At 36.9% G+C, this 72,089-nt stretch overlaps 1 protein-coding gene and 1 long non-coding RNA gene across 4 annotated transcripts; one reads left to right on the forward strand and one right to left on the reverse strand.

The window, feature by feature from the left end:
* Window positions 1-31,972: 31,972 nt before the first annotated feature.
* Window positions 31,973-38,284, reverse strand: LOC110940199. 3 transcript variants are annotated; one of them, XR_002592902.2, is made up of 5 exons: window positions 38,081-38,284; window positions 37,819-37,980; window positions 35,226-36,689; window positions 34,972-35,127; window positions 31,973-32,034 (listed from the first exon to the last, which is right to left on the reverse strand). It is a non-coding gene; the product is annotated as an uncharacterized LOC110940199 (long non-coding RNA). The 3 variants fall into 3 exon arrangements; XR_004862282.1 differs by lacking the exon at window positions 31,973-32,034 and adding an exon at window positions 33,266-34,225; XR_004862271.1 differs by lacking the exon at window positions 31,973-32,034 and having other exon boundaries at window positions 33,266-35,127.
* A 1,148-nt stretch (window positions 38,285-39,432) lies between these two features.
* On the forward strand, window positions 39,433-43,732 carry LOC110879785. The gene is made up of 3 exons (XM_022128316.1): window positions 39,433-39,614; window positions 40,928-41,937; window positions 42,448-43,732. The coding sequence occupies exons 2-3, from the start codon at window positions 40,928-40,930 to the stop codon at window positions 43,628-43,630; spliced, it is 2,193 nt and encodes a 730-aa protein (XP_021984008.1). The 5' UTR covers window positions 39,433-39,614; the 3' UTR covers window positions 43,631-43,732.
* The last annotated feature ends 28,357 nt before the right edge of the window (window positions 43,733-72,089 follow it).

A 72,089-nucleotide genomic window follows, 5' to 3' on the forward strand; every position in this document is an offset into this window, starting at 1 on the left:
TAGAGAAACCTGCTGGATACAAGAAGATTGGTACCCGTTGGGTTTTCAAATGCAAAAAGGATGACCGCGGAGTTGTTATCCGAAACAAAGCACGTTTAGTCGTTCAAGGTTTTCGTCAGATTGAAGGGATCGACTACAACGAAGTCTATGCACCAGTGGCACGTCTCGAAGCAATTCGAATCTTTCTAGCCTATGCATCCTTCAAAGGATTCAAGGTTTATCAGATGGACGTGAAAAGTGCATTTTTACATGGTGTAGTTGAAGAAGAGGTATACGTCGAACAGCCTCCAGGTTTTGAAGATCCTATCCATCCCGATCGGGTTTGGTTGCTCAACAAAGCTCTTTATGGTCTTCATCAAGCACCGCGAGCTTGGTATGCAACCTTATCTCACTATCTGCTGGAGAACGGTTTTCGTAGAGGTCTTATCGACTGTACTCTTTTCATCAAAGAACAAGATGGAGATCTTCTTCTGGTACAGGTATACGTTGATGATATTATTTTTGGTTCTACTAATGATGTCTTGTGTAGGGAATTCGAGCGGATAATGCAGGATAAATTCGAGATGAGTGCTATGGGGGAAATGACCTTCTTCTTGGGCCTACAAGTACAACAAACAGAGTCTGGGATATTCATCCATCAGACTAAATATGTTGGCGACATCTTGAGCCGGTTCCAGATGTCTGATGCAACGCCCATTGGTACCACATTGCCAACTAATCACGGAATTACTCCAGATTTGAAGGGAGAAGCTGTTAGTCCCTCAAACTATCGCGCTATGATCGGATCTCTTATGTACCTCACAGCATCAAGGCCAGACATAATGTACCCAACATGCCTGCTTGCCAGATATCAAGTTAACCCGAAGGCCTCACATCTTGCTGCTGTTAAAAGGATTTTTCGTTATTTGAAGGCGTACCCTGACACCGGTCTGTGGTACCCTAGGGATAATAACTTTGAATTGGTAGCTTTCAGTGATTCTGATTTTGGCGGATGCAAAATCGACGGTAAATCCACAACGGCTGGATGTCAGTTCTTAGGAAATCGCCTAGTCACATGGCAGTGCAAGAAGCAGACGTGTGTCGCTACATCAACATGCGAAGCTGAATACATTGCTGCCTCAAGTTGTTGCTCCCAAGTTCTTTGGATTCAACAACAAATGCGGGACTACGGTTTTGAATTCCTAACTACTCCTATTTACGTTGATAATTCTGCTGCTTTAGATATCACTAGAAATCCTGTGCAGCACTCAAAGACCAAACACATCGAAATCAAATATCACTTCATACGTGATTGCTTTGAGAAAACGCTAATCGATGTTGTTAAGGTCCACACCGATGACCAACGTGCCGACTTATTTACCAAAGCATTTGACAAATCAAGATTTGACTTTTTATTATTGGTAAACGGCATGAAGGTCAAGCAAGAGTAAAACCAACATCGGAAAATCATTTTTGTAAATATCTTTGTGTCTTTTAAATTTATCTTAGTTTATTGATTTTAGGGGGAGTAAATCCAAAAATCAGAAAATCCAAAAACATCGAAAAATTTCAAAAACACAAAAACAATAGAAAAACAAAAATGAGTTTCCTGGCGAGCAAAAGAGAAAATGATAGTACATCAGTGGTCTATCCAAACCTCTTTAAACCTTAAATGAAAAACGATAAGCAGCTCTATATAAGATGTATCGGTAGGCTCACAATCATTTTAAAGTGTGCAGGGTGATATAAATCTAAATCGACTGAAGACCAGGTGGGAACCATTCATTGGCATATGGTCTTAGTACCGAAATTTCGTTTGATAGATTGCCGAGGTTCTGAGATATTCGGTCTTTATGCTGCTTATCATCTGGGTATCATGGTTGTATCTTTACCGAAAAATAACGGGGACGCAAGTCTAGATCTTCCATGATACTATACATACGTGTACATATTACATACTGCATTCGACCTCAATAAGTGATAAACAATCACATGTCCAAATCAAATAAGTGATAAAATATCACATTTATCCGGGTGTCAAGTTCGTCTCTCTGCTGTACGAAAGTACTGACCTGTTCACGGACTTGCACCTGTGCCCTCATGCATACGAAAATCAAGTTCCTCATCAATAAGTGATTATATCACATAGGGCTTGTTTTCAAATCAAAATAAGTGAGTATCTCACAATTTATACGGTCAAACAGATGATAATCGGTATACTCACCGGTAAGATGAACTCTCGTGCATACCTTGATACGGGAATGTGTCGTGATGTGGATGAACACCGGTCGGTAAGTATAAATCATACCTTAATGTATCCCCTCGCCATGATTACATCTGATAAGTTGAGCTTAAGTGGACAACAATACCGATAATTGTTATAGGATGCTTATCTTAATGTTAATTAACCGAACAACAAGAGTGTTTTGGCATGACCATACACTGATATGATTCTCTTACCCTCGAAACTCGCAAAAAGAATGTTTGTATATATTTACTGCTTAACCTTTATTGTTTTCTTTTAAACAGTTTCGTCGTTTGGTGCATATCAGCACGACATTAGCGGTGATGTCGTTTGATAACACTCAAAAGATTTTAAATTGTTGTCTTTTATTTTCAAAAATACCAAAAAGATTTTAGGCGTGTTTTAATATAAACTTTATAAAAGCCAAAAAGATTTTATTTTTGCTTTATTTTCGATCGTACGATGTTGGAGCTCGAGTCTTCGTTACCTAAAACCTGACTGAAAACCGAACTGACTAAATCTTCATAAACGGTCAAAATTAGCAAGTTTTGAAAGTTAAATCTAAAATTGAAAAATTTATTAAACTTTCAAACTGTCGGACGGTGTTTGTTTGTGACATGGTCATACGTGTGTCATTTGTTTATGTTATATTCCAAGCAGTGGTTCTCATTACGCGTTTAGATTTCTTGCATGTGCAGATTCTAAAGGCTAGGAGAACATGGTCGATGACAAGCTCTGGAATGAACACACGACGTGAAGGCACTCAACTGATGAAGATGATCGAGTTGCCGCTGGCCATCATCAACACCACAAGGATCTCACTTCATAAAGTTAAAGTAATTCACGAGCATAACTCAAGGGGGAGCTTATGCCAAGGGGGAGTTTGTCAACACACTTCCTACATGATACGGGTAGTTTGTTGATACACTCTCTGCTTTTAATACGTGAAGACTTTGAAGATCCTCCGACATTGAAGACTTGAAAGGACATCAGAGTTTTGGGAACTCGAAGACCAAAGACCGTCGAAGTTCGAGACGAGTCTACAACTATAGAAGATAAAGACAAAGCTACAGCCAAGGGGGAGTTTGTTGGTGCACTTGTGTCTGTACTTTGTCTGTATTCGGTCTGTATAAACGATGTTCTAAGTCTGTAAGTTGACCAAGTCAACCATCCTCCGGTTTGACTTGGTCAAACAGTTAGAAAGTAGTTGTCTGTCTCGAAGGATAGCTCCTCGAAGGATACTGTTGATCCTTCGAGGTACTCGAAAGATATGCTTCGATTGTTAGACCTCGAAGGATCATCCTTCGAGGTCATTGCTGATCATTCGAACATCTTGTCATCGATAGATGATCCTTCGGACCATCTATCGAATCCTTCGAGCAAGACCTGCTGTGTATGGGTATAAATACCCATGCAATGTGTTGAGTTGAGACAGACACTTAGACAGATTCACACACCGAAAGAGAGAGTCTTCTTGAGAGCATTCTGTCCGGAACTCACACACACACTTTGAGAGTTTACATGTTAGATTTGTAAACATTGTGCTTGTAACAGAAACCTTCATTTGCATTAATACAAGTTGTGTTAATCGGTGAACCCGTGTGTGTTTGTGTTTATACTTGCTTAATCTCGGTTTGCTTGCTAGCTTGGATTCCGCACTCGCTAGTGGGTTAGTATAACAAGGTTTAGGTTCGTCATCCTCCGACAAAAGGGACCTACAATTAGCAAATGGATTGATGTGTGAAGGTTATGTTAATACCAGGGGGAGAGGTGAGGGATGGGTTTGGGTTTGTGACACGGAGTTGGGTTGGGTACAACAACTATGATTCTGATAGGAAAACTTCAAATTCGTCAGATTGTAAACGTTTACCGGAATTCTCGTCGGAACCCTAGATATCCACCGGACCACATCCGCCGCACCTAGAGACACCACTGTTTTTGGCCCCATGTCACAACACCCTCTTTGAATGTTGTGGTCCGATCATATTACACAGCCGAGGCTAAACCTAGAATCCTAACCGGTGATCAAAGTTGGAGTTAGTTACCCACCATTCATCTCTCGCTACTCTCTCGGGAGATTAAAGGGCAGGTGGGTTTGTTTGGGAATTTAAAATTTGAAACTGGAGCCCAAAAAAAACCTGAAGAACCGTTTCAAAGTTTCTTTGCTTGTACAACATGGATAAAGATTTTGTGGCATTGATAGTGTTTACTTACGTGATTTTTTAAGATATTAAACATTATGTTATAATGACAAAGTATATTGGGCTTTAATCACTTGTACATTAAGGCATTATCTACTTGTACCTTTTAATCCGCACGTCAATACTGATAAAGAAAACTACCGAAATGTTGACAAAAATGTGTAGGTCGTCATACTGACTTTGGATTTTTTTAAAACATTATAGTTTATAAGATTTGACAAGAATACGAAAAAGAATTATAAGTTTGTTGTGGAGGGGGAAAAGTGTAACTAATTATCTATAATTTTGTTAAAACCTTAGGGATTTAAGTGTAATAAGTTTAGGGGTAAAAAATAAATAGTGTTTAAAAGACCAAACTACCCTCATTTTAGGGGTCTTTCTATAAATAAAGGGGGAAAAAGTTCTTATTTTTTGGTATCTTAAAATACCCCTCCCTCATGCATTATAATATAGTATAGACTAGGATGTTGCCAGATGTCGCGCATTGCGGCGGCAGCCTCTAGGTTGTTTATAGCCCAACAGAATTATGGTTTTTTACGGCATTTATATGATTTTTAGTGAGACAAATACAAACTGAGGTTATATTACATTCATTAGTCGGCATTAAAGTTGTAACAAAAGGCCATCTTATTATCTTGTTTTCCACCTAATAGGTAAAAAATGGGGTTATATTACAATCGTTAGTTGAAATTAAAGTTGTTACAAAAGGCCTTCTTGTCTAGATTTCACCATAGGAGGCAAGTCCTATTATTACTGTACTTTAGGACTTGTATTCTTGTACTTTAGCAAAAGCCGTTTGTTAGTCTTCCTTTTATCCACTTCAGGCATAGGCTTTGAAGTTTGCCAAAAGGTTGTTGCTGTCTCTTTACATGTCTTGGTTATGCTTAAGTACTATGCTTTCTTGTTGGAGTTTGTTCATGAAATGTTAACAAACTACAAAAGAAATAGATAAAACTTTAGTAAGGCATAAAACTTCCTTAACGGCTAGGTTTTGTAAGAAAGAAACAACCCTTAAACGATTTTCATTGGGAAAACCAAACTTAAAAGCAACAAATATTTATACAACTCACGTATAGTCAAGGCTACGCCATACGTTAAGAACATTTAGTAAAATTTCATAATCTAACCTCAGAAGTAAAGTAACAAACTTTAGACGATCTTCAAACAATACCAGCCACCTGGGAAAAAAGAAATAAAAATAAAACGTCGTCCTTCAGTAACATACCATAACTAACAACATCAACGAAAAAAATCAAACTGACACCCAACCTCACACGGTATTACAATCTACTTAGACGGTTTATAAGACATAACATATCAGATTAGTTTTACCACAATCTCTATAAAATAATAAATTTGTGTTTGAAGATATTAATTACTTTGCAAATATGGACCCATAGAATGTCATGTATGTCACAAAACCATGTATAGAATAAACGTATAATGGATTTTAATAGTCCCAACTATTAGCCGTTGGCCGACAACTGTCACAACCCCCGATCCCTAGTTCCCGGGAACGGGCGGCCGTGAGCCAGTTTCGGTGTTATCACATTTATTTATCCAATTTGGCAGCGGAAATTTTCATCAGGACCGTAGTTAGGAAATATTTAATCAGAGTAAACCACCATGTTTTATAACATTAAACATATGGGTAAAACCCAAGTTTTCAATACACACATTTCATATGAATAAATCCTATTTATTTAATAAAAACATCCGTTTTATTTTTAGGTAACTTTATTGCCACTTTTCCAAGCCTCCAGTGCTGTCCAGCTGGCTTCTATTTGGCTTTCACATTTTGTTACCTGAAACGCGTTTTAAAAACATTTTGTCAGTGGGAAATACTGGTGAGTGAATCCCAGTTTAATCAGGTTTAAATAAAAAGTCACAGTGAACAGTATTGAGGGCGATCCCCCAATTACATTTGTTTCCAAGTTATATCAATCATCACCCGTTGGTACTGTCGACACCCGACTTGTGGAAATGTTACTCCTTAACCAGGTTGTAACCAATTTTGCATACAAAACCCCAACATACCCACGATAATTGTATTCTTACAAATACTCAATAACTGTCATTCGCATGAAAAGGTATTTAAGGTTTTGTAAAAACAGTTAACAAAAGGAGGATTACTCACAAAAATGAGCATATAAAAAGAGGATTAACTCACATTGCTGTTTTAGGTTATTCTTTAGGGTTTCCTGGTGAATATCTATAATTTACACAAATGCACGTGTGTTAGTATAATAACCCTTAGTAATACCCTCCCCGAGACGGCATTCCAACGACTACGTCGGGCAGAACCACGACAGCCGTTACGGAACCCTAGATCAATCGGGCAGCGTATCTAATACGTCTCCAGGGGTTATAATACTTACATCGTAGCAGAACCTCGCTATTTTAGGGGGTATAATGCCCGGGTATAGTAACGCCACTACAGAAATTGTGATTTAAGAAGTGAATTGTGAACGAATTGTCGACTGAAGCCGATGGCCTCTATTTATAGGGTCTGATCTTGACTTTCTCGCGGCCCGCGTAAGATAAGGCAAGGCTTTACGCGGCCCGCGTCAACATACCTTAAATGCATAGCTTGGCTGGGTCAGCGTGTAGGTCCGCCACGATGATGACACGTGTCATCACCGGGCTGCGCCACCATTTGAGACACTCGCGGCCCGCATCAACTAACAATAACCTTTACGCGGCCCGCCTAAACTAAAGAAATCAAAGGAATCCGGTTACACCTTCATACGGCCCGCGTAAAAGGTTGGGGTGGGTCTATGCGGCCCGCCTCAACTTGAATAAACTTATTTTATTTTTATTTTATCTATTTTGGGCTCGGTTTTCACATACGGGGTGCATATAAAGATATATTGATACATTTAAAGATATATTAGGGTGTCAGAAATATTATGAGGGTGTCGGTTTTACCGAGGGTTGTTATATCCTCCCCACCTTGTTTTAGAGCTCGTCCTCGAGATCTACTGAAATAAGTGTGGATATTTCTTTTGTATTTCTGATTCAAGTTCCCATGTGTATTCAGGTCCTCTTTTGGAGTCCCACTTTACTTTGACCAGAACTAATCTCTTATGCTTGAGATTTTTAATTTTTCTATCTTCAATCTGTAGAGGCCTCTCTACAAATTTGAGTTGTTCATTAACCTCTATATCTTTGAGAGGTACTACGAGTGATTCATCAACTAGGCACTTTTTGAGATTAGATACATGAAATACATCATGTATTCCTGCCATTTCCTCTAGTAGTTGTAGTTGATAGGCTACAGGTCCTATTCTTTTAAGAATTTTGAAAGGTCCAATATACCTGGGACTAAGCTTTCCTCTCTTGATGAATCTTACCACTCCTTTCCAGGGAGAGACTTTTAATAATACTTTATCTCCTACTTGAAATTCTAATGGTTTGCGTCTGTTATCGGCATAGCTCTTTTGTCGATCACGTGCTGTTTTAAGTCGTTCCTTGACGTGAATGATTTTATCAGTTGTTTCTTGTACTATCTCGGGTCCAGATAATTGTTTTTCCCCAATTTCTGCCCAACAGACTGGGGTTCTGCACTAACGTCCATAAAGTGCTTCGAATGGTGCAGCATTGATACTTGTGTGATAACTGTTATTATAAGAAAATTCTATTAAAGGTAAGTGTTCGTCCCAATTACCTCCAAAATCAATTACACAAGCTCTAAGCATGTCCTCCATTGTCTGAATTGTCCTTTCGCTTTGCCCGTCTGTTTGAGGATGATAAGCTGTGCTTAGATTTAACCTTGTTCCCATTGCTTTTTGGAAACTTGACCAAAAATGAGAGGTAAAACGGCTATCCCTATCAGAAACAATTGATAAAGGAATTCCGTGTAATGAAACAATTTCATTTACATATAATTTGGCTAATTGTTCCATACTAAAGGTTTCCTTCATTGGTAAGAAATGAGCTGACTTGGTTAACCTATCTACAATCACCCAGATTGTATCATTACCTTTCCTTGTTTTGGGTAATTTGGTAAAAAAATCCATTGTTATCAATTCCCATTTCCAGACTGGCAATTCTAATTGTTGTAACAAACCTGAGGGTTTCTGATGTTCAGCTTTAACTTGTGAGCAAGTTAAACATTTAGAAACATAGGCTGCTACATCCTTTTTCATTCCTATCCACCAGAAATTTTTCCTTAAATCCTGGTACATTTTATCACTTCCTGGATGCATCGTATATTTAGACTTATGAGCTTCTTCTAATATACGGTGACGTAAATTTTCTAATTTAGGTATCCACATTCTCTTTTTATGGAACCTCCAAATTCCATTTATTCCTTGTTCTAATTCCTTAATCATTCCTTTTAATTTTTCAGTATCCTCCTTGATTACTGATTCTTGTGCTTTTCTAATCTGATTGTTTAAATCTACTTGTAGATTTAATTTAAGAGAACGTACCCTTTTTGGCTTTTCGTGATATTTTCGACTTAAAGCATCAGCCACTACATTGGCTTTTCCTGCATGATACTGGATATCACAATCATAATCACTAAGTAACTCCATCCATCGTCTTTGCCTCATATTCAGTTCTTTTTGCCCGAAGACATATCTTAAACTCTTGTGATCTGTGAATATGGTAAACTTACTACCATAAAGATAAGGTCTCCAAATCTTAAGGGCAAAAATTATGGCTCCTAATTCCAAATCATGGGTTGAATAATTTTCTTCATGACTCTTAAGCTGTCTAGAGGCATAAGCTATAACTTTTTGACGTTGCATTAATACGCATCCATAACCTAACTTAGAAGTGTCACAAAAGACTACAAAGTCTTTGGTTCCTTCTGGTAACGCTAGTATGGGTGTATGGGTTAATCTTTGCTTAAGAATTTTAAAGGCTTCTTCTTGTTTTAGTCCCCATTCAAACTTAACAGATTTACAGGTTAACTTAGTTAAAGGAATGGCTATCTTAGAAAAATCTCGGATAAATCTTCTATAATAACCGGCCAATCCTAAGAAACTTCTAACTTCAGTTGGTGACTCTAGGGTTTTCCATTTGGTAATTGCCTCGATCTTTGTTGGATCTACATGAATTCCTTCATGGTTAACTAAATGTCCGAGAAATTGTACTTGTTCTAACCAAAATTCACACTTTGAAAATTTAGCATAAAGCTTTTACTTTCTCAATAAACTTAAAAGTAAGTGCAAGTGATTTGCATGCTCTTCTTTACTTTTAGAGTAAATTAGAATATCATCTATGAAAACAATTATGAATTTATCCAAATATGACTTACATATTCGGTTCATCATGTCCATAAATGCGGCTGGGGCATTGGTTAAAACAAATGGCATGACAGTAAATTCATAATGACCATACCTTGTTCTGAATGCGGTTTTAGGAATGTCCTCTTCCTGTACCTTTAGTTGATGATATCCTGATCTTAAATCGATTTTAGAGAAAAATTGTTGGTGCACTTGTGTCTGTACTTTGTCTGTATTTTGTCATGGTACAAAACGATGTCTTTTCTTAGTCTGGGTTACGTCTTAGGTTTGTTAATATGTGTTTTTGATGTAAGTTTGACCAAGTCAACCATCCTCCTGGTTTGACTTTGCCAAACAGTTAGAACATGGTTGTAACATGTTTTGTGTCGAAGGATGAGTCATCGAAGGATTGTTTAGATCCTTCGATGAGCTCGAAAGATAAACCTTCGATGGATGTTGATGGACCTCGAAGGATATCATCCTTCGAGGTATATGTGGATCCTTCGATAGGTTTTAGATCGATAGATGATCCTTCGATCAGTCTATCTGATCCTTCGACCAGACGAGCTGTGATGGGTATATATATACTCATGTAATGTGTTCACTTTATAATACAAGTGTGAGAGAGAGTGTGAGTGAACTTAGTCTTGTAGAGAGCGTATTTTCAGTTTGGTCAAGGGTTGTAACCGTGTCCACTGAAATACAAGAGAAAACTTTGATATCTCGTGTGTCTACCTTTCTCTTTGTAGCTTGTGTTCTCATATAAACTACCGGTTTGCATTCTAGCTTGGATTCCGCACTTGCTAGTGTGTTAAACATAACAAGGATAAGGTTTAACCTCAACCTCCGGGGGACCTACAAGTGGTATCAGAGCCGTGGCTCTTTTCCTTGTTAAAAACCGAGTTTATACAAGACTTTGGAGTGTTTGAACAAAAACTCACATGGTTTAGCACCCGTTTTTAGTGTTTTTCTCGCATTTCTAGACGTAAAGACGTGTTCTAAACTAACCGGGTGTGTTAAAGGACGGGTTGGGTAACTTAAAAACTTGTTTTTAAGAAGTTTGGTAATTTCCGGCCAAATTCCGGCTTACTCCGGTGACCGGTTTTCTGGATAAGAACCTTCCTTTTTAAGCAATATTTTATTGGGTCAAATCTGGTTTGGTAAAAGGCATGGTTTGAACATACCTTCTGCCGAAAGCTTTCTACCAACCAATCACCTTTTCACCAACCTGTCACTTTTTGTCAACTGTGTCAGTACAGATCAAAGGATATCCTTCGAAGTCGAAAGATCATCTTTCGATCAAAGGAAGTTCGATAGATAATCATCCTTCGAACATCCTTCGAAGTCTGTGACTTATCCTTCGATCCAAGGAATCTTTTCGAAGGATATATCTTTCGATCTACAGTTCTTATTCGAAAGATAAGGATCCTTCGATTGGAGAATCTTTCGAAATCATTGTTCGAAATTCAACAGTGATCTTTCGAACACTGTTGATCCTTCGAACAAGTATTGATCCTTCGATCCTAGTCTGTTTAAGTTTAACAAGTTTGTGTTTTTCAGGTCTTTCGATCAGGGATCCTTCGGCTGGTTGTTTTCATTCGAGATATTAACATAGTTTGTGAAAATTAATTTTTAAAAAAGGGAAAACTTGTTTTTCAAATTTTAAATCAATTTTCACTTAATATATTAATTTTTATAAAATGGGAACAAACGGTCAGTGGGATCCAACCGCGTGGACTACAACAACTTTGACTCCACAATCATCAGCTACGCAATCTGCGTCAGATTTCGACAAAACTGCATGGATGCGGGCTATTGCCCCACCTCAAGCTGCAATGATAACTGCAAATCAATGGGCATTGGTCACAAATCAAAGCAGCAGCATTCAAGCAATGATGCAGAACGACAGTGAAACTGGTACAAGCATAAAACCGCCAAAGCTAAATCACATCAATGATTGGGGATGGTGGAAAGAAAGGCTGAGAACTTATGTTCAGGGGCAAGGTCAAGATCTATGGATGTGTTTCTTCACCGCATTTGACAATGATTTGGAAGTTGTAGGATCTAATCCAACGACTTACAGCACTATGTCGGATGATGATAAGAAGAAATATGAGTTAGAAAAGAGAGCATTCATGATTCTCACACAAGCTCTTCACAGAGACATTTACCACCAGTTTGTTTACTGCACGACTACTAAAACTTGTGGGATATGTTCACGTTACGATGTGAAGGAAATGCTCAATCTAGAAAGATCAAGCAAGAATTACTGAAGAAAGAGTTTGAAGGATTCACGTGTATGTAGAATGAGACTTTGGCAGAGTTATCTACAAGGTTCCATCACTTGTTGAGCGAGATGTTTGCTTTTAGAGTCACTGCCACTCCACAAGAAATGGTGCAGAGATTCGCTGATAGCTTACCAGCAAAGTGGAGCAGTTTTCTTGAAATTCTCAAACAAAATGGTGTTCTAGACACAATCACCGTCTATGAGTTAATTCAAAAATTGGAGAACAAGGATGTAGAAGAAAAGCTTAAGGCAAAAAGAACACTAACTCCTCAAAATCCAGAGATGTACTATGGAATTGCAGGAGGTATTAGTGGAGAAAAACCAGCCTCTCAACACGCGAAGCTTCAAACAGCTTTCATCTCAAACACCGGACTTTCCACAACAAATCAGTTTGATCCGTCAGCATACACGATGATGTATTCAAGACCAGATTCTTCTTCTCAACAACAGTATGTGCAACCGACAGCTCAGCAATTCACACCACCGCCTTTCTTAGACCCAAGCAGAGCTCAGCAGCAACAACCGCAACAGCAAGGGTTTTATGGAAGCTCTTCAAACTTTCAAGCCACTTCCAATCCGAACACAGTCAGATTAGACACTTCCAACTTTTCCAAAGTCAGTGTCGAAATAGCCAAGGAGCATATGGAGATGTTGAACACCTTGGTTAGTGCTTATTGTGGATTGATCGCAGGTCAGATTGGGAATATCAATCTAAGTGGATAGAGAAGAGTTTGAAATGATGGATATCAAATGGGCTCTTGCTAGTGCAATTCGAAGAGCAAAGGAGTTTATGGAAAGGACGGGAAGAACCAACTTGGATAGCAACAACAACACCAAGTATGGTTTTGATAAGAATGCTGTCACTTGCTTCAATTGTGGTGAAAAGGGTCACTTCAAGCGGGAGTGTCAGAAGCCACCTAAGCAAGGAAATCAGAATCCCTTCAGGAATCAAGGACAGCCACAACAGCAACTGAACAACAATTCTGTCAGATCAATAGTTCCCGTTGGAGGAAATGCATCTGGATCTACAAATACTAATCCCCACAGAGGATTGGTTGTTCAAGCTGATGAAATCTGCAACTGGAACCTTCAGCTTGGAGAAGGAGGAAATGGTGGAACAGCATGTTATGCTAAAGTGGTTGAGAAGGTAGTAGAACCCGTGTCTGCTGGTGAATCTTCAGAAGATGAAGATAGTTCTGGTTATAGTGGGAGCATGGATGGGGAATCACTTGATGCTGGTGATTTATCAAGTGATGCTTTAGATTTGGAAGTTGATGAGCTTTTGGCTGAAGCTGAAGCATTATGCAAGAGGAGATCTATTCTCTGCCAGAAATCTGCTGGAACTTCCGAGAAGCTTGCTCAGTTCTTCTCTGAAGATGGATCTTTTTCTTTTCATACAGCCTTTATGGCTCACGTAGAAGGTCAGACTTCTCAGGTATGTGATACTAATTCTGACTCTATTTCTGTTCCTATTGAATGTGCAAAGTGTTTAAAATATGCTGAAAAGGAAAGTCAGTTTGAAATCACACACAAACACAATCAAGAATTGATTGTAGATCTTTCTAAAGCAACCGAAGCTAACGTGTTTTTAACTAGAAATGAAAAGGAATTTAAAGCAACAATTGCGTCATTAAGACATGATGTTTCAGAATTACAAAAGGCTGTTTTGCGAAAACAACATGCTAACAATAATCTTATTGACACAATTGAAAAGCAAATGGTAGAGTTAGCAACAGCTCGATGTGAATGTGAGACAATTAAGCAGAAACTGGAAAGCTATTCCAATTCCCGCTATGTATTGGACCACATCATTGACGTTCAAAGGAAAAAGGGGGATGCAAAATGTATTGGATTCAAATCATGTCCTCCCCCAATGAATCACAATTACTCCAAATTGCCTGATGACGAGGATATGCCCCGTTTTGAACCTACTGTGCCACTCGGTCTAGATGACTTTGCAGCAGGCCTCGGGTTCACAACTGGTACATCATCCTCGGGTCAATCAGAATCTGAGAATGTGACAGATTCATCGTGTGTTAAGGAACAGAGTCCTCCCATTGTTGAGGATGCTGATTCTTCGGACGATGAATCTGAAGAAATTGTGAAACAACAGTCTAACTCGGTTACAACAGATATTCCAATCGAGAATCACATCTTGTGTGATCCACCAGTGAAACCGAGTAAGACTGAAATGTCAAAAGCAATGGAGTCCATTGTATCTAGCCTTGAAGGGAATAATTTGTTGTACACGCTCAAAGGAGATAGCAAAATCTACTCTAACAAAGATTTTCCAATTAAAAATGTAAATCAAGATTTAATTGAGCAAATTTTTTAAGGATGCACTGATAAGTTTTTGGGGAACAAAAGTGGCAAAGTTACCGTCACTCAATGTGATCCAATTCCGTGTGAACAAATTAGAAAACAATACGGAAACCAAAAACTACCAATTGAGCGAAAACAACAAGTCAACTCCGGAAAGGGTAAGGTACAGGGAAAGAAGGCTCAGAACAAGAATGTTCAAGCACCTAAAGTTCAGCAGCCTAAGACTGAACAACCAAAGGTTCAACAACCTAAAGTTGAACAGTCTAAGGCTACTCAACCTAAGGCTGCACAACCTAAAATTCAACAATCAAAGGTTGAGCAACCTAAGGTTCAACAACAAAAGGTGCAAAACAAAAGAGCTCCTGTTAAGAAACGAGAACCGAAAATGAACTTTGTTGGGTCCACGGGTTCAGACAAACTTGAAACATTTCAGGATAAATCTAACGTTGATTTTGTAAAACAAGTTAGAATTTTAAAACGAAATGATCAGAATAATTACACCCAACACACCAACGGATGTGATTTAGGTCCAAGCACGTCTAGATCACAAAGTTCATTGTCTGGTTCTCCGTCTGGTCATCAACATGTTTCTCCGAAGTTTGTAGAGCGGAGAACATGTTTTGAATGTGGCACAGTTGGGCATATTGTAAGATATTGCCCACACGTGCAAAAGCTGAAGCCAAAAACGAGTGCTCCCCAAGAAATCGATTACCAAAAATGACCAGTTTCCCCGAAACAAGATCCACGTGTCTTGAAAGAAAGGGAAAAGAAGTTAAGCAAAAGAATCAAAAGGTAATTGAAAAGGCCTTAAAAATCAGAGGTCAAAGACGAAAAACCTGTACAAGCAAAACCTGAAACTGTAAAACCAGTAAATGCTAAAACAATAAATTCAAATACTGGTAAAAGACAAACAGCTTGGAAGCAAAAGCAGGTAATTCAATCAGGGGGAGCACCACAGGTTCTTTTTCCTAATCATCAAGTGATTGAGATCACTTTCCTTGATGATCAAGGACGGCCCAAGTCCACAAAGGCTTGGGTCCCCCTCTCAAACTGATAAGTTAGTTGCATGTGCAGGCGGCTCTAGGAGGAACTATTAATAGTCATTGGATTGTTGATAGTGGGGCTTCCAGGCACATGACGGGCGACTATCGTCTTCTTTTCGATGTGCGAAGTATAAGAGGAGGATATGTCGCGTTTGCTGGAGACAAAGGAGGGTATATCACCGGCGAGGGAATGATCTCAAATGGAGTTGTGAGTTTCGACAAAATCAATTATGTGCAACAGTTGGATCACAATCTCCTGAGTGTTTCTCAGATCTGCGACAAGAAGTTCACCGTGCATTTTGATGATGCCGGTTGTTATGTGCTGAAGCCAGGATTCAAGATTCCCGAAGAATGGATTCTCTTATCAGCACCAAGAGTTAATGATTTGTATGTCCTCGATATGAGCCAACCAATAACTAAATCCAAACAAGTTACTTGCTTTATTTCAAAAGCCACTGAAAAGGAGACGATCTCTTGGCACAGACGGATGGGTCATATTCACCTCAGAAAAATGAATCACCTTGTCAAAAACAATCTGGTGAGAGGTGTAAATGTGAAGAATTTTCAACTTCAAGATGTCTGTGTGCCGTGTCAGAAAGGGAAGCAGATCAAGAAATCACATCCATTGAAGAAGGTTAACACTGTAAACATGCCACTCGAACGTCTGCATATGGACCTTTTCGGCCCAGTCAAACACAAGAGTGTGCACGGGGAGGTTTTCTGCTTGGTAGTCACTGATGACTATTCAAGATTTTCATGGGTTGCTTTCATGGTTCACAAGAGCGAGACTCCAGAAATTCTAAAGAATTTGATCACCTTGTTGGAAAATCTTTATAATCTAAAGGTGAGGCGAATTTGAAGCGACAACGGAACCGAGTTCAAAAACAGGGTTATGGATGAATTTTGCACTGCAAAAGGAATCCTTCATGAATACAGCACTCGGTACACGCCACAACAAAACGGAGTCGCTGAAAGAAAGAACAGAACCTTAATTGAGACTGCAAGAACCATGTTGGTTGAGTCTCAGCTTCCAGTCGATTCTGGACTGAAGCTGTTGCCTCGGCTTGCTACACGTTAAACAGGGTTCTCACAGTGAAAAGACATGGCAAAACGTGCTTCGAACTCCTACACAAGAAGACTCCTGACTTGGAATATCTAGAACCTTTTGGTGCACCATGTACCATGATTGAGCCTGACGGGAAGTTTGGTGCCAAAGCTATCGAAGGTTACTTCCTTGGGTATGCTACTCCTAATCTGCGAGTATGGAACCTGACTACCAAGAAGATTGAAGAGTGGGGTGAAGTAAAAGTTCAAAGATATTCTAATCCACCGAAGCCTTCTGGAGATCCATGGATGTTCGATTATGATGGTCTTTTCGACTCATTCAATCTGCCGACATTTGATGATGACAATGCAATTGCTCAAATGTTGTCTGAAAGCGAGAATGCGACTGGCTCTCAGTTAGTTCGCCCAATCATTGTTGACTCACAAGCATCTTCTTCTGTCAACAATCTCGTTTCAAATGAGGTGTTTAATGATGCTTTCGACTACAATTTGTCATCGGAAGATGAGGAGTATGTTGATGCAAATGATGGTGAAGCACGGGGTCCGGTTCAAGGTACTTCAGAAGCAACGGATCCAGTGTCTGCGCCAATTGTCCAAGAAGAAAATGCATCATCTTCTACAACTCAACAGCTTCAGAATGATATCGGGAATTTAAATATCAATAACTTGAGGACCAATGTTGAAATTCCTCTAGTTTCTGAAACCCGAATTCATAACATTCATCCTCAGCAGAATATTATAGGTGATGTTCTCAGTGGTGTAAGGACAAGGAATCAAATCAGAAATAACGAAAATGCTGGCTTGTATGCTGAGATACGAGAATCGGGACAACAAAATGATTGGTCTTTCGCCTGCTATGTTAGTCAAGAAGAGCCTAGATCTTGGAAGGAGGCATTGAAAGATGATTCCTGGGTGGAAGCAATGCAGGAAGAACTGCAACAATTCCAGAAGCTAGGTGTTTGGAAACTCGTAGAGAAACCTGCTGGTTACAAGAAGATCGGAACTCGTTGGGTGTTTAAATGCAAAAAGGATGACCGCGGAGTTGTTATCCGGAACAAAGCACGTTTAGTCGTTCAAGGTTTTCGTCAGATTGAAGGGATCGACTACAACGAAGTGTATGCACCTGTTGCACGTCTGGAAGCAATTCGGATCTTTCTGGCTTATGCCTCATTCAAAGGATTCAAGGTTTACCAAATGGATGTCAAAAGTGCATTCTTACATGGTGTGGTTGAAGAAGAAGTGTACGTCGAACAGCCTCCAGGTTTTGAAGATCCTATTCATCCCGATCGGGTTTGGTTGCTCAACAAAGCTCTCTATGGTCTTCATCAAGCACCGCGAGCTTGGTATGCAACCTTATCTAATTACTTGCTGGAGAACGGTTTTCGAAGGGGTCTTATCGACTGTACTCTTTTCATCAAAGAACAAGATGGAGATCTTCTTCTGGTACAGGTATACGTCGATGATATTATTTTTGGTTCTACTAATGATGTCTTGTGTAGGAATTTCGAGCGCATTATGCAGGATAAATTCGAGATGAGTGCTATGGGGGAAATGACTTTCTTTTTGGGCCTACAAGTACAACAAACGGAGTCTGGGATATTCATTCATCAGACTAAATATGTTGGCGACATCTTGAGCCGGTTCCAGATGTCTGATGCAACGCCCATTGGTACCCCATTGCCACAAAATCACGGAATTACTCCAGACTTGAAGGGTGAAGCCGTTAACCCCTCATACTACCGCGCCATGATCGGATCTCTTATGTACCTCACAGCATCAAGGCCTGATATAATGTACCCAACGTGCCTGCTTGCCAGATATCAAGTTAACCCGAAGGCCTCACATCTTGCAGCTGTAAAAAGGATTTTTCGTTATTTGAAGGGTTGTCCTGACACCGGTCTATGGTACCCTAGGGATAATAACTTTGACTTGATCACTTTCAGTGATTCTGATTTTGGCGGATGCAAAATCGACGGCAAATCCACAACGGCTGGATGTCAGTTTTTAGGAAATCGCCTAGTCACATGGCAGTGCAAGAAGCAAACGTGTGTCGCTACTTCAACATGCGAAGCTGAATACATTGCTGCCTCAAGTTGTTGCTCCCAAGTCCTTTGGATCCAACAACAATTACGCGACTACGGTTTTGAATTCCTAACTACTCCTATTTACGTTGATAATTCTGCTGCATTACAGATCACTAGAAATCCTGTGCAGCACTCAAAGACCAAACACATCGATATCAAATATCACTTCATACGTGATTGCTTTGATAAAAGGCTAATCGATGTTGTTAAGGTCCACACCGATGACCAACGTGCCGACCTATTTACCAAAGCGTTTGACAAATCAAGATTTGACTTTTTATTATTGATAAACGGCATTAAGGTCAAGCAAGAGTAAACCAACATCGGAAAATCATTTTTGTAAATACCTTTGTGTTTTAAATTTGTCTTAGTTTATTAATTTTAGGGGGGGGGTAAATCCAAAAATCTGAAAATCCATAAACATCGAAAAATTTCAAAAACAAAAAAAAAACAATAGAAAAACAAAAATGAGTTTCCTGGCGAGCAAAAGAGAAAATGATAGTACATCAGTGGGCTATCCAAACCTCTTTAGACCTTAAATGAAAAACGATAAGCAGCTCTATATAAGATGTATCGGTAGGCTCACAATCATTTTAAAGCGTGCAGGGTGATATAAATCTTCAATCGACTGAAGACCAGGTGGGAACCATTCATTGGCATATGGTCTTAGTACCGAAATTTCGTTTGAGAGATTGCCGAGGTTCTGAGATATTCGGTCTTTATGCTGCTTATCATCTGGGTATCATGGTTGTATCTTTTACCGAAAAATAACGGGGACGCAAGTCTAGATCTTCCATGATACTATACATACGTATACATACTGCATTCGACCTCAATAAGTGATAAACAATCACATGTCCAAACAAATAAGTGATAAAATATCACATTTATCCGGGAGTCAAGTTCGTCTCTCTGCTGTACGGAAGTACTGACCTGTTCACGGACTTGCTCCTGTGCCCTCATGCATATGAAAATCAAGTTCCTCATCAATAAGTGATTCTATCACATAGGGTTTGTTTTCAAATCAAAATAAGTGAGAATCTCACATCATATACGGTCAAACAGATGATAATCGGTATACTCACCGGTAAGATGAATCCTCGTGCATACCTTGATACGGGAATGTGTCGTGATGTGGATGAACACCGGTCGGTAAGTATAAATCATACCTTAACGTATCCCCTCGCCATGATTACATCTGATAAGTTGGCTTGACCGTGCACGGATATGATTCTCTTACCCTCGAAACTCGCAAAAAGAATGTCTGTATATATTTATTTACTGCTTTCAGTCTTTACATTTGAAAAATTCAAAAATACCAAAAAGATTTTAGGTGTGTTTTAATATAAATTTTATAAAAGCCAAAAAGATTTTATTTCTATTTTATTTTCGATCGTACGATGTTGGAACTCGAGTCTTCGTTGCCTGAAACCTGAACGAAAACCGAATTGACTAAATCTTCATAAACGGTCGAAATTTGCAAGTTTTGAAAGTTAGAAACTAAAACTGATAAATTTACTAAACTTTCAAACTGTCGGACGGTGTTTGATTGTGACATGGTCATTCGTGTGTCATTTGTTTATATAAACTATATTCCAAGCAGTTGTTCTCATTACGCGTCTAGATTTCTTGGATGTGCAGATTCTAAAGGCAAGGAGAACATGGTCGATGACAAGCTTTGGAATGAAGACACGATGTGAAGGCCCTCAAAAGATGAAAATGATCGAGTTGCCGCTGACCATCATCAACACCACAAGGATCTCAAGCTATAAGGATCAAGTCTTTCACGAGCATAACTCAAGGGGGAGCTTATGTTAAGGGGGAGTTTGTCAACACACTTCCTACTTGAAACGGGGAGTTTGTTGATACACTTTCTGCTTCCAAGACGTAAAGACTTTGAAGATCCTACGTCTTTGAAGACTTGAAAGGACGTCAGAGACTTGAAGACACGAAGATCGAGACAAAGCTACAGCCAAGGGGGAGTTTGTTGGTGCACTTGTGTCTGTACTTTGTCTGTATTTTGTCATGATACAAAACGATGTCTTTTCTTAGTCTGGGTTACGTCTTAGGTTTGTTAATTTGTGTTTTTGATGTAAGTTTGACCAAGTCAACCATCCTCCTGGTTTGACTTGGCCAAACAGTTAGAACATGGTTGTAACATGTTTTGTGTCGAAGGATGAGTCATCGAAGGATTGTTTAGATCCTTCGATGAGCTCGAAAGATAAACCTTCGATGGATGTTAATGGACCTCGAAGGATATCATCCTTCGAGGTATATGTGGATCCTTCGATAGGTTTTAGATCGATAGATGATCCTTCGATCAGTCTATCTGATCCTTCGACCAGACGAGCTGTGATGGGTATATATATACTCATGTAATGTGTTCACTTTATAATACAAGTGTGAGAGAGAGTGTGAGTGAACTTAGTCTTGTAGAGAGCGTATTTTCAGTTTGGTCAAGGGCTGTAACCGTGTCCACTGAAATACAAGAGAAAACTTTGATATCTCGTGTGTCTACCTTTCTCTTTGTAGCTTGTGTTCTCATATAAAAAACCGGTTTGCATTCTAGCTTGGATTCCGCACTTGCTAGTGTGTTAAACATAACAAGGATAAGGTTTAACCTCAACCTCCGGGGGACCTACAAAAATCGAGCTCCTTGAAGTTGATCAAACAAATCATCGATTCTCGGTAATGGATACCGATTCTTAATCGTGACTTTGTTCAATTCACGGTAGTCAATGCACATACGCATTGATCCGTCCTTCTTCTTGACAAATAAAATTGGCGCTCCCCATGGCGATGAGCTTGGCTGTACAAATCCTTTCTCCAACAATTCGTCTAATTGTTTCTTCAGTTCCTGCATTTCAGCGGGTGCCAAACGGTAGGGTGCTTTGGCAATCGGTGCTGTCCCTGGTAACAGGTGAATTCTGAATTCAACTTCCCTGTCTGGCGGTAGTCCTGGCAATTCTTCTGGAAAGACATCTGAAAACTGGGACACTACTGGAATGTCTTTTAATTCTTTTCCTTTCGTTTTAGTGATTATAGAAATCAAATACACTATAGATCCTTTCCTTATACAATTTGAAGTTTTCATCACAGAGATGAATTTAGTGGATCTAGATGGCTTATCTCCTTTAATTGTGATCTTTTCACCTCTTGGTGATTTTACCTGAATTGACTTTTGATCACATAGGATATTGGCTTTATTGGTTATTAACCAATCCATACCTAACACAACATCAAATCCAGCCAGATTTATTGGGTAAAGGTTTGCAATAAACGTGTGATTAAAAATTTCTATTCTTGCTCCCTGCAAGATTTCAGAAATTCTAACGGTTTCTCCATGTGCGGTTTCTACTAGACATTCTTGTGGTAGTTTAGTTAATGATTGATTTAGGAGTTTGCAAAATGAAGTATTAATAAAACTTTGGTTTGCACCAGAGTCAAATAATACTTTCGCAAAAATATCATTAACTAAAAACGTACCAGCAATTACGTCTGGAATCATCCTGGCTTCATCTGCAGTTAAAACGAATGCTCTAGCATTTTTAGTATTCTTGTTGTTTGCAGCTGGAGTCAATTTTGGGCAGTTTGTCTTAATATGACCTTTTTCTCCGCAGTTGTAGCACATTCCATTACTGGCTTTTCTTCTGCAATTTTCTTCCTTGTGTCCTGGCGCCTTACAGTAATTGCAGTAAGTAGAGCATTTTCTAGAATGCTTCTTCTTGCAGTTCCTGCAGTATAGTGCAGAGGTAGAACCTATATTTCTACGGTTGGAATTCCCAGAACGGAATTCTTGGGTAAGCCTTTGGGTTAGGTTTCTCCTCTGGTCTTCTTCTCTAGTACGGATTAACTCATCTGTCAAGGTATTGGCTAGTTCTACAGCTTCTTCTATAGTTTGGGATCTAGCTGCCTTGACTACATGTCTAATCTCTCCAATTAATCCCCAGATATAACGGGAGATTAATACCGGTTCAGGTGATGCAAGGGTAGGTACTATCCTAGCATATTCAAAGAATGTGGTAGTGTAACCCTTACTATCTACCCCTGTCATTCTAAGATTCAGGAACTTATTTGCTATCTGTTCCTTTTCATTGGGAGGGCAGAATTTCCTTTCTACCATATTTTTAAATTCTTCCAATTCTATATTATAAATCCTATCACTTCCTCTTGACTGGAGGATAGTGTTCCACCATTCTAGGGCTGCGTTTTTAAACAGGTTTGAAGCAAACATTATCTTATCTTCTTCAGCACATTTGCTTATTTTTAGAACAGCCTCAGTTTTCTCTATCCAGCGTAAGGCTGCAATGGGTCCTTCATTGCCCGAGAATTCTATTGGTTTACAGGACCAGAATTCCTTGTAAGAACAACCATATGGCATGGTTCTTCTTCTTTTGGGAATGGGCGCTTGAAGTACGGGTCCATTGTTCACGCTGTGTTCCGGTTCACTTAGTCGCTTACTGCTATTCTTACTTTTATTATTCGCTTCTTGAACTGTTTGAATAATAAATGGCATTGCATCTATAATTCCTTGTGCCACTATATGTTGAACAGCACTATTATCCATTTGGTTTCCATTGTTGTTTGGATTCTCATTAACCACGTTATTGTTACTCTGGTTGTCGTTATTCAGATTATCTTGATTTCCCTCGTCGGCCATCTGAATTTTAAACAATTACCAAATATTAATAACACAATTAATATTTGAATATAGCCAATCACATGACACGCACTTTTAACCAAAAGCGTCGAGCATTGCGACTTTTACTCTATTTATATAGTATGCATCATTACACACTAGTACTGAAATTTAAATTACAATACTGACTGAAATGTAAAGCTACAATACTAATAGTAGGCATCCGTAGTGTTTTTTTTTTCTAACACATACACACATATATTATTTTATTATTATTATTATTATTATTACTATTACTACCGTTCCTGCCATCACCTTCACTGATATGGATTCATCCAAAAATCCATATTACGCTCATCGTATTTCCATACGAGGCGTTCTCCCACCTGTCGCATTCTATCACTGCTTTCTAAAATTTCCTCCCCAAAAGTCCTAAGTTCTTGGACATTTTCTGCACTCATTGGGGGTGCAGGTTCTTGGACTGGGTTTGGAAACTGGGGTACGGGTTCCTGATACGGAGGCATAGGGGCTTGGTACGGGTATGGATTCTCTAAAATTTCCCTAACATATGCATCACTAATGTTGTAGGGATCTTGAGGATCTAACCCTGGGTAAGCTCCTAAGTTGGGTTTTGGCACATTTTCCTGTATTGGGTTTTGTTGCACGTAGTCCCTAACATCGTCCCACCAGGGGTCGTAGTTGTTTGGGTCTAGGGGATCTGGTGCAGGTAGCCTAGGTATCTCCTCCGGGTTGTAATCAGGCATTTCTATCTGGTTTTCTACTTCCATGGGTTGGTCAGGATTTTGCGGTTGGGGTGCTAGCATTTGTTCCAGGTTTGGATCAGCAGCAGTGGTTGCTAAAATATGGATATTAGCGATACCCCTATTGAGCATATCCTGATTATAAGCATCAGTCTCTCTTTTTGCTGCGGCTAACACTCGCTGTTCCTGCAACTTTTTCATTCTTTTCCTACGCTCGTGCGCTCCCCTACTGAACCATCCCCCCTTTTTCTGAGGAAATGGCTCTTCAGACTGAGCCTTAAACACAAAGATTCCTTCTTCTGTGTCAGCAGAATACCCCGAGAGGGCAGGCTGAGAAGAGGAGGTGCCTTCGCTCCTAGGCGAACCAGACAGTTGACGATAGGCGTCAGAAGGTCCTTGGTCGCTCATACTGTAAACTAACAAATAGTCAGATAACACATAGCAAGAAATACAATTATACACGTATTTCCATAATTTATTTCCTAACACTTTGAATTTTGATGTCAGCAGAACACTTCTGTGGCTGAATCAGTGGCATAGCTCTGATACCACCTTCTGTCACAACCCCCGATCCCTAGTTCCCGGGAACGGGCGGCCGTGAGCCAGTTTCGGTGGTATCACATTTATTTATCCAATTTGGCAGCGGAAATTTTCATCAGGACCGTAGTTAAGAAATATTTAATCAGAGTAAACCACCATGTTTTATAACATTAAACATATGGGTAAAACCCAAGTTTTCAATACACACATTTCATAGAAATAAATCCTATTTATTTAATAAAAACATCCGTTTTATTTTTAGGTAACTTTATTGCCACTTTTCCAAGCCTCCAGTGCTGTCCAGCTGGCTTCTATTTGGCTTTCACATTTTGTTACCTGAAACGCGTTTTAAAAACATTTTGTCAGTGGGAAATACTGGTGAGTGAATCCCAGTTTAATCAGGTTTAAATAAAAAGTCACAGTGAACAGTATTGAGGGCGATCCCGCAATTACATTTGTTTCCAAGTTATATCAATTATCACCCTTTGGTACTGTCGACACCCGACTTGTGGAAATGTTACTCCTTAACCAGGTTGTAACCAATTTTGTATACAAAACCCTAACATACCCATGATAATTGTATTCTTACAAATACTCAATAACTGTTATTCGCATGAAAAGGTATTTAAGGTTTTATAAAAACAGTTAACAAAAAGAGGATTACTCACAAAAATGAGCATATAAAAAGGGGATTAACTCACATTGCTGTTTTAGGTTATTCTTTAGGGTTTCCTGGTGAATATCTAAAATTTACACAAATGCACGTGTATTAGTATAATAACCCATTTTAACATTAGTAATACCCTCCCCGAGATGGCATTCCAACGACTACGTCGGGCAGAACCACGACAGCCGTTACGGAACCCTAGATCAATCGGGCAGCGTATCTAATACGTCTCCAGGGGTTATAATACTTACATCGTAGCAGAACCTCGCTATTTTAGGGGGTATAATGCCCGGGTATAGTAACGCCACTACAGAAATTGTGATTTAAGAAGTGAATTGTGAACGAATTGTCGACTGAAGCCGATGGCCTCTATTTATAGGGTCTGATCTTGACTTTCTCGCGGCCCGCGTAAGATATGGCAAGGCTTTACGCGGCCCGCGTCAACATACCGTCAACGCATAGCTTGGCTGGGTCAGCGTGTAGGTCCGCCACGATGATGACACGTGTCATCACCGGGCTGCGCCACCATTTGAGACACTCGCGGCCCGCATCAACTAACAATAACCTTTACGCGGCCCGCCTAAACTAAAGAAATCAAAGGAATCCAGTTACACCTTCATACGGCCCGCGTAAAAGGTTGGGGTGGGTCTATGCGGCCCGCCTCAACTTGAATAAACTTATTTTATTTTTATTTTAACTATTTTGGGCTCGGTTTTCACATACGGGGTGCATATAAAGATATATTGATACATTTAAAGATATATTAGGGTGTCAGAAATATTATGAGGGTGTCGGTTTTACCGAGGGTTGTTATATCCTCCCACCTTGTTTTAGAGCTCGTCCTCGAGATCTACTGAAATAAGTGTGGATATTTCTTTTGTATTTCTGATTCAAGTTCCCATGTGTATTCAGGTCCTCTTTTGGAGTCCCACTTTACTTTGACCATAACTAATCTCTTATGGTTGAGATTTTTAATTTTTCTATCTTTAATCTGTAGAGGCCTCTCTACAAATTTGAGTTGTTCATTAACCTCTATATCTTTGAGAGGTACTACGAGTGATTCATCAGCTAGGCACTTTTTGAGATTAGATACATGAAATACATCATGTATTCCTGCCATTTCCTCTGGCAGTTGTAGTTGATAGGCTACAGGTCCTATTCTTTTAAGAATTTTGAAAGGTCCAATATACCTGGGACTAAGCTTTCCTCTCTTGATGAATCTTACCACTCCTTTCCCGGGAGAGACTTTTAATAATACTTTATCTCCTACTTGAAATTCTAATGGTTTGCGTCTGTTATCGGCATAGCTCTTTTGTCGATCACGTGCTGTTTTAAGTCGTTCCTTGACTTGAATGATTTTATCAGTTGTTTCTTGTACTATCTCGGGTCCAGATAATTGTTTTTCCCCAATTTCTGCCCAACAGACTGGGGTTCTGCACTTTCGTCCATAAAGTGCTTCGAATGGTGCAGCATTGATACTTGTGTGATAACTGTTATTATAAGAAAATTCTATTAAAGGTAAGTGTTCGTCCCAATTACCTCCAAAATCAATTACACAAGCTCTAAGCATGTCCTCTATTGTCTGAATTGTCCTTTCGCTTTGCCCGTCTGTTTGAGGATGATAAGCTGTGCTTAGATTTAACCTGGTTCCCATTGCTTTTTGGAAACTTGACCAAAAATGAGAGGTAAAACGGCTATCCCTATCAGAAACAATTGATAAAGGAATTCCGTGTAATGAAACAATTTCATTTACATATAATTTGGCTAATTGTTCCATACTAAAGGTTTCCTTCATTGGTAAGAAATGAGCTGACTTGGTTAACCTATCTACAATCACCCAGATTGTATCATTACCTTTCCTTGTTTTGGGTAATTTGGTAACAAAATCCATTGTTATCAATTCCCATTTCCAGACTGGCAATTCTAATTGTTGTAACAAACCTAAGGGTTTCTGATGTTCAGCTTTAACTTGTGAGCAAGTTAAACATTTAGAAACATAGGCTGCTACATCCTTTTTCATTCCTATCCACCAGAAATTTTTCCTTAAATCCTGGTACATTTTATCACTTCCTGGATGCATCGTATATTTAGACTTATGAGCTTCTTCTAATATACGGTGACGTAAATTTTCTAATTTAGGTATCCACATTCTCTTTTTATGGAACCTCCAAATTCCATCTATTCCTTGTTCTAATTCCTTAATCATTCCTTTTAATTTTTCAGTATCCTCCTTGATTACTGATTCTTGTGCTTTTCTAATCTGATTGTTTAAATCTACTTGTAGATTTAATTTAAGAGAACGTACCCTTTTTGGCTTTTCGTGATATTTTCGACTTAAAGCATCAGCCACTACATTGGCTTTTCCTGCATGATACTGGATATCACAATCATAATCACTAAGTAACTCCATCCATCGTCTTTGCCTCATATTCAATTCTTTTTGCCCGAAGACATATCTTAAACTCTTGTGATCTGTGAATATGGTAAACTTACTACCATAAAGATAATGTCTCCAAATCTTAAGGGCAAAAATTATGGCTCCTAATTCCAAATCATGGGTTGAATAATTTTCTTCATGACTCTTAAGCTGTCTAGAGGCATAAGCTATAACTTTTTGACGTTGCATTAATACGCATCCATAACCTAACTTAGAAGTGTCACAAAAGACTACAAAGTCTTCGGTTCCTTCTGGTAACGCTAGTATGGGTGTATGGGTTAATCTTTGCTTAAGAATTTTAAAGGCTTCTTCTTGTTTTAGTCCCCATTCAAACTTAACAGATTTACAGGTTAACTTAGTTAAAGGAATGGCTATCTTAGAAAAATCTCGGATAAATCTTCTATAATAACCGGCCAATCCTAAGAAACTTCTAACTTCAGTTGGTGACTCTGGGGTTTTCCATTTGGTAATTGCCTCGATCTTTGTTGGATCTACATGAATTCCTTCATGGTTAACTAAATGTCCGAGAAATTGTAATTGTTCTAACCAAAATTCACACTTTGAAAATTTAGCATAAAGCTTTTCCTTTCTCAATAAACTTAAAAGTAAGTGCAAGTGATTTGCATGCTCTTCTTTACTTTTAGAGTAAATTAGAATATCATCTATGAAAACAATTATGAATTTATCCAAATATGACTTACATATTCGGTTAATCATGTCCATAAATGCGGCTGGGGCATTGGTTAAACCAAATGGCATGACAGTAAATTCATAATGACCATACCTTGTTCTGAACGCGGTTTTAGGAATGTCCTCTTCCTATACCTTTAGTTGATGATATCCTGATCTTAAATCGATTTTAGAGAAAAATCGAGCTCCTTGAAGTTGATCAAACAAATCATCGATTCTCGGTAATGGATATCGATTCTTAATCGTGACTTTGTTCAATTCACGGTAGTCAATGCACATACGCATTGATCCGTCCTTCTTCTTGACAAATAAAATTGGCGCTCCCCATGGCGATGAGCTTGGCTGTATAAATCCTTTCTCCAACAATTCGTCTAATTGTTTCTTCAGTTCCTGCATTTCAACGGGTGCCAAACGGTAGGGTGCTTTGGCAATCAGTGCTGTCCCTGGTAACAGGTGAATTCTGAATTCAACTTCCCTGTCTGGCGGTAGTCCTGGCAATTCTTCTGGAAAGACATCTGAAAACTGGGACACTACTGGAATGTCTTTTAATTCTTTTCCTTTCGTTTTAGTGATTATAGAAATCAAATGCACTATAGATCCTTTCCTTATACAATTTGCAGTTTTCATCACAGAGATGAATTTAGTGGATCTAGATGGCTTATCTCCTTTAATTGTGATCTTTTCACCTCTTGGTGATTTTACCTGAATTGACTTTTGATCACATAGGATATTGGCTTTATTGGTTATTAACCAATCCATACCTAACACAACATCAAATCCAGCCAGATTTATTGAGTAAAGGTTTGCAATAAACGTTTGATTAAAAATTTCTATTCTTGCTCCCTGCAAGATTTCAGAAATTCTAACGGTTTCTCCATTTGCGGTTTCTACTAGACATTCTTGTGGTAGTTTAGTTAATGATTGATTTAGGAGTTTGCAAAATGAAGTATTAATAAAACTTTGGTTTGCACCAGAGTCAAATAATACTTTCGCAAAAATATCATTAACTAAAAACGTACCAGCAATTACATCTGGAATCATTCTGGCTTCATCTGCAGTTAAAACGAATGCTCTAGCATTTTTAGTATTCTTGTTGTTTGCAGCTGGAGTCAATTTTGGGCAGTTTGTCTTAATATGACCTTTTTCTCCGCAGTTGTAGCACATTCCATTACTGGCTTTTCTTCTGCAATTTTCTTCCTTGTGTCCTGGCGCCTTACAGTAATTGCAGTAAGTAGAGCATTTTCCAGAATGCTTCTTCTTGCAGTTCCTGCAGTATGGTGCAGAGGTAGAACCTATATTTCTACGGTTGGAATTCCCAGAACGGAATTCTTGGGTAAGCCTTTGGGTTAGGTTTCTCCTCTGGTCTTCTTCTCTAGTACGGATTAACTCATCTGTCAAGGTATTGGCTAGTTCTACAGCTTCTTCTATAGTTTGGGGTCTAGCTGCCTTGACTACATGTCTAATCTCTCCAATTAATCCCCAGATATAACGGGAGATTAATACCGGTTCAGGTGATGCAAGGGTAGGTACTATCCTAGCATATTCAAAGAATGTGGTAGTGTAACCCTTACTATCTACCCCTGTCATTCTAAGATTCAGGAACTTATTTGCTATCTGTTCCTTTTCATTGGGAGGGCAGAATTTCCTTTCTACCATATTTTTAAATTCTTCCCATTCCATATTATAAATCCTATCACTTCCTCTTGACTGGAGGATAGTGTTCCACCATTCTAGGGCTGCGTTTTTAAACAGATTTGAAGCAAACATTATCTTATCTTCTTCAACACATTTGCTTATTTTTAGAACAACCTCAGTTTTCTCTATCCAGCATAAGGCTGCAATGGGTCCTTCATTGCCCGAGAATTCTATTGGTTTACAGGACCAGAATTCCTTGTAAGAACAACCATATGGCATGTTTCTTCTTCTTTTGGGAATGGGCGCTTGAAGTACGGGTCCATTGTTCACGCGGTGTTCCGGTTCACTTAGTCGCTTACTGCTATTCTTACTTTTATTATTCGCTTCTTGAACTGTTTGAATAATAAATGGCATTGCATCTATAATTCCTTGTGCCACTATATGTTGAACAGCACTATTATCCATTTGGTTTCCATTGTTGTTTGGATTCTCATTAACCACGTTATTTTTACTCTGGTTATCGTTATTCAGATTATCTTGATTTCCCTCGTCGGCCATCTGAATTTTAAACAATTACCAAATATTAATATCACAATTAATATTTGAATATAGCCAATCACATGACACGCACTTTTAACCAAAAGCGTCGAGCATTGCGACTTTTACTCTATTTATATAGTATGCATCATTACACACTAGTACTGAAATTTAAATTACAATACTGACTGAAATGTAAAGCTACAATACTAATAGTAGGCATCCGTAGTGTTTTTTTTTTCTAACACATACACACATATATTATTATTATTATTATTATTATTATTATTATTATTATTATTATTATTATTATTATTATTACTATTACTACCGTTCCTGCCATCACCTTCACTGATATGGATTCATCCAAAAATCCATATTACGCTCATCGTATTTCCATACGAGGCGTTCTCCCACCTGTCGCATTCTATCACTGCTTTCTAAAATTTCCTCCCCAAAAGTCCTAAGTTCTTGGACATTTTCTGCACTCATTGGGGGTGCAGGTTCTTGGACTGGGTTTGGAAACTGGGGTACGGGTTCCTGATACGGAGGTATAGGGGCTTGGTACGGGTATGGATTCTCTAAAATTTCCCTAACATATGCATCACTAATGTTGTAGGGATCTTGAGGATCTAACCCTGGGTAAGCTCCTAAGTTGGGTTTTGGCACATTTTCCTGTATTGGGTTTTGTTGCACGTAGTCCCTAACATCGTCCCACCAGGGGTCGTAGTTGTTTGGGTCTAGGGGATCTGGTGCAGGTACCCTAGGTATCTCCTCCGGGTTGTAATCAGGCATTTCTATCTGGTTTTCTACTTCCATGGGTTGGTCAGGATTTTGAGGTTGGGGTGCTAGCATTTGTTCCAGGTTTGGATCAGCAGCAGTGGTTGCTAAAATATGGATATTAGCGATACCCCTATTGAGCATATCCTGATTATAAGCATCAGTCTCTCTTTTTGCTGCGGCTAACACTCGCTGTTCCTGCAACTTTTTCATTCTTTTCCTACGCTCGTGCGCTCCCCTACTGAACCATCCCCCCTTTTTCTGAGGAAATGGCTCTTCAGACTGAGCCTTAAACACAAAGATTCCTTCTTCTGTGTCAGCAGAATACCCCGAGAGGGTAGGCTGAGAAGAGGAGGTGCCTTCGCTCCTAGGCGAACCAGACAGTTGACGATAGGCGTCAGAAGGTCCTTGGTCGCTCATACTGTAAACTAACAAATAGTCAGATAACACATAGCAAGAAATACAATTATACACGTATTTCCATAATTTATTTCCTAACACTTTGAATTTTGATGTCAGCAGAACACTTCTGTGGCTGAATCAGTGGCATAGCTCTGATACCACCTTCTGTCACAACCCCCGATCCCTAGTTCCCGGGAACGGGCGGCCGTGAGCCAGTTTCGGTGGTATCACATTTATTTATCCAATTTGGCAGCGGAAATTTTCATCAGGACCGTAGTTAGGAAATATTTAATCAGAGTAAACCACCATGTTTTATAACATTAAACATATGGGTAAAACCCAAGTTTTCAATACACACATTTCATAGGAATAAATCCTATTTATTTAATAAAAACATCCGTTTTATTTTTAGGTAACTTTATTGCCACTTTTCCAAGCCTCCAGTGCTGTCCAGCTGGCTTCTATTTGGCTTTCACATTTTGTTACCTGAAACGCGTTTTAAAAACATTTTGTCAGTGGGAAATACTGGTGAGTGAATCCCAGTTTAATCAGGTTTAAATAAAAAGTCACAGTGAACAGTATTGAGGGCGATCCCGCAATTACATTTGTTTCCAAGTTATATCAATTATCACCCGTTGGTACTGTCGACACCCGACTTGTGGAAATGTTACTCCTTAACCAGGTTGTAACCAATTTTGTATACAAAACCCCAACATACCCACGATAATTGTATTCTTACAAATACTCAATAACTGTCATTCCATGAAAAGGTATTTAAGGTTTTGTAAAAACAGTTAACAAAAAGAGGATTACTCACAAAAATGAGCATATAAAAAGAGGATTAACTCACATTGCTGTTTTAGGTTATTCTTTAGGGTTTCCTGGTGAATATCTAAAATTTACACAAATGCACGTGTGTTAGTATAATAACCCATTTTAACATTAGTAATACCCTCCCCGAGACGGCATTCCAACGACTACGTCGGGCAGAACCACGACAGCCGTTACGAAACCCTAGATCAATCGGGCAGCGTATCTAATACGTCTCCAGGGGTTATAATACTTACATCATAGCAGAACCTCGCTATTTTAGGGGGTATAATGCCCGGGTATAGTAACGCCACTACAGAAATTGTGATTTAAGAAGTGAATTGTGAACGAATTGTCGACCGAAGCCGATGGCCTCTATTTATAGGGTCTGATCTTGACTTTCTCGCGGTCCGCGTAAGATAAGGCAAGGCTTTACGCGGCCCGCGTCAACATACCGTCAACGCATAGCTTGGCTGGGTCAGCGTGTAGGTCCGCCACGATGATGACACGTGTCATCACCGGGCTGCGCCACCATTTGAGACACTCGCGGCCCGCATCAACTAACAATAACCTTTACGCGGCCCGCCTAAACTAAAGAAATCAAAGGAATCCGGTTACACCTTCATACGGCCCGCGTAAAAGGTTGGGGTGGGTCTATGCGGCCCGCCTCAACTTGAATAAACTTATTTTATTTTTATTTTATCTATTTTGGGCTCGGTTTTCACATACGGGGTGCATATAAAGATATATTGATACATTTAAAGATATATTAGGGTGTCAGAAATATTATGAGGGTGTCGGTTTTACCGAGGGTTGTTATAACAACGGTCCCAACTTAAAAAATAACCAATAGTGGTCCCACCTTTTCAAATAATGTAAACCAATGGACCTTAACTAACAGAAAAGGAAAAGAGAACAAAAAGAAATTAAGGTTTTCTTAGTAAAGGTCCATTGGTTTACAATATGTGAAAAGGTGGGACAACCACTTATCATTTTTGAAGTTAGGACTGCTATCGGCCAACGGCTAATAGTTTGGATTATTAAAATCCATTATTCCTAGAATAAAACGGTAATTTTCCATGTGAAACAATGCATCTAATTGCTTTTCCAGAAAATATTAAAGATCACCAATTACAAATACAAATATGGCCAGTTATATTATGGACATTTATTAATTATAATATATAACACAATCATTTCACTTTTTTAAATCATGCTACCGCCACCACAGCACCGGTGTAGCCACCGGCCATCTCCTTGAACATCCAGTTTCATCTAGCTTTTAAAAAAAATTAAACCGAACAGGACGCAAAACAAACAATATCATCAGTCAAGTAACAAAAAGAATTTGAGGGCAAAATTCTTCAATTAGTTACTTAAATTGCTCAAGCGATCTTTTGAATTTTGATAATAGAAGAATGATTCTATTTGATTTATCGGTTCTATAATAAAACATCAACGTATTGTTATTGTAGTCGAGCATTTTCTTTATCCTAATAAGCCCAATAGCACGCATATAAATAAAAGTAAAAAAACTTGGCTATCAAAACCGAGCGCCAAACCAACACCAACAAACCATCACCACCACAGAACCTCTCGCCAACACCTAGTTTAGCACCACAACACCGCCACCTAAACCACACCACCATAGCGCCGCCACCTAACCGCGCACACACACTGTATCTATTTCACCCACATAATTTTTCTTGGTTCTGACCATGGCAGCCCCTAGATCCGCCACTGCCGTTGACGAAATGGCAACAGGTATTTTGTCATTGTCTTTGTCTCTCCAACTCACCTTCTTGTAGTGATAGGGGTGGCTAAACCTATTTTATAGTCTAAGACGAACTTAGAGATCGGGAGCTTTCTGTGAAAATATAGCAAATTATTAATAAAAATCTTTATTTTTTATATGAAGTGCATCTGATATGATGACATATCAGCAACTTCATTCAACTTTGAAATGGCAATTCTAGACATCAGCAACCCTATTCAACTTTTAATTAAACCCTTATTGCTCTACAATGCATCTCACTATTAGCTAAATATTTAGACCAATTTGGTTGCTCCTCTAGCCACACATGCCCTCTAAACCAGCAACCACAAACACGATTCCCTTACTTCAAGCTAGCCACAGGTTTGTACATCAACCCTCAGTCAGTGTGACTGGTTCAGTATTGAACGCTCCTCTAATGACATAATAAAATTAATTATTTTAAAAATAGTAATTGCTCATTATATAAAAAATAAAGATCTCTCACTATCTTATTAGTGCGTTCAAGAAATATAAAGATAGGTGATGTATGGCAAATTGAAGTCCTAATTTTAAAGCAAACACTCATAAAACATCAACATTCATTTGTTAGATAATGTCCCAATGTGTCTAATCATCGTGCATTCAAATAAAAGCAACTATTTCATGCATGATGTTGATTCATAAACAGACATAAGACCACCACATATGAAATTCAAAACTCAAAAGATACAAATCAACTGGAAAAAAAGAAGCAGCAAAAAAAAAAAAAAAAAAAAAAAAAAAAAAAAAACCAAAGACAATAATCAAAGAATAAAACCAAGGCATGAATTAAAAGGAAGACGCATATGAAGACTGACCTGAAGAACCCTAAACCTCCTACCTATGTAAATCGCTGCAACTTTAAAGCCCTCTATACGATTAAAAAAAAAAACCCATTTGTGGAAGTCGTTCTAGGGTTTGCGGAAACTGGATGATTTCTTATGCAGTTTTATTTTGTGATTCTTGTGTTGTAACTGAGAAAAAGAACATGGAGGATACACTTGTTAGCTGAGAGGAGAAAAGGGAGGAGTAAGAGTAAGTATACAAAGGAGTGAAAGAAGGAGAAACTCACCTCAAGCCTAGACTTCGGAGAATTGTTTACCACAAATCCAAAAGAAGAAGAAGCGTAAAAGAAGCAGGGTTAGAAATTAGAATTGAAGAGAAGGCTAATTTGAAGATAAACCAGAAACAGAAAATGTACCTGCCCTTCTAGAACTCACCAGTGACCGGAGTGGATTGTAATTTGCAAGGAGGGCATTTGTGTAAATATGTTGGTGCACCGTTGCACCGACCTTTGTCTTTAAGAGTTATATATAATAGTTACACTTTTTCCCTTATTTTAAGCTAACTTCCCTCACGATTTTTTAATGACTATAACTTTTTATACGTTAATATTTAAATTACAATATCCAGGGGTGAACGCAAACTATAGGGACCAAACATGCATTTAACTCATTCCCCAAACTCTACTCAACTTTTGCTTATTTAAATAATAGTTACACTCTTTCCCTTATTTTAAGCTAACTACCCTCACGATTTTTAAATGAATATAATTTATACGTTAATATTTAAATTACAATATCCAGGGTTGAACAAATAACTGAACCATTAACCAAAACCAAATAAAAAACAGACGGAACAGAACCGAAAATTTACTTAACCAAAAACCGAAATAACTTAAAATCGGTTATCGGTTTTTTTACCTTTAGTTAACCGAAATTAACCAAACTGAAACCGAACCACTCATATATTTTTAGCTTTAATAGCTTCATTTCTTGTATTTATGCCTCTATTTAATGCACTTTTAATTTTAAAAAAAAAAGGAAAATTAGCCAAAGTTTGGTTTTGGTTATAAACCAAAAATTGAACCTAACGGAAAACCAACACCTAACTAAATAAACCAACCAATTTTTTTTTTTTTTTTTTTGAACGGCAAATTTGGATCATATCCACCTCCACTAGGCATAATGCCTATACACCAATTCAAGAGGAAACCCAATAAATTTGGGAAAACCCTGGGAATCGAACCCAAGACCTGTTGGTCTCAAAGCTTTATCCCACCCCCAAGATGCCACTAGGCTAGTAGGCTATAAAGCCATGGGCAATAAACCAACCAATTAACTGATTGGTTTGGAAGATCGATTAATTGATGCCTTTAGGTTTTGTTTCAGTTGAGGTTAATAACCAAACTAAACTGAACCACAAACACGTTTTAAAGTATATGTGTTCTCTGTCCTATGGTACGAACACTCATGTAGATATAATATGACCTAAGATTGGGCCGAGAAGGTTCGATTTGCTTTAAAGATTGGGCCAAGAAACCTCCGTGAGAATTGAGATATATAAAAAGTATGCTTTTACTTTTTTTTTTTTTATTATTCAACCTTCGAAGCCTCATTCGAAGCTCTGGATTGCGCTGCCGTTACTCCCACCGACGTTGACAGCCGCTAGATGACGGAGGATCTTACGCCGCCGTGATCCCATTTGCTTCGAGTTTCTTCTTTCCCAGGTAACTATTATCTCACAAGAACTCTACCTGCACAGTTTCACTATTATATGATTTGGGAGTGTGTTTAATTTCAGTAATTATTATAAAAGTGGAGTCTTTTTTTTAATCATATCTGGAAATTAGAGGTGAGTTGAGATAATGCTGGTTGTTCAGCAATGAATCATGTGATCTTCCTTATAAGACTACATCTTCTTCATGCAGATTGATGCACATGTTGGAGGAGTGAATGACTTGGCCTTTGCTCATCCGAACAAAATGTTGTGTGTTGTTACTTGTGGGGATGATACGTTAATAAATGTATAAAACAATATTGATGATAAGAGCGATGTTCATGCAATGGCCAAAACAATGTTGGAAAAGTTTGAAGAGAAATGGATTCAGTTTTTACCAAGGGTTACTGAATATTTAACTATTACAGTTGGCAAATCTTTTTGTAAATTCTATCATATACAGAACTCATAAGTATGAACACTTGCAACATACAAGAAAACCATAAAAGCACATGCACAAGCTATTCTACAAACATATCACTGGGTTAACACCACTAATTTGTATGTTGAGTAGAGGTGACAATTTCTAACCTATTTATTTTTGAATGGAGTAGTTTAGGTTATGCCTTATCTTTTAACAAGTTAAACATGTCAAAATAAAGAACTATAAATTACTTTTACATTTTTAGTTTTAGATATTAATTCTAATTAAAATTGTGTATTTTTTTTATTTAGTGTTCTATGTAATTTATTTATAAAATATATTATTTTAACCCGTGTATCACACGGGTAACTAACCTAGTTATATAAAAAATAAAGATCTCTCACTATCTTATTAGTGCATTCAAGAAATATAAAGATAGGTTGTATGGCAAATTGAAGTCCTAATTTTAAAGCAAACACTCATAAAACATCAACATTCATTTGTTAAATAATGTCCCAATGTGTCTAATCATCGTGCATTCAAATAAAAGCAACCATTTCATGCATGATGTTGATTCATAAACAGACATAAGACCACCACATATGAAATTCAAAACTCAAAAAGACACAAATCAACTAGAAAAAAAGAAGCAGCAAAAAAAAAAAAAAAAAAAAACCAAAGACAATAATCAAAGAATAAAACCCAGGCATGAATTAAAAGGAAGACGCATATGAAGACTGACCTGAAGAACCCTAAACCTCCTACCTATGTAAATCGCTGCAACTTTAAAGCCCTCTATACAATTTGAAAAAAAACCCATTTGTGGAAGTCGTTCTAGGGTTTGTGAAACTGGATGATTTCTTGATTTCTTATGCAGTTTTATTTTGTGATTCTTGTGTTGTAACTGAGAAAAAGAACATGGAGGATACACTTGTTAGCTGAGAGGAGAAAAAGGAGGACTAACAGAGTAAGTATACAAATGAGTGAAAGAAGGAGAAACTCACCTCAAGCCTGGACTTCAGAGAATTGTTTACCACGGATCCAGAAGAAGAAGAAGCGTAAAAGAAGCAGGGTTAGATTAGAATTTAAGAGAAGGCTAGCTTGAAGAGAAACCAGAAACATAAAATGTACCGGCCCTTCTAGAACTCACCAGTGGCCGGAGAGGATTGTAATTTGCAAGGAGGGCATTTGTGTAAATATGTTGGTGCACTGTTGCACCGACCTTTGTCTTTAAGAGTTATATAATAGTTACACTTTTTCCCTTATTTTAAGCTAACTACCCTCACGATTTTTAAATGACTATAACTTTTTATACGTTAATATTTAAATTACAATATCCATGGGTGAACGTAAACCATAGGGACCAAACATGCATTTAACTCATTCCCCAAACTCTACTCAACTTTTGCTTATTTAAATAATAGTTACACCGTTTCCCTTATTTTAAGCTAACTACCCTCACGATTTTTAAATTACTATAACTTTTTATACGTTAATATTTAAATTACAATATCCAGGGTTGAACAAATAACTGAACCATTAACCAAAACCAAATAAAACGGAACCGAACTGAAAACTTACTTAACCAAAAGCCGAAATAACTTAAAATCGGTTATCGGTTTTTTTACCTTTAGTTAACCGAAATTAACCAAACTGAAACCGAACCACTCATATATTTTTAGCTTTAATAGCTTCATTTCTTGTATTTATGCCTCTATTTAATGCACTTTTAATTTAAAAAAAGAAAAAGAAAAATTAGTCAAAGTTTGGTTTTGGTTATAAACCAAAAATTGAACCTAACTGAAAACCAACAATCTAACTAAATAAATCAACCAATTAACTGATTGGTTTGGAAGATCGATTAATTGATGCCTTTAGGTTTTGTTTCAATTGAGGTTAATAACCAAACTAAACTGAACCACAAACACGTTTTAAAGTATATGTGTTCTCTGTCCTATCGTACAAACACTCATGTAGATATAATATGACCTAAGATTGGGCCGAGAAGGTTCAATTTGCTTTAAAGATTGGGCCAAAAAACCTCCGTGAGAATTGAGATATATAAAAGAGTAAATTATGTTTTTTCCCCTTGTAGTTATTCACTTTTACTATATTAGGCTAAAATAATAATTTTTAATATATCTGCCCCCATGGTATCTATAACTAACAATTTTGGCCCCTAAGTCTAACCATTTTAGCCCCATGGTCTCTATAACTAACCATTTTGGCCCCTATAATCTCTAGACTTAGGGGCCAAAATAGTTAGTTATAGAGACCATATGGACGAATATGTTAAAAATTCTTATTTTGTGCTAATATAGTAAAAGTGATATAACCGGGCCAAAAACGTAATATACTCTATATAAAAAGTATCTAGGTTTCCCTGCTGCTTTTACTTTTTTTTATTATTCACCTTCGAAGCCTCATTCGAAGCTCTGGATTGCGCTGCGGTTACTCCCACCGACGTTGACAGCCGCTAGACGACGGAGGATCTTACGCCGCCGTGATCCCATTTGCTTCGAGTTTCTTCTTTCCCAGGTAACTATTATCTCACAAGAACTCTACCTGCACAGTTTCACTATTATATGATTTGGGAGTGTGTTTAATTTCAGTAATTATTATAAAAGTAGAGTCTTTTTTTTTTCCAGTTAGCAATATCAATATCGGTACTCTTGGATGTCAAAATCTGTTCTTTTTTCCTGATTAAGTTAGTTTTATTGTGATGGTTCCGTGTGGACATTAAAATATCATAGTTAATTAATGCTGCTTTAATGAACTTTGAATTATTTTACAAATTCTGTGTGAGTGTTCTTTGTATTATAAATAAAAAGTGGTTGTAGGTGTTTGTTAACGGAGGAGATAGAAAGTGTTGCTGTTAGCCTGTATATTTGAGGGGCACTATTCACCCTATATAATTTTTAGGAAAAATTACAAGTTTTGTCCTTTATCTTTATGCCACTTTTCAGACGGTGTCCTTTTTTAACGAATGTTGACAGGCGGTGTCCTTTACTAGGTATTTTGTTGCAAGTTTAGTCCTTTAAACCCAACCCAGTTAAAAAACCCTGTTAATTGTTGGGTGTAAATGACTAAACTTGCAACAAAATACCTAGGTAAAGGACTAAACTTGCAACAAAATAACTAGTAAAGGACACCGCCTGTCAACAATTAACAAGGTTTTTTAACTGGGTTGGGTGTAAAGGACTAAACTTGCAACAAAATACCTGGTAAAGGACACCGCCTGTCAACATTCGTTAAAAAGGACACCGGCTGAAAAGTGATATAAAGATAAAGGACAAAACTTGTAATTTTTCCTAATTTTTAAATTTATTATTATTTTGAAAGTGGTTGTGATTGGATAAGAGTGTGAATTTCTGACACGACCCGTTTAGGTTAACGGGTCGGGGTCGCGTCAGTTTCAGGTTGAACCCGTTTCAGGTTAACGGGTTGACCCGTTTAACACATTTATATAATATTATATTTTTCTATAATATGTTTTATGTCTTAAATTTAATGAGGTGTATGTTTTATGCCATAATTATAACTTAAAAGAAGAGAAATTAAGATAAGATTTTATAATTTAAATATAAATATATAATTGTGTTATATACGTTTGTGTTTTTTAAGTAAATTTTAATTTTAATATATTAATTTCAGAAAAAAAAAATTCGGGTTGAACGGGTTGTGTTCGGGTTCATAGATATGATACGATTTTCGGGTTCGGGTAAAATTTTCAGGTTTGGGTTGGATTGAATCCGCGAACACGACCCGTTTAGCACCCCTATGAGTGTATTTATAAGGTAGAAATGGTGGAAGGGATATGAATGCTCTTGTTGTTATGATGAACTTCGTAGATGGAGCCGCGACAAATTTCTTGTGATCAGAAGTTACCTTCCCTCTCTGCAAGTCACCAGTGGTTTATTGCTCAGAACCTAGAATCCCATACCCAAATCTTTTACACCCTAGGCAACCAGCAGAACTACTATCACTGTCGAATCAATGAGCTCCGGGGGAGACGAATCCGGGCATGTTTCCACGGCTGGGTTGTTCTCTCCAACCATCCTGACACCGTTCTGTGGTCTCTTTGGAACCCGCTCACCTCTAAGTTGATTCGTCTTCCACCTTTGATTCATAAAGCAAAACACTCCCATGAATGTTGTTTGTCAGCTCCTCCAGATGATCAAGGTTCGGTTTTGCTGTTAACAACAATCGAAGTCCCTACCATTGTTTTCTGTCGGCTAGACACTACAAGAAAGAAATTTAAATGGATTCAAATGTCATATGCTAAACAGCTACAGAGCATAAGCGGTGTAGATGATTGTTTTCTAGTTACTCCAACTTGTTGCAACGGTAAAGTGTATGCCATGACCACAGGCCCTTATTATTGCTTTGTCATACATGTTGACATTGTGGTTGAAGGTAAAGACGTTGTGATAAATCTATTGCCGTTTGTGGAAATCCCTGCCACTTCTTACAACCGTTGTCCTTCCCATAATAGTTTCGACACCATCCGCGCTTTTTTAAAAGGATCCTATATGGAACTGTTCTGCGTTGCAGTATGTTTTAACGATGAAACAAGGATTGGTAACGTGTATTTGTTTAAACTAGATGTTACTAGTATGACTTGGGAGGAAATGGTAGACCTCAAAGATGCTATATTTTTTATAGAACTTGGTAGTGATTACTCAGCATGCTACTACAATTCTACAGTTGATTCAGAGTTAGAGGGATATGTACATATTCTTGGCGAGTCGGGAAAAGTAATGTACTCATTCCATGCCAAAGATAAAACCATGTCCATATCTTCTATGCCTTGTACAGTACTCGAAAGCCAAGCGTCTGCATGGGCAATGCTTGAATGCAGGTATTGCATATAAATATTTTGTGATTAATATTATATAGTGTACATTTTTTTTGAGTAAACTGCCATTTTGGTCCCTGTGGTTTGGTCAATTTTGCCACTTTAGTCCAAAACTCAAACTTTTTGCATCTGGGTCCCTGTGGTTTCAGTTTTATTGCCATTTTGGTCCAAAATTAAATCAGGTCATATTTGTCTTATAAAATCCTGTTATTTTGTCATTTTCTGCAGGGGCAAAATGATCATTTCTTTTTTATAAATAAATACCATATTTTATAAGACAAATATGACCTGATTTGCCCTTGAGGAAAATGAAAAAATCGCAGGATTTTATAAGACAAGTATGACCTGATTTCATTTTTGGACCAAAATGGCAATAAAACTCAAACCACAGGGACCCAGATGCAAAAGGTTTGAGTTTTGGACTAAAGTGGCAAAAGTAACCAAACCTCAGGGACCAAAATGGCAGTTTACTCTTTTTTTTATTTTATATATTATCGATAATATTTTGTGTAGGTTAGAAGTTGATCATGTTGAATCTAAGCTAGAAGAAAAGGACAATGATACCGAGCTAGTAGTAAGACCAGTTAAGGGTGATAACATTGAATTTGATATCACAACAGGTGAGTCACAGTCACACCTACTCAATATTCCGGTTCATATTTTGGAAACGATTATGGAGCTTTGTGTTGGTATCGAGTACATAAGGTTTCGTGCTACATCTAAACTTTGTTATTTAGCAACATCTCTGGTCAACAAAACGACATTAAGCAGATTGCAGATGTACTCATTAGTTTCACCATGGTTGGTGGTGTTAGACAATTATCAAGGCATTGTCACTCTAATAGATCCGATACGCAGTGATAGGTATTATATAAAAGTTCCGCAAAAACTAAAGGGTGATTACCAGATATATTGTTCCAAGTATGGTTGGTTGCTGATGTATCAACTGTGCGGACCCATGGTGTTTTTCAACCCGTTCTCAAATGATATCCGTGAGCTTCCACCGGCACCTTATTTACAAACCTTTTGTTTCTCAGCACCACCTACTTCTGCCGATTGTATGGTTGTTGGGTTTACCTCATATCCGAAATGGTATGTAGTCTATCACATTGTATCTCGGGACTCTGCATGGCGTAAATTTCATTTGGATTTTGATGGTGATGGTCCATCTTCTTATTACTTTCCAACATTCAGTGGCCGGGATGTTTATGCCTTGTGCGAGAATAAAGGACTTGACGTTTTTATAGACATGCTTAAAGATGATGACTCTTGGGAGACTTTCGTAGACAAAGCACCAAAACATAGTTGTAGATCTCCGGCACAGTACTTTCTGTCAATATGTGGTCAACATCAATTGCTAGTTGTCGTGGGTAAGTTTGGAGAGTCGGTTGAGGTGTTCAAAGCAAATGAGTATACAGAAGAATGGGAGAAAACAAATGGGTTGGGAAAACACATGATTTTTATTTCTGATACATCATGTATCTGCCTTGACGCCAAATTACCAGAAATGGAGAACAAGATCTACTTTCCAAGATTATTATGTAACGGGGGCACCAAGATAGTGTTTTATTCTCTCGAAACATGCAGGTACCACACATTCGATGACAGAAATATCCGGGAAAGTTTTGGTGCCGATTTATTTGGAACTAAACTTCATTGTTACCCTCATACATGGATTGAACCAAGTTGGTCCTAAGATATATGACATATAATGTCTGTTCAATGCTAAAATACAATATAATACTTATGACTTGGGTAGTTGGTGTCCTTTTTAACTAAATTGTCTTTCTTTTCTGTATATAACTGAATGGCTGAATTATGATTATAATAGGTTAGATATTATTGCTTTGTTGCAAAGTAGGTGTTCAAGGACTATAAGATTGAAGGAACCGTTGACATTGTTGTGAAGTGTAATAATTGCTCAACATTTTCACAACCAGGGGCGGATCCATGGGGTTTTTGAGGGTTCCCGGGAACCCCCTCGGTTTGGAAAAAAAATTGTGGAAAACTTGCATGATTTGGAAAAAAATAGTGAGAATCTAACAAAAGAAACCTGATGGAAAAAATTCATGGATCCGCCACTGTAATCACAACTTAATTGATGCAATGGCAATCTTCTATATTATTGCTTTTTATTTTCTATAATGTTGTATGTAAGATCTTCCTAGTTGCAGATATAAATTAGATTATATTGATGCAACATAATTACTTATAAGTATAATTAGATTATATTTAATAACTTATAAAATTTAACTGTTTTTAAAAATCTAAAATCACAGTCTTGTTTATTTATTTTATTTTATTTTTGTGAACTTGCAGATATAAATTTTATAAAAAATGATATATTTTTTAAATTGTTTTTTATCTAATATTATCTTATGTCCTTGTAATTTTACATTCATTATTATGTAATATTTCTTTTTTAATTTTTAATAACTTTTTATATTTAAAATACTAAAGTTTAAAAAAATAAACACTTTTATTATTTATGATAAATTTTATAGAATAAATTATAACCTAAGTCATGTTTATTTAATTATTTTGTGATAAATTTTAAAGAATAAATTATAACTTAATTCATATTTATTTGATAAAAAATGGTAGGTTGGGTTGTTAATGAGTGTGAAAAGTTGGGTTCGGTTGTGTAGGTGGAAGAGAGAAATTAATTTTTTATTGAAAGTTGGGTTAGGTTAAGTTATGAATGGAGATAGTCTAAGACTACAAGGGTCTTCTTAAATCCCATGACATGAGCTCATGCACAATCTTGAAAATGAACTTATATAGAAGTACTAAACCACAAATATAGTATTAAGTTTTAACTATTTTGTAAATTTGAAAATAGGGTATTGCTAAATGTACTATCATTTTTCTAATTCTTAGAGAACGTACTTTGCTCATGAAGTTTTAAATTAAATACAATCAAATCTTTTATTTTTTAATTTTTTTAAAAATTAAATCCACTTTTAAGTTTTTAAACAATTCAAGTTTTCACTTAAAATTCACCCTATTATGTCAAATTAATAATTTTTAACGTTTATCCAAAACTAATATATTTATATTATTGTACATGTTTAAGGCTCGACTGGCCTAATTTAATTTTATCCGAAAAAGAGAGACGTATGTAATAGTTTGAATATTCAATATATCAATTTTCCTTCAGGGTGTTCTCTTTAAGTTTTGGGATCTATAACTTAAATGTTTTGTATTTTTGTTTGCCCCGTCATAATGCATGTCTGCCATTTTGAACTGTTGCAAAACACGTCTGCCAAAAATGATTTGTGTTACTTGGTAGGGGGTAACTACCCGAGCTAGAGTAAGTGGCCGTGAGTTCGGGCTCGGCTAATTTATTGTTTCTGAATAACTTTATTAATTTATTTCTCTACAATTATATTATATTTTTTATATATAACATATTATATATTCTTTAGCTATTTTTGTTATAATAATTATACATATAATAATAACTATTATCATGTAAATACGCATTTAATATATTTAAAAAATATAAATAATAAGCTTGTTTAGGCTCGTAAACCTACTCGAGTTTGAGAAGTGAAGTTTGGGCTTATTTATTAAATGAGCTTATTTTTAGGCTTGAAGTAGGGCTCGGGCTTGGTTAAACTTGGTTATTCGAGCTTTTAGCAAGCTGGTCTCGAATAACTCACGAGCGGTTTGGCCCATTTTCACCCATAAGTACAAGTTCTATCAAAGTATGCTTTCTTTACTTCCTTAATATACCAAGAAAATTTGGGCAATATATCGTAGTAATTAGTAAAATGATATCAGAGAGAATTAAATTTACTCTATGTTTTTTTTTTTTTTTTTTTTTTTTTTTTTTTAATGTAGCATGGTAGAAACATACCGGCAAGTAGAGCACAGTGAAGTCCTGCAAACAAGAATTAAAGTGTGTGACATAAACAAAAATATAAACACAGAGATACCCGAAGTCAGAATAACCATTTTTTTAATTAAAATAAACTGTTGATCAGTTCTGTTTTAGGCATAATGGAAAACATGAAAACATACCTTTGATTGCATCGGTACAGGCCAGCAGAGAATCCAGATGTAGATGCAGCAATGGTGTTTGACATAGTTGTCAGTTTGGTCTGCTTCCTCCTTAGGGTGCAATCTAATGATGGTGACTAAGAAAACCGAAAAGGGTATCGGCCGTAGGAGAGGGAGGTCGAACATTATGATGTTATGGCTAATAGGGTGTCTGATTGTGTAACTGTCTAACCCCTTAACCTCCATATAATTCTCCTTATATAAGCACCCAGGAGGAAACCCTAATTAGTTAATAAGGGTAATTGGGCCCATCAACAATTACCAACTAATTATTTAATAGGATTATTATATATTTTGATCCATATAATGTAAATGATTATAATGGCTACCAGATTAAATATAAAATAAATATATTTAATCTTACATTCTCCCACTTAGCCGAGTAATCATTTACTATGAGTGTTAGATAAGCCTGATCAGGAGTTAACACTCATTTTAGCCTTAAACAAGTACTATAGCAGAAAAATACAGCCGTTGAATCATTATGCGACTCAGGACCCCCATTAATCATACTATAGCCTTAATTTAAAACCTAATCGTTATGATCAAAATACGCGTAAGCCCTTTGTTTGATTTGTAACTATATTTGTCTATATGCCATTATGCTAGCTTGACATATTCTTAGAGACATACAAAATCAAACTGATGAGGAAAATTAACTAATACTTAGTCATTCATAGTACGATATGCAATTGCGCACGACTATTAATTAATACCCGTCTATGAGCTCTCTTAATAAGACTTATGGGTAATAGCCCTTCAGTTATAGGATCCTTAAGCATATCATGAATGTATTCGATACAAAACTTAGTTTCCTCAATTCGTTCATAAACGAATAATTAATCGCGTATCGAAACTTAATGCAGCACCTCTTGAACTGTTACTGTTCAAGGAGTTATGGTAGCTGACTTTATCACACTAATTCTTCAAAACATTAATTATATGGAGTTAATAAACTTATGAGTCCACTGATAAATTTCCAACAACATTTAGTGACTATATTATGTCGTTATAACTTAGGTTGTTTATATCAGTGCATTATGACTCCTCCATGAAACAGGTTTTGTCTGCTGACATAAAGATATACCCGAAATTACATTTTATAATCTTTGAATATCACAAAGTTAGAGTAATAAACCGGTTTTAATTCTCACTTCTTCTTTAAATTGTAGTCTCTCGTTTCTTTTAAAGATATTGTAATACTCCATTAGATGCTACACATTAATCTAGACATATCTAGTGTGTTGCAATGTGAGTAATATCTAAACGAGTATAGACTTAAACTTACATAAGGCTTCTAATTAATGAAGCATAAGGAAATAATCTCATTTATCCTATTATCCTCTAAAGGAGAGCAGTATTTTGTTACATATGTAAGGACCCATTTAACGTTAAACTTATAGAACGAAACTATTGTCCCATTGGGTCTATCTCGGTACGTTATGATATCTATTACATAAGAGACATCTTTGAGATCTATTATATCAAAGTTTGTGTTAACAATGCTTTGACTTATGTAACATATGCTTGTCAAATGTCATCTATATAGACAAGTTTATTTTAGTTGCTCCCACTCATCTTGAGGTAGGTACATTAATCCACTTGATTCTTGATGAAAATAATTACGTTAGCTTTTCATCACATTATGATGTTTGCATTAACCCATACATGGATATTATTGGCTTACAAATAAAGTGTTCTTTAACCTTCAGTTTGAAACTTTAGGTTGTTATCTAATGAACATGTAAATGTGTCAGCCATTTGTCATGGAAAATTATTTATAATGTTCATCTAATGTAGCTTTAAACTATTATAAGCTACTAGAACAGTGATGATCCTCAAAGAAATCTTTTGTTAGATATGTAATAAAGATTCTTTAATAATTTATCTCTTCCTGAGTACAACCTTTGACAACCAATCATGCCCCTTTGTGTCTTAACGCTTATATTAGGATTTGATTTAGTTATGAACACTCTTAGGTAATTCAATCAAATCCCAAACGTTATAAGAACACATAAAATCAGTTTTACTAGAAAATAGTTTTATTTCGTTCAGAGGATTGATTGACACTAATGGCTTAATTTGAAGAGATAAGATCAGTAAACTTTTCCAAAATCCATTTCAACTTCAATTAGGGAGGTTATGTAATCATCAAAATTAGTAGGCTTTTAAACCTAGATGACCTCTTGAGTTGATTATTGGGTTTTAAAAGTTTCAGCTTTATGGATTAGCTCTTGGTTAGGTTGCTATCATTTTCATTCTAAGTTTGTAAGGGTTGGTGCAGTATGGTATACAGGAGGTGTAATCGGAGTTAAATTCGTAGTGAAATTTAATGACACTCTTCCCCCCGCCTCTTGTATTCCTTGCAAGTCATGATAAGGACTTTGACTGCTCCTACTGACCTTAGAAATCTTTAGGAACTCAGCATGCGTAGGGTCAATGTGTAACGACCAACAAATTCTAATAGAGAAACAAGTTAATGACGTTAGTCGTTGTAGTTTCTCTTGTTGAGGATTATGTTAGTTTAGGTAAGAAATCTAAGTGCTCCCACAATTAGGCAACAATGAAACTTTTGTAAGAGTAGCATTAGATTTAAGGAGATAAGGTTTGATAGAACAGTGTCGTGATGGAGTGATGTCTTGTACAAGAGGTGTAAATTTAAAATTTTCACTCCCCACCTCTTGCAACTATTGCAAGTTATTATTAAGACACTTAATGCTCCCACTGATCTTTAATATCTCTAGAATGCTACAAGAGAAGTTTCAATGAGCTACGTGACGTGGGAACCTATCACATATACGTTAGACTTTATTTGATTTCTTTAATGTCCAGATATCATAAGAAACTTTAGGGACATATTTAATAGAAATCTGATTAACTACATATATGAATAGAGTTCTTCTAAGACCGTGGGCCATATGCGACAAAATTTAGATACAAGTTGATAGTCTTTCAAATGATAAATGAATTATGTCTGAATATTCCATTTGGAATAAGTTCCACGAATGTTAATGAATGACTTATGATGGACCCATGCTTATTCCTTAAGCCAAGTCATATTTTAGGGCTTTAACGTCATGATTTAAAATCACTTAAAATGAGATTAGATGAAAAAATCATCCTCATTAACCATGTTATGATTTCTCATGAATTTTGGTTCTAATGAATGAAATTTATAAGTCACATTTTCCTTTTGTCAAATTCTCATTTGCATGATGACAAAAGTTGTGAAAAGTAAGGTATCATCTAGTTTCATCTTAGTAATGTTTCTATCCAGATATTTAGAACAAATAAAATGAGAGTTTACGGTAAGTGTGACTTTATGTTGACTATGCAAACCTCACAATCTTCATATCTTTGCTTAATTATGATACTATATTCTGATTAATCAGAATATATAAGGTATCGAAAAGCGTTGTTTGAAGACTGCTTATTATGGCTCTTATAGCCTTAACATTTAATTTTGTCACTAACTCTCGTGTTAGTTATTTGTCGAGTTCTGGTAAGGAAACGTATGGAACTAGAGTCAACTAATCATGTGTTAATTGGAATATTAAAAATTATCAGACTTAAATATCATTAGGAAGTTACTATCTAATTAATTTATCCAACTATTCTTTAGAATAATGGATAGTCTCGTTGCTTATGCCTAGTCTAATGACATAATTATGCAGTGAGATTTTTCCCTTGAAGAACCTTAACGTTGGGATTAGCACTTGTAATTTGTCTATGGACCTTAGAACAATCCTCTCTTAAGGTTTTAGTGGTTGTAAGGTGAATAACATCTTATTTTCCAGTTTCAAACATTTATTTCTTTGTACATATGTTGCTTATCAACACACTCATTATACTTTGGTACTTTTGAGTGTTATAGCTGATTTATAATGCATCAAATTGTACAAATGAAAACTTAGTATGTAATGTACTGGAAAATGTACTTATTTCCATGCGTAAGCCCTTAACTTTATGGGTCATGGTATTGTACATTATAATATATTCACATATACCACTTAACCTTATAATTTATAATTTTAAATGAAGACATGCACCTTAGGAGTTCTAGTGATTATTCCACAATTATAGATTAGTCTTAGGAAAAACTTAATCTGGAATAACTTTAGTGATAGCAATTATGTTAGAGAGTTCTTGATTATCATAAGAGACATCATGTTCGATTTATCCTAATCATCATGCTCTACTTTTCTTCTGTAGTGCCTTATCAGAAGAGAGCAATAGGGTTATCGTGTCTTAAGAGATAATCAAGGATTTAATTTAAGAGCTAATTCTTATAGAAACTTTAAATAAAGCAAAACATTTTAGGCTTAGGAATTAGAGTGGATGAGATATAGACTTATAGAAGAAAAATATAGTGAGCAAAAAAATTATGGGTACTAAGAATAACGCAGACAAAATGATCACAAAAAATTAATTGAGGATCATTAATATAAGGATCATTATGTGAAGAGGTGGTGATATGTCTATTACTAACATCAAAATAATAGACTACTTAAAGTTCTACTTAAACGAAGACAAAACAGCTTTGGCCAGAAGTGTAATCATTTAAGCATGTGTGCAAAGTGGTTGTAACAAATCAGCTTTGGCCAGAAATTGAGACAATCACTTTAGTTATACACTTGTTAAGTATGCCATCTATGAAGGAATTAAATCAGCTTTGGCCAGATATTAAGACATTCATATTTATGATGCACACTTAACATGGCTTTCGTAATACTTGAACGATAAGTAGATGTATCAAGTCAGCTTTGGCAAGAAGTGATACATCAGAAGCTCATTCAAGTTAAGCCATTTTGGTTTTGTAAAACATTATTTGATCCTCATTAATTAACTAATTAATTACAAAAACCAATCATTTAATAGCAAACCACCCGTTAGCGCGGATCGAACTCCGCGGTGAGTTCGCTGGGGGTTGCAGGGGGACAGCGTGCCCCCGCACGGGGTTCGGGGCGGAGCCCCGAACTAAATCTTAGTTCACATTAAACAGCCTAAAATAATGAGGTTTCGAGTCAGGTTTCGACTGAGTTATGAGATCTCGAGTCAGTTATGAGGTCTCGAGTCGCAACCTTGTTGTCACGAGTCGGAACCATGGTCTCGACTACTATATCTTATGAGATCTCGAGTCATGATGAGGTCTCGAGTCGCAACCACGGTCTCGAGTTATGACGTTATGGTCTCGAGTCGAGACCTTTGTCTCGAGTTGTAGACCTTTGAGCCCTTATGATTTCGAGTCGAGACCTTATGGTCTCGAGTCGAGATCTGTTGGTCTCGAGTTGTGAAGGTTTAAGGACCTGATGATTTCGAGTCGAGACCTTATAGTCTCGAGTCGAGACTGATGGTCTCGAGTCGTAATCTGATGATCTCAAAGCTTCCTGTTAACAGCTGTGAATGTGAAAGCATAACTGAAAATTCGAATTCTAAGGGATTATGAGATATTATTTCCTGTTTTAAGATGATCTAATTTTATCAGCATATTTCGAAAATTATAACTGTTTATCTAATAACAGTTTTCGAATAAACTTAAAAAATAAAATTGGATCAAACATGGAAAAAACACTCATTAATCCTAAAACATTCCAAAACATAATAGAATTTTCGAATTTTCCTAAGAACATGATTAACCCTAAAAAACATAAAAACATAAATTCTGGAACCCGAAACCTGAATTTTAATAGTTTTTCTAAACAGATTTCGGTCAAAACATAACCCAGTTGAAATCGAGTGAACATATAATTAATCTTTTTTTTTTTCCGAAAACAGAGATCTCGAGTCGATCTTCATGACTCGAAACCGGCTGTCACCGTTTTAAAGTTACAAAAAATCCGTTTTCCAAGTTTCAATCCCAGAATTGTGGATACGAAAACAGAACTGACTAATCAACATATGCTCTGATACCACATGTTGATCAGTTCTGTTTTAGGCATAATGGAAAACATGAAAACATACCTTTGATTGCATCGGTACAGGCCAGCAGAGAATCCAGATGTAGATGCAGCAATGGTGTTTGACATAGTTGTCAGTTTGGTCTGGTTCCTCCTTAGGGTGCAATCTAACGATGGTGACTAAGAAAACCGAAAAGGGTATCGGCCGTAGGAGAGGGAGGTCGAACATTATGATGTTATGGCTAATAGGGTGTCTGATTGTGTAACTGTCTAACCCCTTAACCTCCATATAATTCTCCTTATATAAGCACCCAGGAGGAAACCCTAATTAGTTAATAAGGGTAATTGGGCCCATCAACAATTACCAACTAATTATTTAATAGGATTATTATATATTTTGATCCATATAATGTAAATGATTATAATGGCTACCAGATTAAATATAAAATAAATATATTTAATCTTACATAAACTTTATTAATAAGTCAGAATACATCAAAACAGAAGGTAGACATGCAACAAGCTGCGCCGCCACCCCCTTCTAAATAACCATTGCATAATAAATGGAGTTTTAAAGGATTGTTGATTTACAATAAATACAATTTCCTCAAGGTCTTCATTATTGTTGTCGGGTCTTAGCACACTCATGGTGTAGTATTCAACATCTCTTAACCACTGAAAGTCTGAAACAAACTAAGAACCAATTATAAAATGAAGGATTTTTAAAGGGGTAAAATGCCAAAATAGTCCCTTAGTTTATGTTACTTTAGTTTAAAAATAAAACTTTTTGTATCTGGTCTCTTACTTTTTATTTTTGTTGTCATTTTCATTAAATTGACAAACTGCATTAGAATTTTTCTATAAATTTCTCCGTTTTTGTCATTTTCCTCATTCTAATGAAGGGTAAAATCGTTATTTTATGCTATAATATATTTTAGTTAAATGAGGAAAACGACAAAAAAGAGGAATAAGTTAATAGAAAATTCTAATCCAATTTGCCAATTGGATGAAAATAGCAACAAAAATGAAATATCAGTGGTCCAACTAAAAAAAAGTTTTATTTTTGAACTAAAGTAGCAAAAGTAGCCTAAACTTTGAAAAACATTTTAATTACTTTTAAAAAGGTGAAATTTATAAAGTTTTAGATTACTCTTTTGAAAAAGAGGTATAAAAAGTAAAAAGAGACGTCAATTTAAATTTAGCCTACCCCTTTAAAATTACCTTTAAAAAACAACGCTTATTACAAAGAGAAAAAGGAACAAAAAAATGTGATTGGGGCTGTTAAACCCCATCTCTTAAACTTCCATGCAATGGGATAAATCCCCTTACCTATTAATAAAGAGAAAAGGAATAAAAAAATGTGATTAGCTCTTGAAAAGTGGTCCCCATATATGCAGCCATTAACGCCCGTTAACGGCATGATGAAGAGGACGATGCCCCCCCCCCCTTTTAGCGCCCAGAAAGTGAGTTAGGGACATTGTAGGGCGCCAAAGAGGATGAGGTGACAGAGGGTGCAGAACCACACTCGCCGGCCTTACTGTCATCGGGCCTTAACAAGTCTAACCCAGGTGATAGAAGTATTTTTTATCAATAAAAAATCAACTCCTGAAATAGTAAAATAGCTAAAAGAATAACCAACTAGATTCATTAGGGTTGTCCAAAAATCTCGCAGCTTGCTCGGATTTAGCTCGGAAAAAGCTCGCTCGAATTGGCTCGGTTTGAAACTGAGCCGAGCCGGCTTGGCTCGATTAGAAAGTTAGCCTAGCTCGGCTTGTAACGGCCGGATTGGCTCGATTTGGCTCGCTTGTTAGCTCGGCTCGACTTAGCTCGAATTACTTTACTTATAATATGTTTTATTTTTATATACATTATAATATGTTACAAAAAAAAAACTGATTATTATTTACATGTATTTAGGAGTGTAATTTGATATCTATGACATATTTGAAGGTTGATTATCATACTAAAGAACTAATTAGAGTAAACTGCCATTTTAGTCCCTGAGTTTGGTCACTTTTGCCACTTTAATCCAAATCTCAAACATTTTGTATCTGGGTCCCTATGGTTTCAGTTTTGTTGCCATTTTGGTCCAAAAGTGAATTCAGCTCATATTCCTCAAATTAAATCCTTGTTTTTTGTCCTTATCTTCAGGGGTAAATTGGTCATTATCATTTTATTATAATTGATTATTAATTAAAATTATAAAACTAAATAAAAAGTTTGACCGCTTAGATCTTCATCTTCCCCAAATGAGTCACAAGCAAACCCTAATCCAAACCCCATTCTCTGCAATCATCATTTTCTCCACCCCATTCTCCTCTCTGCAACCATCATACGCATACGGAGGCTGTAAGGGACAAATTTAAGGAGGTTATACAGTTCAAGGATTTAAGCTAGAGATCGAAGATCTGACTCCAGGTTCAGAAATAGTGAGCTTCTTGGTTTGATAGAAATTTTTTTTCGAATTCATGAACATGCTTTGCTATCTATTTCAGGCTTCTATACGATTAAAATTCATAGGCAAGAATTGTATTTTCGTTTAATTGGTTGAGGGGGTGGCTGCCCAACCGGATGCCACATGACATTCACTAAAGTATTTTTTTTATCTAATCGCAGCTTAGACATATATACATATGGAAACAAATTGTAACACAAATAAAAGCAAGTGGTGTGGTGGAAGTGAGTGTGCGTTTTACATGGGCAGACATGGACACAACCCTGTCTCGGGTCATTTGCTTTCTTTGTTTTCTTTTGTTTAATTAGGAGTGTAATTTATACTATACTATATAGTTATTAAATTGGCAAACTCTTGGTTTTAAATGGGCTTTTTCCTTCGATTTGTTTTTTACATTGTCCAAACTTTTGTAAAGTTATTTTTTTTCTTTAGATTCTTTTAGTTTTTTTTTTTCTTCATTTGTTGGATGAATGCATGTAACATGTCAATATCGTAATGAGCCAAATTGATAATTGAAAATGCAATAATTAGAGGTGAAAAAAAAAAACGACAAAGGAGCGCATACAAGGTAAAGAAAAATAGTTTCATTTGTTTGGTTGAGAAATTGAATTGCAACGTGTTAACTTAATGGTGAGTCTGGTTTGCGATTTAACGTTATGTCCTGTCGACGCAACGCGCTGCGGGAAAAAATCTAGTAGGTCTATAAGGGTAAGGTTCTATATTGCAAGAACACGTAGAATAAAATAAACTACTCATTTTTTCAACTCTAAAACCTAAAAAGTAAATGAAAATGTTACAAATGTAAGATTTATTGTTTCTCGCACTTGAATTCAAAACAAAAGATGAAAAATTTTCTGTTTTTATATAACCTATGCATTGCAGGTTATTTGTAGGTTAAATTACTCACATGGCTACATGTATGTAGACTATGTGTAAATAAAAAATATATATAGTTTAATTATGTATATATAATACACCTATAAATGTTAGAAACATAATATTTAAAAAATATAAACTTTATCCAAAAATTTAGTGATTTAAAGTTTTTTTTTCTTCACAATAATTAGTCCTTTATCAATCCTCATCCATAGATCTAAAACGTGTCTGGAATGCCGATTCGAGTAACAGTTTTTCAGTGCAGAATGTTAAAAAGATCCTCATCAATGATCGGTAATGTTAGGAGGGTCCATAATATGGTTTGGACCGGGTGGGTTCCCTTAAAAGTGAATATTCATGCTTGGAGACTCGATATGGATCGCCTTCCGACCAAGAAAAACCTTCGCAGAAGAAATATTAACGTGGGAGATGGCTCGTGTGTTCTTTGTCAGTCGGTAGAGGAGTCGGCCTTGCACCTTTTCACCGGGTGCATTGTGTCGAGTGGTGTGTGGCAAGGGATAGAAAAATGGTGTCGTTTGGGTCCGATCTTCCATTTTGATATCAAAGACATCTTCTCCTTGCCTTCGACGATTCCAGGTACTAATACGAAGAAGAAAATTATTAGAGGGATTGTGATGACGACTTGTTGGGTCATTTGGAAGTCTCGTAACAAGGCGGTTTTCGAAGATGCCAAGCCTCGGGTTTGTGATATGATTGCATGCATCAAATCCTGGTCTTATTTGTGGTTTCGTAGTAGATCTAAAGTCGATAACATTTTTTTTGAACGGCCAACAAACTCAATCCCGAGCACTCTCGGGGCACCCACTGGACAAACGGAGTACTCCGAGAGTAACCCGAGTCCACCACCAATTCCGGGGAAAACCCAGTAATCCACCCGCCCGTAGGCACGACAGTGAAATTACCGGTAAAACCCGTTTGGCTCAAGGATCCAACCCAGGTTTCCCTGGGTCTCCTATCATTGCCCACCAGTGCCTCACTCTGCACCAAGTGGGAGTCGAACCTGCATCTCTCAGGAGAAATACAAACCATCCACCACTTAATCTAGAGATCATTGGCCTAAAGTGGGAAGGATTGGTGTAGATACCCAATGTATATGTTGTAATTGTTTGTTTTGACGGTCCTCTTTTTGGTGGGTTTAGCCGTTTTCTAATGAAATTTAACGTTAAAAAAAAGATCTAAAACGTGTCTTCGATACTAGAGATATAAAAAACGCCTTTCTAAAAGATCATATATATTAGAGTTAAATGCCATTTTAGTCCCTGTGGTTTGGGCCATTTTGCCAGTTTAGTCCAAAGGTTTCATTTTTAACCTGTGAGTCCAAAAAGGTTTCACAGTTGCCATTTTAGTCCATTGGGTTAACTTCATCCGTTTTTTCTGTTAACGAGAAGGCCAATTCGGTCATTTTATATGGCTGAATTGCCCTTTTAGTTAACAGAATTACATACAAAATGACCAAATTGGCCTTCTCGTTAACAGAAAAAACGGATGAAGTTAACCCAGTGGACTAAAATGGCAACTGTGAAACCTTTTTGGACCCACAGGTTAAAAATAAAACCTTTGGACTAAACTGGCAAAATAGCTCAAACCACAGGAACTAAAATGGCATTTAACTCTATATATTATTATGTCTTTTGGCAATAAAAAATAGTTAAAGAAAAACAACAAGGTTGGTATACTTTAATTTATTTCAAATATTATTAATTAAATAGTAGCAATATTAAGGGGCTGTTTGGTAGCCTCTGAATGGTCATTAAGAATTTTACCAATGAGAAGGTAGAAGAATGTGACATGTGATGATTTATCATTACAGGTTACCTCTTAACCATTCAGACTTGAGGTTACCTCTTATTCATTCAGAGGTTTTAAACCATTAAGAGGTAGCATCTGAATGGTCATTAAGAGGCTACCAAACAGCCCCTAAGAGGTACCTACACGAATGGTGGTTAGTCAAATTTAATTTTGACTTTCGTTAAAAGTCCGTTAAATTAATGTTAACATGATTGTTTTACCATTTTAATAAACTACGGGATCTATTATATATTATAAATTAGCAACTTTTTGTTCCATTATGTGTAGTACTTCATGTTTGGGGAGTGTTTCAAAAAATATTTTGATTTTTCATTATTAATCCAAATATTTTCATATTTTGTATTTTAACCATCGTAAGTTTTTCACTTTTAACCCAAACTTTTCTATCTTTTATAATTTTAAACAACACTTTATTATTTACAACTTTGGTCCCCCATACTTTTTATCTTTTGCAAGTTTTTCGTTTTACGTTTCATTCTAAATTTTGCGAGTTAACATGTCGTAGCGTGCATGTAAGGTTCAACGTTTTTTGCTCTTTTTTCATATTTTACAGACCCGTCGCAACGTGTCCATTTTTTCCCTCTTGACAAGTTCGCCACAACGGACGGGTCCTAGATCGACTAAGTTATTATTTTCTACGTTTTACGTTTCTGGTTAATTTCTTCGAATTAATACACTGTAACGGGTGTGCGTGGTTCAACGATTTTAAGTTTGCTTTTCGTTCAGTGTAATTTTCCCATTTTATCTATTTTATTTTTACGATGTTGAGAGTCGATGCCGTTGTGGCATTGGTGCTACTTGGCACGATTTTACGAACGTTTTTAACCTATTAATTTTTTTACTAATATTTTGTTTCGGTTTACCCCAATACTCCTTTACTTAAAAACTATTTTTTACGTGCATATTTTATGTACGGGTAGGCAGGGGCGGATGTATTATGGAACAAGGGGTAGCCTCCGCTACCGCTTGGTCGGAAAATTTTTGACATTTTTAGTGTAAATTTTGGAAAAATTTGACGTTTTTTCGATTTCGTTACCGCTTATTTATAAAACGTTACCGCTTGGTCGGAATCCTAGATCCGCCACTGCGGGTAGTTATAAATATGATTTGTTCTACATTCCGATGTAAACTTTTTTATAGACGAGTCAGGTCAAATATAATACGTTTTCGTTTAAAGACACCATTTTTACGTGCATATTTTTATGTATGTTTCGGTATAAATTCAAGTTGTTCTGCGTTTCGACGTAAACTTTTTTTGGGAAATAATTCAGGTCAAATATAATATGTTTTCGTGTTTATTTTATGTATGTTTCGTAAAGTTTGTTTCGAACCGAGTGGAATCAAATTATGGTTTTTTTTCTCCCCTTTTTTTGAAAGCTCTAATTAATCCCTTTCGATTACATGTGCAGATTTTCCTTCATACCCGTTACGTTTTTTATGTATGAGTTGGGTCACACATATAATAGGTTATGATTGTTCGATATGAATTTGATTTACTTTACGTTTGATCCAATCACAATGCTTATACAGGTTACACTGAGTTCAACTGGATACGACGAATGTGTGTTTTCATATGGTTAATGCATCATATAAAGTTTGGACTAATCTATTCAATGTTTACGATGTACCCGCGCCGCAATGCGGGCGGGTTTTAATCCTAGTTAAGATAACATAGGAAAAAGTAATTTGATGATTTTGACTGTGTTGAAGGTCATAAAAGCACCTCATATGGAAGAAAATAACATCTTTCTAGAACTCTGAATTTAGTATTTTTATTTATTTGTTTTTTCTTTCTAATTAAATCACACACTTGATATATTTCTAAATAAATCTAAGTCATTGTCAGATCCGAACCTCAACCACTTAAGTTTTTTTATTTTTAAAAAGTGTGAATTATTGATATATTTTCCATTCTTTCTCCCTCGTTTGTCTAATTAAGTAAAAACTAGTTGATTTTTCGCCCGCGCGTTGCGGCGGGGACTCAATGACTGCAAACCGTGTGTCAGTAACGGCGAACAGATACCGAATATCGAAACATAAATAAAAATGTAGAGAAAAGGATAGTCACTCCGTCCTAAAAAAAACGATTTTAAATAACCTAATATATAAGAATAGGACTCACAAGTCCTACACGTTGGAAATTCGTTTGTTTTCAGTTCAGTTATTACGGTGCCAACACGTTAAAATATGGATGAGCTCGGTACTGGTAACGGTACCGAAAGTACCGATCCGGAAAATCATCGAAGTTAGGTACCGGCACCGAAAATGCTTGGTATAATACGGTATGGTAATTGAAGGTAAAAACAATAAATATAAGTATGGTGTTAGATCGGTGTCGAACCAAAAGTAACGATTCTTAAAATGCCAAAGGTGGGGACCAAATTGGTACCGAAAATGATTTAGTATACTAAATTTGGTACAGTAAATTTGGTACCGATACGATACCGGTTTGATTACAGGATTTGATACGATTTGCTCATCAATAATCTAAATATCCAAGTTAACTTTACATGCTACAATTCATTCATTACAGAAAAAGACAAAAAAATAAAGCAAAATAATTTGTTGTGTATATAAAAGCTCATTCAAACGAAATATAGTTTACTTACTGTGTGTATGAAAAGTAATATAAACGTTGCAATGACTTGCATTGCTATGTTGCTACAGGATTTGATGAGCTCGGTACCAACCGGTAAGGAAAATACCATTACCGAAATCCCCAAAAGTGGGTACCGGTACCGAATATACCTGGTACGGTGCGTCTCAGTATACGGCACTGACATTTGAGGGTAAAAACCGATGAATACCGGTGCTGAACTGGTACCGAAAATACACCCAATTTGATAAGTTTGATATCAATACTGGTACCCGAGTAATATATTCATTAAATGAACTTACTGTTCATTTCATTTGTTTTTTAATATAAGGGTAATTATAGAATATAAAAAGTTAATTGAAGAGGTATGGTCCCAATTCTATACGCACATGGCAGGGACCACACTATCCTCTTCATCTAACATGGCGTCTACATCAGCAAACGAATCCAGAATCTTCTAGAAGCTTCTGGAAGGCGTCAAGGTGGCACCAAAGATACTCCACTAGACAAAAAGGACAACACGTGCCACCATTAATCGGACGCCATGTGGACCTGCGACACAATCTGGGGGCAGACCGACAGCTGCAGTACTAATTCTCCTGCACGAGCAAATAACACCGCGCCACGTGTACCACTATCCTGACCACAACAGAGGAGACCAAGAGGATATTCCCCTTGGTCGGACAGCTGGCGCCCGGTAGCAGCTAATAAGGTCTCTCCTCCCTCCTTCACCCTTCGGCTATAAATAGGACCCTTCATCATTCAGGTTAAACATTCTGCTCTCCTCACATTTCACCCACAACACACACTATTTCCTCCTCAGAGCAGTACTTATTCTCAGGCCGGAGTCTGGTTAAGAGGGAAACTCCCATATTCCCCTCTTAACGAGCTAACGGTGTTGCTGTTTTGCAGGATCTCCAGTCATCAGCGAGTAGAGATGGAGATTGAACCCACATACGAGACGACCCAGCTAGTTAGCATATGTGTTAACGAGTGTTTCATCATGAATAAAGAAACATATATTAAACCCAAGTTATAGGGCAACGTAACTTAAATCTGCAAAATAGGGTTCATTATATATAATTGCTTAACCAGTAATAATCTCCCACCACCAGTGGCGGAACCACTATATTTGGACCTGTATTCGTAGTGTTTTTTCCTGTTTTTATACATAGAATACCTCTAAAAAATATGAGGATATCCTTAACTAAAACCTATGATACTTTTTTTTTGAACGGTGAGAATCTTAAACTTGTTGTGAGAGATCTCACACCCTCCTAAACACAGGGCCCTAACCCCACTCTGGCCAGACTATGTTGTCTTAACCAGGCCCACGCTGAAGTCAGAGTTTGGCTAACGACGTTCCCCGGGAAACAATACTACCCACTATCAGCTGCAGGGGCTTGCGCCACCACAAGAGAGAATCTCTCTGGCATAACGCACTGTGAACTAAAACCTGGAGTGGCTCGAGCTCGAACTCTTGACCTTGGGTCTGAGAGAACTAGCCTTCATTGCCTTAATCCACCAAATGCGAAACTAGTGGGGATTGAACTTGAGTCTCCAAGGAGAACCCAAGTCTTTCCAACCACTAGAACACAAGTGATGGATCAAAACCTAAAATACTTGATATTACTAAAATCCCATTTTTTTATAAGCCCAAATATTTTACAACCCGAAAACTTGTAGAATAATTAAGCCTGAATGATAATATAAGCCTAAATTAACAATAATAAAATTGAAAAGAGACCTTAAATATAGTTGATAAACTTAGCCCAAGATACATAGTTCCTGTCCTTTGGTTTATCGGGTAGTGAATCTTTGCAACCGCAACCGTTGAGAAATGTTTTTTTTTTTTTTTTTTTTTTTTTTTTTTTTTGTTATTGTATGACTGCACGGTAAAAAAAAATTAGGATACACCGAAGTTAATGGGTTAGTTCCGCCACTGCCCACCACCACATCGGGTTGCATTTTTTTTTTAAAGTGTCAACATTTTCCCTGATTTTTAATAGGGAAGTTAATATTTATACACATAGATATATACAGAAAGATAAAATAAAAAATTATATGAAAATAAGATTTAGAGGTGTGAGAATAATGGGAGCCTTTTAATAACATGGAAGTGTCATGCATTTTAGTTATAAAAACGTTATTACAAACGCTTATACGGGTGCCAATGTGTCATTTCCCATTCTCTTTCTCTCTCTGTGGAAAAGGAGCCTAATAAGATCACCCCCGTCGTGGTAAGAATTTTAGGCGTGTTTTTGCTCAATAATATCATAAAACGTCCCGTAAATCACGCCCCTGGGGTGTTTTTTGTCCAAAAATGTGTGTTTGGCGTTTTTTTCACGCCTCCTCCACTTGTGTCTGACCAAGAAGAAGCTTCCAACTAATATTATTTGTTTTGTTTTTTTTTAAAAGATGATATTTAGGTGATTATAATTAAGCATTATGAGGCATTATACCACTACACGCTTTTTTAACTTCAAATACCGTAATACCTCATACATATGTCAGATATCAATTCATGAAGGAATTAGTTTCAACTCAAGCCCCCATTACACATGGTCAAAACGACCATCCAAAAGGATTAAAAATTAAAATACTGTCACTACAACGATTTTCATTTTCCCCTAAAGTAGTCCAGCCCATGAATTGAGTTTTATGGGCCTTTCTTTTAATTCAAAAGGAGCCCGATAAATGACCATCCAAAAAGTAGTCCAGTCCGATATTTTCTTTCCTTTTTCCGAACGAGGACTATTTTATTTTTTTATTTTTTAATAAAAAACATCTTTTTGTAATTCAATTAATTTTTATAATCGCTTTAATTAAGTTGCATCAAAACAGAAGATAGACGGACAATAAGCTGCGCCGCCACACTTTCCTGAATTGTAAATTCTAACAGTCTAAAGACAAACCCCTGTCTCCTAGGGCTGAACAATTGTTGTGGACGACCTGTTGGACCCTGGTCAAGAAGTGGATAGCTTCTGGCGCTAGGGAGCCAAAAGTATCAAAGGCAAAATGGACAAAGACATGTTGGTTCTCTGCGTAAGCTTTAGCGTGCTTATCCACTTTCTTTGATTCTGCCTTTCTGGATGCTTGTCCAACTACGAATCTGTTTACCCTTAAACCAACCAAATGGGAAACCCCGTGAGGTCCACACAAGCTTGTCTCCCCCCAGCCCAACCAAAGACGAACAGATCCGCTTGTCGCATAGTAGATTATGAAATAGAATAAAGGGCCAACAGGAAACTAAGAATCCTAAAGAAAAAAAATGAACATTACACAGTTCTTTCATATTGAGGCGGCTATTTTTATTAGATTATCAGTTCTTTCATATTGAGTTAACATCACATGTCACCATTAACACCCCAAATTTTCCTTTCCAGATTGGTACTTGGTGGCGGATCCAGAGGATTTCTGGGTTCCTATTTTCTACTTTATTTATTTGTTTGTGAAATTTCTGAAGTATATACTTTTTTTTCTTTTATACAATGATTATAATCTACCTTAATTTTTTTAGACAAAGTGTTTTAAGTTTGTTCATTCAAAATTTCAAACAATCTTCATGAACACAAATATAAAGTGGACACGATAAACTTTCCAACTGCTCCGTGAGTGTAAAGTTTAAACTTGATTGAGGTGGATATGGATGTAAAGAGATATATCCAAAATGATAATCATTCTCATGACATTTTACCAAAATATAGAGTATGCTGTATTTAAGAAAGTATATGTTATATAACATAAAGATATAACTGAAAACATGTTACATAGTAGAACCAATTGGTTTTACATGTAATGTGTAAAACCAAAGCGAATGTAGTAAGAAAAGTGAAGCTTGGGCTCATTTATTCAATGAGCTTATATTTAGGCTTGAAGTAGGGTTTGGGCTCGTTTAAACTTGATTATTCGAGCTTTTAGCAAGCTGGTCTCAAATAGCTCATGAGCGGTTTGGCCCATTTTGACCCATAAGTAAAAGTTCTATCAAAGTATGATTTTTTTACTTAATATACTAAGAAATTTTGGGCAATATATCGTGGTAATTAGTAAAATGAAATCAGAGAGGATTATGTGTGGGCGTTCGGGAAACAAAAGTGAAAGTGCACTAATTTTAACGTTATTTTACTAATTTCACGAAAATAACGTTAAAAGAAGGGATGGTTAATCATGCATCATGTGATGGCGTTAATAGTCGAAAGACAAGGGGGGTACATGCACTAATCGGCATTTGTCTCAATTGCTGAGTATTATGTGCCTTATGTCCAAGGCTTGATGCAAAACTACTATCGAGCTGGGGGTCTAACTGGAAGCAACATCTCTATTCGTACGGGGTAGAGGCAAGGTTGTCTACATCTTACCCTACCCTACCTTAGATTTGCTATTGGTGGGATTTACTGAATATGATGATGATGTCAAAGAGGATTAAATTTAGTCTGTGTTTTTTTTTTATTTTAATGTAGCATGGTAGAAACATACCGGCAAGTAGAGCACGGTGAAGTCCTGCAAACAAGAATTCAAAAATATAAACACAGAGATACCCGAAGTCAGAATAACCATTGCATAATAAATTAAGTTTTAAAGCATTGTTGATTTACAATAAATACAATTTCCTTAAGGTCTTCATTATTGTTGTCGGGTCTTAGCACACTCATGGTTTAGTAGTCAACATCTCTCAAACCACTGAAAGTCTGAAACAGACTAAGAATCAATTATAAAATGAAGGATTTATAAAGGAGTAGTGGAGAGTTCAAATGAGAAGAATCACAAATTAAGAATAAAAAAAATAAAAGGGTATAAAGGTAATTTAAACCAATCATTTAATTAGTCTACCTTTTATTTTTCCTATTTAAATTAATAAACATTAATCATTTAATGAGTATATCCTATAAATTAGTTGTGCACCTTAGACCAAGCGTAATGGGGCGTTTTTTTTTTTAAAAATTGCCCGAAAACGCCCTATAACGCCCTACCCCCCATTACAGGGGGCGTTTTCAGGCGTTATTTTCGAAAAAAAAGGGGGCCGGCGTTTTAAAAATAACGCTTAAACATGTGGGGCCACCAAAATTCCGACCGTTGTTCAAACGGTAATATTCTTTATTATTTTTTTTTTAATTTAAAATAATTCCCACTATATATATTTACCCCACATTCACACCATTTTTTATACAAAAACTCACTATCTCTCCCACTTTCTTCCAACTTTTATAAAAAAAACCCACTTTCTTCTTATTTTTATACAATCATGCATCCTTTCCGCCCTCCTTTTGGTGTCCCCGCTAGACCCGCAAACCCGAACACAACCCAACCGCAAACCCCATTCAACCTTCAAGAAATGGACCCGAGCTTTTTAACTTACGCGGCTTACTTAAGTGGCGCCCCTCCGTTTGTTCCTCCAACTTTCGGCTATGGTCAAGCCGGGGGGTCTCAACCGTCACAACCCGAAGCCGAACCCGATGTGGAAGTCGTACCGGAGACGCAACCCGAACCGGTGCAAGAAACATCGAAACGCGGCAAAAGGTCGCATAAGAAGAAAGATAAGGACGCACCGAGGCGTACAAAAAAATATAATCAAATGGACGAAGGAAGAGGAATACGCGTTGACTCGGGCGTATGTCGACATTTCGGAGGACGAAGAGACCGGTAACTATTTTATATAAATATTATTTTACTTACTTTGTTATTTTATTTTTTAACAAACAACTTATTATTTTTTTTTTTTTTTAGCAAACTTTCAAACGGGCCCGGTTTTTTGGGATAGGGTTCGTGCACTCTTCTTTAGCACGTGGGGTCAAGGCGAACATCGGGACAAAGACTCAATTTCTAGCAAATGGACCGACATCAACAACAAGTGTCATGGGTTTCAAGAAGTCTTCCAACGTAACTACGATAATCGCCCGAGCGGTGAAGGTGACGTGGGGGTTTTAACGAAGAGTTTGGAGGAGTTCGAGAGGACAAAAGGCCCTTTCACGTACTACAAGTGTTGGGAGCTACTTCGAAAAAGTCCAAAGTGGGCGGTAGTTAACCCAATGACGTCTAGTAGTAGACGTCGGGCTAAAAGGTCAAAAACATCATCCTCCGTTGACCCGTCAACTCCGACATCGGATGCCCGCAATGTTGATTTAAACGAGGCGGTGGACGAGGGCATTCAAGAAGAGTTGGCCCGACCCGGCGGTAGAAGAAAGGGAGCCGGGAAAAAAACGCTCGAGTCGTCTTCCGATCTCGAGTTAAAGGATGATTTCGAGGAGATGAACCGTCGTCTCCAAGACATTCGAGATCTCGGCCACCAACGTTATGAAATTATGAAGGAACGAATGGCCGAAACAAAAAAATTTAACGAGATGCAAGAGGCGAGGCAAATGGAAAAGGACATCGAGTTTTTGTCCAAACCTATCGACCACCTACAAGGCGATGCGTTGATCCTTGCGCAAATGCGTCGCCAAAAAATTAAAGAAAAATATGGACTCTAGATCATATTATTTTTTTTATGTTTTTTTTTTATTTTCTTCAGTTTTTTTTCGGTTTTTTTTTATTTTCTGCTTTTTTTTTTTACTTTCGGTTTTTTTTAAGTTTTTTTTTTATTTTTTTTCAAGTAATGTAATTTTATTTTTAAATTAATGAAGGTTATTTTATGTTTTAAATTAAAAAAAATAAATGTGAAATGATTGTAAAATGATTGAATGGGGCATTATGGGGCATTATACCACTACACCACTTTTGCTATAATGCCCCCTTGCTGACTAGGACGCCACATGGCGCAAAACGCCCCATGGTGGGGGCATTATAGTGTTATACTACTACACATGGTCTTACACAATAAAAACATTCATGCACATGATCCTACATATTCAACGTTTTCTACACCATAATAACAACGTTTCCTACACCAAGAAAACAATGTTTTGGTGTAGGGTACAAAATGTGTAGGTTCCCAACACTTTTAAATAATTTTACGACAAATAATAATATATGTGTAGGACACAACACTTTAAATAATTTAGTCGCTCCTTATAAAATTGGTGTAGGACCCAACACATTAATAATAGTGAAGGAGAAAATTATGGTGACATTAATGAGATTGGAGTAACCCTTTATAATATTTAATAGTGTTATACATCAAATTGTCTATTCTACCCTTATTAATTAAAACATTAATTGAAAGTGGACAACAATAATATCTTGATTCATAACCATTGATCAAAAAAATATAGGACCTAGATTAATTTAGTTTTCTTTTTTCAAGAATATTCTTCTCAAATGAACCTTCCCCTAAAGGAGTAAAATGTCAAAATGATCCTTTAGTTTAGGTCACTTTAGTTTAAAAATAGAATATTTTGTATTTAGGTCCCTGACTTTTTATTTTTGTTGTCATTTTTATAAAAAAAAAATATAAAAAGTAAAAAAAACGTGAATTTAAATTTAGCCTAGCCCTTTAAAATCAATGAAAAAAAAAAATCAACGCCTATTTCAAATGGCTAATCTTCAAACGGCTTTGTATTTGTTATTGCTGTCCACTCAAGGACCAAGGTTGATATTTTAATAATATACTATTTTTTTAACGGATCTCATGTGTAAACTCACCCTACTCGAGACTATATCCAAGGTCGATTCTTCGATTGCCATGAGACTGTGCCCCCCGATGCACAGGAACCGGATAGAATCCGTAAACCCTCACCCCCGTCAGGTTTGAACCCGGGATTAAAGCACCGATTCGTCCCTTCACCCAGATGTCCCTTGAAAATGGCCCAAGAGAGAATCGAACATGCGTCTCCACTAGGAAGGGCAGACCAATTTACCACTAGACCAAATTCTCAAGTCTTTAATTAATATATTATATTAAGTTCATTTGAATTACGAAAACGGATTTTGGTTTCAATAGTTAGGCTAATGGGTATAGTATGGCTTTATCACACCACATCAGCGCCACGTAGGTTCCATGTCACTTGGGGGCGTTAAACCTCCTCTCTTTAACTTCTATCCAATGAGATAAATCCCCTTACCTATTAATAAAAAGAAAAGGAACAAAAAAATATGATTGACTCTTGAAAAGTGGCCCCCACATGTGTAGCCATTAACGGCACGTTAATGGCATTACGAAAAGGACGATGGCGCCCCCCTTTAGCGCCCAGAAAGTGAATTAGGGACATTGTAGGGCGCCAAAGAGGATGAGGTGACAGAGGGCGCGGAACCACACTCACCGGCCTTACTGTCATCGGGCCTTAACAGGTCTACCCTAGGCAATAGAATATTTTCGATCAATAAAAAATCAACACCGGAAATAGTAAAATAGCTAAAAGAATAACCACCTAGATTGGATTTAGTTCGGAAAAAGCTCGCTCGAATTGCCTTGTGTTGAAACTGAGTCGAGCCGGCTCGACTCAATTAGAAAGTTAGCCTAGCTCGGCTCATAACGAGCCGGATTGACTCGGTTTGGCTCGCTTGTTAGCTCGGCTCAGCTTAGCTCGAATTACTTACTTATAATATATTATATTCTTATATACATTATAATATATTACAAAAAAAACTGATTAATATTTACATGTATTTAAGAATGTAATTTGATATCTATGACTTATTTGAAGGTTGATTATCATATTAAAGAACTAATTATTGTATTTCCTTGAAATTTAAAACTTATTTTGTGTTGTTGAACTTGATTTTGGTTTTTTGAAGTATAGAAGAATATTTTAGAATACGAAATTTTAAGAGCTATGTATTTATTTTTCTTTTTAAAATCTAGCAAAACCAAGCCGAGTCGAGCCAACTCGGTTTAAAACCAAGCCGATCCCAAGCTTTGATATTCAGCTCACTTTCAAATCTAAGCCGAGCCGAGACAGTTCAGTTTAAAATCGAGTTGAGCCCGAGCTGGCTCGTCTCATCATAAAGTCGATCTACGTACATATATTATTTTATTCGAAATTAGATTATTATAATTAATAATATTGGATTAACAGGGGTTCTAATTTCTAAATATAATCAGATCCCTCCAACGGTTACTAATCAAACATCTTCTCCGTTATATCCAAGCAATCACTCAAGTTGAGTTGATGTAAGCCATTGGAGCCCTCTTATATCAAACATCTTCTCTGTTATATCCAAGCAATCACTCAAGTTGAGTTGATGTAAGCCATTGGAGCCCTATTATAAAGTCACTAATACAATAATAGCTAGTAGTTTACCCGTCCGCGGTCCGGGTATACATGATTAACACCATCCAAACTCACTGTATATTTTAATATCACAATGACTTCTTATCCAACTATTAATTATTATTAACATCAATAACTGCCAATGAGCTAGTGGTGGAGTGGTAAGGGAGAGATCTTGTGTTCCAAGTGACCCAAGTTCAATTCCTACCCCTAGCATTTAGTTTCTGCGGCACCTGGTGATGATGGGAGACTAGGCGAGTAGGCGGCGATCGCTAGTTCGATCCTTGAACTGAGCGGGTTTTACCTCACCGCACTGTCGTGCCTTCGGGCGAGTGTTCACGGGCTTCGGCCCTAGGTGAGGGTTTTCCCCGGTTCAGAAGGCGAGTGTATCCCGATGTGGTGAATTTCGCCAGTAGCCCATTTAGAGGATTCGTTGGCCGTTCAAAAAAAAAAAAAAAAAACATCAATAACTATGTCTATTTAAGATAATGCACAACGGTCAGGATTAAACCTCGTTGTTTAATAAAAACACAATGACATTAACACAATGTAGCGATAAAAATTCACCTTGCGAAACTGCTACACCTAAAAAACCTTCAAATTCTGGTCATGGTCAGGATTAAACATCACAATTAACCATCTAATTTGTACGGCAAAGAACAATTGCACAACGGTTCTTTTTACCAATATTATGATAGTTTATTATTATATTTAAATTTAACCTTATTTATATTTTGTTTTTTTAACTTTTAACAACTTTATTTTTTTAACACTATCGATACCATCCGAACAACAACAGTGTCTGTTCAGTTTTTTTTTTTTAAATAAAAATGGCGTAGATTACCCTTTTCATTTTTTATTAATATAATGCAATGTTTTATTAAATTTTGAAAATATCGTCATGATGTGCTTATTATTATTTACGATTCGATAAAAGTTTTCTTATAGTGGATCTTTTTTATCGTCACAAACTGAATAGATACCGACCAAACAACTTTGGTACCGGTATCGTATTCGTTTTTTTTTCTAGTTTTATACACATTCGTTGACCAAGATGGTGGTTGTAGCGAGAAACATATGGAAGCTGAAACATCAGAATTTGATTGCATCAAAAAGAATCTAAAAACGCAATTGAATTGAGATGTTTCATCCTATATGGGAAGAGAAGACGCTCCTCAGCGTTAATCCAGGGGGCGTGGGTGGGAGAAGACGCTCCTTCGATACCTGCTTCACTAATCCTTGAACTACCATAGAAAAAAAATTCCAAATTTTGGCCATAACCACCAGGTTATTATTATGGCCATGATTACCCTCACAGATAACTTCCAATATTATCACTTTGTTGGGACGGGTTTCTGAAATTTACAAATTCAAACAACATCTAATCCAACTGGGATTAGTAGGCACAGAAGTTGGTTAATTCTCGTACATGTCAACTCAAATTTTGTTATTTAGTAGGTGCAAGATAACATCTTTGCTTCGTTATGTACAACCCGAAATATTTAAAGGAAAAAACAAACAATAATGAAATAGCTTCAAATATATAATGGACATATTTCAATTACAAATACATACAAAAAGACAATAGAAATGTGTAAAACAAATGCAATACAAAGCATAGCAACACAAAGCGTTGACATCAAAGAAAGTCATTCCTTGCACATACAATGTTTCACAAAAACACAATGTCTCTTCAAAAACACAATATTTATACAAAAACACAATGCTATAGTAGAGCACAATGTTATATATAAAACACATAAAACTACAAACAATGTAATATAAAAACACAATGGCAATAACACAATGTTACAAAAAACAAATGCCTTTGTGAAACCATAATTCCTTGTAAAAAAACACAATACCGTGTAATTGCTGTATATACCTAAATACCCCCATGTACTTAATAACCACTCGAAGCTCCTCCCCTGTTATCATAGTTGTTAACAGCGAATAACAACAAACAGTGACAAGCGACCTATATGCTACATAGCGAATAGTGACAAATAGCGACCGCTGTTTTATAAATAGCGAGACACTAGAAAAAGAATTTTGAAAAGTTTTACATGTATATTATATCAAAATACCCTGGTATATATGCTATTTTACATGTTTTTTAACAAAAAAAACCTTTAACCAGCTATTTTTATAGTTATATCTAATTGTTATTTACATCAAAAATAAAAAGAGTTAAATGCCCGGATAGTCCCTGTGGTTTGACTTTTTTTCACCTTTAGTCCCCAACTTTCTAAAATTACCTCTATAGTCCCCAACTTTTTAATTTTCATTCCCAGATAGTCCCTGTCGTGAATGGGGGTTAGTTTTCTAGTTAAGTTGGTTTAAAATGAGTAGAATACCCTTAAGTAAAACAAAATGAATTAATTAAGTATTATATATAATACTAGCCACATCTCTCTCTCTACTCCCTCCCTTTCTCTCTTTACTCCCTCTGTCTCCTTTGAAAAACCATCACCACAACCACCATCACCTCCATCTCCACCTCCACAACCGCCATCACCTCTCAGCCACCACTACCATCACTGCCAAAACCAGCACCGCCGCCATCATCACCAGTGAATCGTCTTCACAACCACCACCATTAATCATGTTCAACAGATCTCAGACAAATTGAAACAAGCCTTCAATCCTTCACTTGTAATGAAATCAGAATAACCAAATCAACACCGCGGCGGTGGTGGCGGCGATGACGGAGGTGATTGCAGCGGTGGGTCTAGGGTGTGATCGTTGAAAAAGGGGTTGTCGAATGTTGATGCCAGTGGTGATGGTGGTGGTGCTGAGTTTGTAGGAGAAAAGTGGCTGGTGGTGGATTCTCCGGTGGGTGGTGAGCACCACCAAATCACCATCCCTTTAATGCAGAAGCTTGATTGACGAAAAATAAATGTTGTTGGAAACGTAAGTGCATTAGCTTCTGGATCAACGATATTGAGGTTATTGCCGTTGATTCCATGCTTCAGTTATTGTTTTATATTTTTCTAATTGTTTTTTGGGTTTTGGTGATGGTATAATAAGTACAGGAAAGAAAATTAGATCTGCCATGGATGGTGTTTTTTTGGAGCTTTTGGTTTGTTTTGGAGGAGAAGAGAGGAAGAGGTGGGGTGGGGTTATGGGGAATGGGTGACATAGTGTGGATTTAGTTATTTTTTTATAATTAGTAAGTGTAGCTATGTAATTTCATATAGACATAACTGAGAAAACTAACCCCCTATTCATGCCAGAGACTATCCGTGGACAAAAATTGAAAACTTGGGGACTATAGAGGTAATTTTAGA

Source organism: Helianthus annuus, chromosome 1 (genome assembly GCF_002127325.2).
Source record: "Helianthus annuus cultivar XRQ/B chromosome 1, HanXRQr2.0-SUNRISE, whole genome shotgun sequence".
NCBI classification, from domain to species: Eukaryota; Viridiplantae; Streptophyta; class Magnoliopsida; order Asterales; family Asteraceae; genus Helianthus; species Helianthus annuus.

Bases quoted from the DNA above. Each gene is read 5' to 3' on its own strand.
- LOC110879785 (XM_022128316.1), top strand. From the start codon at position 40,928: ATGGAGCCGCGACAAATTTCTTGTGATCAGAAGTTACCTTCCCTCTCT. The intron at 41,938-42,447 runs GTATTGCATATA...TATTTTGTGTAG, and splicing joins TGGGCAATGCTTGAATGCAG to GTTAGAAGTTGATCATGTTG.